This window comes from Cucurbita moschata, unplaced genomic scaffold (genome assembly GCF_002738365.1).
Source record: "Cucurbita moschata cultivar Rifu unplaced genomic scaffold, Cmos_1.0 Cmo_Scf00003, whole genome shotgun sequence".
Taxonomy (NCBI): Eukaryota; Viridiplantae; Streptophyta; class Magnoliopsida; order Cucurbitales; family Cucurbitaceae; genus Cucurbita; species Cucurbita moschata.
In genome coordinates this window covers 1326273-1391317 of record NW_019268519.1, presented here as the reverse complement: position 1 = coordinate 1391317, position 65045 = coordinate 1326273, and the positions used below count along the sequence as shown (strand labels likewise).

Below are 65045 nucleotides of genomic sequence, written 5' to 3'. Positions count from 1 at the left end.
TTACTTGGCTGAGTAATCCAGTTCTAATTTTGAAATTTTAGTTTCATCAAAGTCAACTATGGACTCAAATAAGTGGTGATATTTAAAACCTTGCATTGATTCAGTTGCTCTTTCTAGGAGATACACGTTTAGGTACTGGGGTTTCTTGAAGCTAGTCGTTGAATTATATCATAAAGATAATACGTTGAACTAATGCAACAATTCTAAAATGTTTAAAAGCTGTGATGTTTATATCATAAATTAAGGTGTTAAAAAAGTAGTCTAATGATGATGTGGAATCCAGGACATATTGTGCAATGACTGTGAGCGGAAAGGCGCATCAAGGTTTCATTGGTTGTATCATAAATGTGGGTATTGTGGATCATACAACACCCGGGTAATCAAGAACGATGCATACGCGGGCTGCCCCTCTTCCAACCAATGAGTGAGAGATTTCTTTCTTTTACGGTGACAAAAAGTAAATACACGCATCTATGGCTTTCATTTGTACATATTATATCAATTCCTCTCCACCAGGAAACTGGTTTTTTGTTACAACATCTAATACACGTTGTGCATATCAGTCTATGTACATGCCTGCCTCTTTGCTGATCCGTTTTATATGGCTTCAAGATTCATCATGCGAACTGTAAATCGAATTTACTTTCAGATGCAATGTTCATAGAACATCATCGATTTACCACTTCAATTATACTATAGATATTCTCTTTATCTTTTTATTGAGTGTTCTTCCCCCTCGTTGCATGCATTGGCATTTCCTTTTTGTTTGGAAATGATATGCTGTTTATTTTCTTCATTTTGGATTCCAAATTGTGTGTATTGATATGATTTGGAGTCCTTGCCTATTGTGTCAATTATCAGGTCCATGTAAGGTTTTGTTAGATTCTGGGTTGAAATGTATTTCCTTCCAGTTGGTCAAGTTTTAAAAGTAACTAGGCACTCAAATTTGTAAAGCGTATTTTTTCGATGCCCTATGTCACAAGTGTCGGAGATTTTGAGGATTTTTCTTGGGAAAGCATAATGTACGTATTTGGTAAAATTATTGAATGGAGCAATATTTTAAGGAAAGACTTGAGGCAAGATTATTGCTATCTTTTAAAAATTATGTTTTTATCATTATTACTTTTTAATATCATTTGTCATTCAATGAAGGTCATATTAGTAATTGGACTCCATTGTATTGGTTTCTTATTCCAATATCTTTTAGGGTAAAGTTATTATATTCCATAGTGTAACACTGTGTTGTGTATATAATTATCTAAGTCAACATGATTATTAGGGTAAAAATTAGAGGATATTATTTACAACTAATCAATTTTCTGATATAATCAAATATCATTAAATACACTTTTTTTTGGGGGGGNGGGGGGTTAAGTTTTCATGTAACCACCTAAATACTAAACTAAACTTTACTATACATTTTCTATAAAATTTTGAGCAAAAAGTGTTAAAATGACCCAAAAAAAAAAAGGGAAAGAAAACAAATTGAAATTTAAAATCTTTGTCTAAATATCTTCAAAATAGTTGGGGAGAAATGAAAAATTAGAAGATTTGTTAAAATTATCTTCTAATTTAACATCAAATTATTCATTCACATCAAAGAAAATTGTATGAATTTAAAAAATAAAAAAAATAATAAATAGTAAATAAATAACTCAATAATGTCAATGAAACAAAGATTCGGACAAAATTTAGTTTGATTTAAACATAAAAAAGTATTGAATTGTTGAAAATAAATAAATAAATAAATAATGGAGAAGGAAAGATTTGAAGTTTTAATTATTCCATAACCGTTACGAGGCAAATGTTGTTCTTCCTTATTCCCCCCGAAAAAACATAACCTTCCGACTCTGCCAACGTTTTACTCCAAGCCACGCCAAAGCCTTCACCCCTCACCTTTAAACCACCGACCCACCTCCTCTTTTCACTAAAATTTTCCCTTCTACTTCGCATAATCTGAAGCTCATGGCTATGGAGCCTGAAAGATCCAAGCCACTGCACAACTTCTCCATGCCCTATCTCACATGGGGTTCACAAAGATTCCTCAAGTGTATCAACCTTCCTTCCAACCCCACGAACTTCACCAACCTTCCTTCTCCGATGAATCATGTAACACACAAACCAAGTAACCGGAACAACCATCGAACCAGTTCCATCGAGGAATCGAAGAAACCCAAATTTTCAATCGTTGGTGAAGCGGGCGGAGACGAATCCCCTGCGGCAAGGCCGTGGAATTTGAGGACTCGCAGAGCAGCTTGTAAGGGTCCTGAAGATGAGAGGAATTTGGAATTGGGTTCATCTAAGAATGAAAAGGAGAAGAATCGGAGTGCGTTAATTGTATCCCTATCGAAAGAGGAGATCGAAGAGGACTTTGGGGTGCTGGTCGGTAGGCTACCGAGGAGGCCAAAGAAGAGGCCTAGAGCTGTACAGAAGCAATTGGATGTAAGAACATGGAATCCCAGTTGTTTCATGAGGTTTCAATGGTTTATGATTTTACTCATCATTTTGATTTTTTGCAGACGCTTTTTCCTGGGCTGTTTCTTACTCAGATTACTCCGGATTCCTATAAACTTGCTGATTAAAAGCTTCGAATTGTGTTCTGTTACAATAATGGAAGTGTAAATAATTAGCAAAATCAAATTTGAAGTAACTTTAAATTTTGTTTGCTTGGGTGTTCTGTTCACTGTATAATTCTTCAACTATCTGAAATGCAATGCAAGGCTTATTGGTTCTTGAGTTCATACTGTTCATGTTTTGTTGGGCAACTAAACATTATAAAGTGCATATTTGATTCATTTTTCTCATTTTTATCTTTTTGATCTTTTCTGGGGTGGGGGGAGGAATATTGGGACGTGGATGTCTAACCTTGGTCCTCTCATCATCTGATCCCCTAGGTAGAACGTAAGAACTGTTTGAAACAGGGCACGACCCTTCTTTTTGACCGGACAATTGGATGTGCGAATCTTGCTCTACCACTCCCTTTCTTTTTAAAGAAAGAACTCTGGTGAATGGCTAAGAGGAAGTGATTTTCTGGTCGGAAAAAAATGCATTTCCTTATAGAGAATGGCTAGGAAGAGGTTTCCACGTTCTTACAGAGAATGCTTTGTTCTCCTTCCCAACCAACGTGGGATCTCCTCATCCGGGATTCCACTTGTATTCCACTTGTAGGCCACAAAGCATTGTTGCCATCCAATAGATGCATGTCAATTCTACAAGCAGAGCATGTAATGAGCTGCTGCAGCTCCTACAGAATGATGGAGCAGCTTTCAGGTAATACGCAGTTCCTCCTCCTTTTGCAGCATATCAATCAAAGGTTCTTACAGCGAGTTTGTGGCTGTCAATGCAACGAGTTAGTGGATTTCATTACTTCTTGAGGAGATCCTTAGAAGTCTGCTTGCTATGCAAGAGCTTGAGAGTGTATATCATGTGTACGTTAATGACTACAACGCTCGCATCGTTTGAGGTATCGAAATATGCTTATGTTATCTCTATTTACAGTGTAAAGTAGTCGTCGTATTAGATGCTAAATCCAAAAAATTGGATAAAATATAGCTTCCTCCGAGCCTGATATCTTCAATGAGAGATACAACAACATAAATTCTATCCTAAGTTGCCCCAAATGAAAGATGAGCTAACTAACATTAATTGAGTATGGTTTTATAGGAATCAATCGTTCATGGCTCCACATTATCCCTGAAATATGGGTAAAGGCAAAATGTGAGAGCTTTTTTATCTTTTAATGTTATTTTTTAAAATTGTAGGTTTAGGTAGGAAGCTTTGTCATTTCTTGCATGACAGTGTAAGCATCCTTTAGCAATGGTCCCATCTTGAAAGCAACGAAAATAGCCTGCCCAGTTTCATCTACTTTCTCTTCAGTGCCTAAAACCCTTCTTTCTAATAAAAAATCTTCAAACCAAAACCAGAAGAAAAACCCTCGTTTCTAATAAGAAATCAGCGAGGTTTGTCCCATCTTAGGAGAAAAAGGCATCCAAACAAGATACCCTTCAAAAGTTATTATACCATTAGCTGTAAACATGGATCAAAAAGACACTAAAAACATCATATCTTTGCAGAGAGAGAGAGAGAGAATATGAACAAGAATGGCAGAGGCAACTTAGGAAGGTGCTGTTGTTTCTCTGTCTCCTATGGTTTTGACATGTTCATATGCATGAGATGAGAATGCCACAGCCTACAAACAAAATCTGCCTTATCTGTTTCAGTTTACAGATTAGCAACTTGCAGGGGGGTTTGAGATATGTGGCATAATTTGTGTGGTGAAATTCAGTGACCAAAAGCTTAACAAAAAGTAAAAAAATTACTTCCTGTTCTTCTTTTCTTTGCTGCCACGTAAAAGAGAACTCAAGCCAAAGATTTTTGAAGTTTCTTTGGTGATATAAGGAGGTGGTACGTTCAAAATGGGGTTTACATAAAGATTGTTGCCATATAACCCTCCTTGATTCTTCTTCTGAGGCTTTTGGAGCTTTGAATGTGAATTTGCAGCAGAGCTTGAAGAGGGTAACTTTGACTTGCCCTCTGAAACTGAATGGTGTCTCTGCAGCTGAGGACTCTGGCTTTTCACATCCTTCGATGGCATTCCTTTTGGGATTTGCACTGAACCAGTTGAATAGCTTCGTGACAGTAATGGTAGCGAGAAAAATGAACTCTTTCTATTGTCATAAGTAACACTGTTACTTCTTCGGAAACCCCAGAAAGATTTGGACCGATTTTTCTTCTCAGAATCAGAATTCATGACATGAATTGGTTCCTCTGTGTTCACTTTCTTGAAATTCTCAGTGGCTACAGCAGGAGGAAGAGGAGGGAGTGAGGAAGGAAAACATGGCGCACTCTCACGTTGATGGGTTCGTTTAATTTGCACAAATTTCTGCTGATTCTGAGTGGGAACGATGACGCCATTGAAGAAGAGCTCGTCAGCAGAAGAGGACTCATAATCAAAGCTACCACTGACACAAAATTCGAATTCCGAATTCGAATCTAACAGCGATATGTCTGTACTAGGAGATTCACGCGGCTGGATGGGCAACATCTCTGAAAGAACAAGCTCATTTGACAGTGAAATTCAAGGCGAACATTTTGTCGAACACGTGATGGGCACTAAACTTCTACAAAAACTTCCAGTCAAAAACGTCAGGGGAAAGCATAAATTTACATATAAAGCGAGAAGAAACACAAAGAAATGGTCGAAAACTGAGAGAATCAAAGCATTGGGTATTGAAAATCAGAGGACAGAGAGAAAAACAAAAACCAAAGCGACAGTTGTGGGGGATCGAAGAGGCCGAAAATGATGAGAAATTGCAGAGTTCAGAGATGGAATGTTCTTCCGAAAAGAAAATGAAGAGAGAAACAGAAAAGGAGAGATCGTTTTCAGACGCTGCCAGAGAAAAACGAAACGAAACAAAACAAAAAGGCGAAGCAATAATTGACGAAACTGCAATTTTCGAGGCAAAGAAGAGAGAGAGAGAAGGGTCCTGTTAATGAAGTGGGGAAGGTTCTTCAAAAGAGGCGTTATTATCACCGACGAAGACGAAGAAATAATGCAAAGTCACCTCGTCGGCCATGGCTACTGAGATTTGAGAACTTGATTCGATTCTCTTTCAAAAAAAACTTATCAAGTTTGAATCTTTTTATCATGGAGTTGTTTCAGCAGTTGCGGTTGCTGCGAAGTACAAATTAATCGATTATCCAGTAATTATATGGTTTCCAAATTTTTGTTTTGGAAGTTTTTCTTTCCCTTAAAACACACCCAATCAAAAATTCTAATCTTTTTAAATAATTTAGTTTTAAAAAGTAGCTTACCATCGGGTTGTAACCATATTTTCGAGTGGGTCGAGTTTACCCTTTCATAATTTTCAAAAATTCAATATAGACCTAATAAAAAAAAAAATTATAACCTTGGGCAAAAGGTCGAATTTACCCTTTCAATTTTTTCAAAAATTCAATACAAATCTAATAAAAAAAATTATAACCCCCGAAAAAAGCTATAAATAGTCGAATAATTTGATGTGAATGAACAGTGGCACGAGTAAAATAAAATAATGCGACATTTATTTAGTCTACTGCAAAATTTGTCCTTGTAAGTTTTGTTTCACTACATTATGAAAATAATTTAATAGGTGGACCACTACAAAATTTGAATCCCAATTTTTGGGTAACCCCCATTCAATAATTGTTCCATAAAACTCATATTTTATTTCACTTTTCTATTTATTTGTGGGAGTTTCACCCTCTCATCCCAAATAATAATAATAAATAAATAAATAACAAAAAGTAACCATTTAATTTGCCTCATTTTGTTTTTGTTTCATCCCTTCCTACCAAAATGGTAATAATAATAATAATAATAATAATAATAATAATAATAATAATAATAATAATAATAATAATAATAATAATAATAATAATAATAATAATAATAATAATAGAATGTTTGCGTATATAAATGTCTTTTTACCTTTTCGGTAAAATTGTTCACATCATACCATACTTGCTTTCCCCTAGGTTTCCGTTAATAGTTAATTTTAAAATATCTCAAATTTTATATTTTATATTTAATAATTATTAAATTTTATATTTAAGTTTAGGGTTTAAGGTTTAGTTGAACTATTAAAATTTTTATTAAAGGCTTATTGTTTATATTTTTCAAGAGTAAAAATTTAATTACTACTTTTTTTTTTAATTTTAGTTCATGTTGGGAATAATTTTTTTAAAAAATACACATTAAGAAATTCAATTATTTAACATTTATTAAAGTTTCGTGTGAATTGAAATATATTTGACCCTTGACTAGTTTTTCTTTATTTTTTATTTTTTAAATGGATTTGTTACTTTATTTTTATTTATTATTATTGTGTCATCTGTTTATTTATTTTTTATGCTTTTTTTCTTTTTCTCACCTTTTTCTTTCAACCGCTCCTTTTCACCCCTTTTTTAAGCAATAAAAGGGAAAAAGTAAGTCCAAAAATATATTAAAAAAGGAAATTTTTATATCTTATTTTATTTCATTTGACCATTTCAATATAAAATATAATTCATAAATTACTTCATTTTTTTATGTCAACAAATGTATGTCTTTTTCTTTGTCTGTATATTAATTGTGAATTTTTTTTTATACATTTTCCTTTCTTAAAAAAACAACCTTTTAATAAATGAGGCTTTCACCTATATTATTAAATGTAAATGTGTCATTTTTGGTCTTCAAAATATATAAATATCATTTTCTAATTATAGTATTAAGCTCTTTATTTATTCTACCAACTCTACTTTTTAATATTTATGATGTCATTAAAATTCTCAACTCTTCAATAAATGTCATTCTATATATATATATATATATATGGATTTTGTAATAAAATATTGTTCCCTTTGCTAAATTCAATTCTCAACATAGTATTGTAAAAAAAAATATTGAATAAATTATGAGCAAAATTAATTAAAATAAAAATAATTTAAAGGTCGAATTTCGTCGTTCAATTGTTAAAGAATATGTTTTAGAGTAATATAATTATTATTATTTATTTTTTTTCTTTTCTGTTTTCTAAATCTAAAAAAAGTTGAGACGGAGAAGAATTCTGAAGTCCCCGTTGGTCTCCGTCGGAAGTGCGAGTCCTCTTTCATGTTCTTCCTTCTAAAGGCTGATCACTGATCCAAATCAACACTCTCTCCCCCGCCGAGCAACGAACGAAGCGGCATTATCAATCTATTCCCTGTTTGTAGATCTCAGTCTTATCAGGCAAGTCGAGTTTTGGATTTCTCTTTATTAGTTGAATTTTTCTAATTCCTCGAAATGAAATCTAGTTGGAGCTTAAGCACTGCTGCAATCACGAGCAAATTGTGTTTCCGATCACTGTTTCTGTTTCTACAGTTGTTATACTAGCAGCATCTCTCTTTTTTGCTCCTTTAATCTATTGGATTGTTGGAGATATTTGAATTATCTGTAAATTTTGTCTGCACTAGTTGTAATAAGTTGGTGTACGTTCAATCTGGAGAGTAGAAAATACTTTATTAGCATTCTATTTCAATAACCAGGGGAAGTTTAGTAAATTAGCTTCAAATTTTCACTTCAAAAGCGGTGCTATAGTTTTTCGTTCATTTCTGAGGTTAGCTCTGAATCAGTCTCATTATTTCCAGGTTAGTTCTGAATCAGTCTGATTGTTGAGTAAAAACCAGTAATTAACCTCATCTATGATGTGATGCTGTACTATTTTGGATATTTAAGCCCTTGGACACTGCAAGGATTATCATCTTATTGACATGCTTCGTGGCTTCAAGACAATTAATGTTCATCAGTTTATTTCTCCGTCTTTCTTGGTCTTGCATAGAAATGTATACTTCCCTTTTTATCATCTGTCGGAGACTTTTGCGAAAATTTATTTAATATGCGATTCTCATGTCTAGATTAATCATCTCACCATTACTATGTCACTTTCTGAAGTGTAGAAATGGAACCATTAAGGGGGTGTCTATGTCGCATTTGTTCTTTCCAAATAGAGTTTTGATGTGCATGTTTCTAAATTTATGATCATGTATACTTGGAGAAACCAGATAAGTGGTTACACGCCTATTGAGCTGATTCAAGTAGCAATACAACCACCTGAGCAGTGAGAAATTTAATGTCTTAGGTACTTAAATATCAAAATATTGCTAATGCAGAACCTTAGTGAATCTAGGTTGGTTTAATTTCCGAGTTCCTGGTTGGTTGGTGTTCACCAAGATGAGAAAATTGTCGGTAGTCAGTGTAATCCTGATGTACTTAACTGCTCAAGTTTCCAGGTAGAAGGAATCCAGGTTCCTGCAGATGAAGGTGGTGCTACACAAACACACGGTGGCGTGTATTGGTGGATCTTGCCAGCTGAATGTCTCTCTCTTTTTCTTGCACACACACATTCTACTTTGATGGTAGAATAGCCGCAGGATGCTTCCTTGTTTCTCTTTTTATACTGTTCAATGCATTGGTTTCAGCAGCTGGTTGGGCAATTATGTTCTTATTAGAACTTGGTTTCAAGGCAAAGTTGCTATGAATAATCATCTCGAACTGCCCTTGAAGTTTAATTTTAGATCTCTCACTTGATCTGCCACTAGTTCACCCATCTTTCTAGGTTCACTCTGTTCAAATTCTGGTTTCCAGGCCAGCCTTTTAATACTTGTCATGTCTACATCTCCATTTTAGAGCATCTTTTCGAGGGTTTTTTGTTGACTAAAATCACTTATGTCATGTCTAAAACCACTAAAAAGAGCATGACCAGAAAGATTTTTGTCATTCCAAAATCACTTCTAGGTATACCCAAAGTATAATATATGTCCTTGATTGGGAGTGGGATCAAAGCCCACATGGTTTTGTTTGTGAATATCCAAAAAACTTCAAAACATCTTATCTATCTTCTCAAATTCTAACCAATTTGAGACTTTTGTAGTACACATTATTTAACCTAGGAAGAGAAATCAATAGATGTTTATCTTCTAGGTTGACAACTTCCTAGAATATCTGCTCCATTTAGGCCGTCAAGTTTTCCCCTCAATTTTGCCCGCCTATAGTTAGTTGGGAATATGCTGAACTTATTGATTTCTCTATACGGCCATTTGCAGTGGGCTATGGATCAGTGAGAGTTGTGCTTGATAAATGTTATTGTGGCTGATGCAGGCAATAATACAAATGTTATCCTCATCTTCTGCTTTTAAGATTCATCATATCTCTTGGTGTTCTCTGGGTCTTGTAAGAACAACGAAAGTGCGTGTCATTCGTTACGTAATCCTTATTTTTTTTTTTTTCCTTTTACATCGCTCGAGAATCTCTTTCGTGTTTATGCTGAAGTTCATTGTTTACCTCATTCGAAATGAGGGGATGGAGTGAAAGACTGGCCAATCTATTTACTAAAACTGCAGGTGTAGTGAACAGCCTTTTTCTCAGTTTACGGTATACCTTCAAAAGTGTCATGTCACTCCATCAATTTACACTGCTGTGTCAATTGTGTTGAATTGTGTTGAATTGTGTCAGTCAATTTCTCTTCAGGTATTTATGATGATCTAAAATCCCAAAGAGGTCACTCAATGATGCCGAAAATTTTGCTGTAGTGTGTCCTTGCTTGTGTAACAGTGTCGGATGAGTTTAAATGAGTCGCCAAAACACTAACTCCGTATCTTCAACTTGTATTCTTGAAACGAGATGATATAATTGCGTATGGATTGCCGGGGTTTTACATCAATCTTTCTTTGTGGAGCTATGTACTTTGGTCTCCTGATCTTGTCTCAAAGTTTTTCTTCCCTTAAACATCCATTGATTTCCCAGATGCTTAACGCAATGCTTGTTTTTGCGGCTTCTCTGTCAGGTTCGTATTTATAGTGTCGATGAACAACCCCAATAATTCTTTGGATGTCTGTAAAGGGAATGGACGTACTTGGGGAACTCTGTTTTCTTCTCTTACAACCCTAATAAAATAGAGTAAGTTGTCTGGTCCCAAATGAAACCGACCATCGTAGAAGAGACCTCTAAAGATCATGAAGTTAGTAGCCCCAAAAATCCAAGTTGAATGTCCATTTTTATAGGTTTGGTTTAGATGACCTCAAGCTACAATCACTTTATTAAATTTCATATTCACGACCCAAATACAAATTACAAATCAAAAACACAGAGGGCACTTCATGAAAATACATCATAAGTTGAAATCAAGAGATCAAATGTTCTCAAATATTGTGAATATGAATATATGAGTTGATGATAGGGAGGCACGGCAAATATAAGATTTTAGTTATATATAAAAAGTTGATGGAACGTTACTAAAACCAGAAACTTAATCCGATGTGATAAAGTATAGTTCAAGTTCACAGATTCAAAAAACGACGTCTCAAAAATCTATCACTTGAAATCAAAATTGAAAAGCTCCCACCTGATTGCAACCCTATGGTGAATAAACATTTGAGAAAGTGGGCAACACATGAGTGTCCATCTTAAGCTTCAGTAATTGGGTACTCAAAAACAACGTCTTTCCCAGATAGCTTCCTGTAAACTGCAGCGAAGCTTTCCAATTTGTATTCGGTGTTATTCCGTTCTTTAGGATCCAAGAGGACCTGTAAAATTTCGAGAAAATGAGGCAACTAAATACAAATTGATACTTCTCAAAATATTAGTTGCAGGGTGTTAACGTTAATCATCGCGTGGCTTTGGTGGCCAAAAAATATTTTAACATCATTTGATCTTCTCAATAATATGGCAACGCATCTAAGAAACGAGTGCAAAATTTAATAAGAGAATGTAATCACCTTCATTATCTTTGTTCCATCAACTCTGTATCTAACACGCTTTCCAACAATCTCGGCAGGCAACACAACATCCTCAAGCATTGCCTCATGCACGGATGTGAGGGTACGGCTACGGGGCCTCTGTGCGGCTGATCCTTTCTTTGGAGGCCTCAATATCCTTCTAGTAGCAATCAGAATCACATCCTATCATAGAACTATGGTTTATGAAAAAATAGAGAATGGAACTACAGAGTCAATAAATGTGCACAATACAATATTGACGATAGATTAGCTCTTGCGTTTGATAAAATGGCTGTAAGACTACAATAAGTTTACCTTAAAAAATATAGTTCACTAATTTATTTAATACCAAAAGACCGAGTGTTGGTAACCTAATCCATTAGATATACGAAACCAAACTGTTGGCTATAATAAATAAGAAGATAAGAATGGTCGTCATTACATTTTAATGATTTGAATCCATTCCTTCTAATTAATAGCAAGCAAGCATACATATGATCCACCCCCCCCCCCCCCCNCCCCCCCCCCCGGATCAAATATCAGTGCTATTGATTGTGTACTTTTATTGATCATTCCCCAAAGAGATATGAACACCAAACTTGTTTGACTCCCTGATTATGACTTTGGTTCAGATATTTAATTCTGCCGAGGATTCTACTAGATATAATCAATGTAATCAACCACCACTTCTGCTAACTGGATATATCGGTATTAGGTAGTCACCAGAAAACAACCAACCAGAGAAATCAAAAGATAATTATATCAAAAAAGTAGCATCTCCCCACCTTTCCACTGAATTTCTTTTCAAGCTCTCTAACAAGCCTCAGGTGAATTTTGCGGAAGGCCTTCCTCAATCTGTATGGGACATAGACCACAACTGCCTTGCGATTACCAGAAACATCGACTTGACTGCAAGAACAGTATGAAATTTATATTCATAAGAAAAAAACATAAACTCTAAAAAAAAAAAATATGCATTCTATCCACCATTCCTTCTTACATTGCAGAATTAATGTAAAGGTCCTTCAGGTCACTTTTAAGCTCGGAGTTGGTGTTTTCCAAATCAAACAATGCCTAAATAGACAAAGAACAAATATCAGTTCAGAAAACGAACAAACTAGCAAGGTTGGCAATCAGCAGACATCTTAGAAGTCACCTGAGCAACAGATTCCTCAAATTCTGAGGGATCAGCATCCTTATCCTTATGGATCTTCTTCCTCGCCGTAAACATCTTTACGAATCAAGCTACAAGTCATGAAACACAAACACCTTCAAACGAGATTTTCGTTTAACTTCGAAGTTCCGTAGGGAAAAAAATAAAACATAAATTTCCTACAAACAATGACCTTCGAGATTAATCTCATAAATTCATAAAACAATAAACTCTAAGTTAGCTATGAACAATTACACAATAGTGATTAGAGAATCCATTAAGCAGTTAAATCTTCCAAATGAAGAAACAATCTTCACCAAATCCAATTTTCGCGATTATTCGTACTCAAGTAATGTCAACCAACAAAATCGCATAACGAAAAAGATACACGGCGCAGAGAATTTGATTTGTATGGCGAATTAAATGTTAAGATTAAGAGTTATGAAGATTCAAACCTGTAGAAACGCAGGAAGGATAAGAGGAAGGGAACTTCCAACCGAGTGTGAGGAACTAAAAACCCTAGAAAACCCAAGGACTTGTTAGTGTGCGAGGATGGGTATATAAATGAACCGATCTGAACGGTTGAGATGACTACTGAAAAAAAAAAATCATCGGCCCAAAGCGGCGAAATTATAAAAATAATTAATTTATTAAATCTTAATTAGCTACGTGAATTTATGAACGTAAGGCCCATTTAAATTGGGCCTTCGGGCCCAAATATATTTTTGATACTGGACCTTCTGGTCTCCCAGTGGGCCAAGCTATTAGGGTGGATATGTCCGCAAGGTGGCAGAGAAGCATTCTCATTCCCATTTTATTCCCACTTTAATAAAAAAAAAATCATTTATTATTGAGTGTCCCCATTTTTTTAAATATATACATATATTCGTTTTAAATAAAAATTTTATTTTTTCAACATAATTTCTACTAAAATAATAAAATATTTTAATAAATCTAATGATATTTATAAATATCATATAATATTCAACGTCATTTAAAAAAAAAAACAAATTTCAATAATATATATTTATATATAGAAAAGTCCATCAATGAACCAATAATACAATCATCATCATCGTTCTCTGTCTTAATTTTCTTTTAAATAGGGATTCTCTCGTTTTATTTAAAGTGAGTCCCCATAAAATTTTGACCTCGCAAATTAAATAAATACTTTTAATTAAATACATATAAGTATTAAAATTAAACCGTGCCACTCGAAGTCTCCAACCTAAATTCATTAGAGTTTAGACATGGTAGCATTAAAATGGAATCTTAGCAAGAATATTCGGATCTTCCATTCAATGGTATTTGACCGTTGCAATGATATGAAATTCGTTTTAATATATACTTTTAAGACTTTGATGAGTCATGAACTAGTGAGGAGAAAAATAAAGATATTTAATTTAGTTGGTAGGAATATGATGGATGAGTTTGGTATTTCACAAATCTTGACCAGTCAAACCGAATAATTGTAACAAAATGCTGTTTTAATCATGATTGATGGCTTCAACTGCGATGTAATTAATTAATTAATTAATGCTTACATAGCCGCCATTTCTAGAATACTCTACTACACTACGCTTGTCTTAACCATAAATAATTTGTAAGCTTGCTCCTTTTATTGCCCAAATTCAATGTAACCTACTTTATCTTTAATATATATATATATATATATATAGCTATATGTTATTAAATCTACATTTAGCTTTAATGAGTATAAATCGTATAATTAAATTATACTATGTTATTGAAGCAACTGATGATAATTGAATTCTACAACCTCAATTGCTATTCTACCGTCTGTATTAATTGTGATTTTACTGTTAATAATTATCGCTATTACTGTTATGGATCATCTATTATTAAATTATAACATTATTAAATTGACGCAGAAAAATCAAACAAATTTATTTATAAAAATATTTTTTTGAAAAAAAATGTAATTTTTGATGTGAAAGAAAGAAGGGGAGAGACCCGATTCTACGTATGGATCCACTTAGGACAACACATTAATGAGTTTAGAAAATGATTGCCGCCGACGGCATCGGGAGATGGCGCTCGCTGTCGTCTCCAAATTTCCTTATTGACTTCCGCCCTTTATTTATTTATTTATTATAATATCTTTAATTTCATTACGTCATCTTTTCCTCGAGTTCATACTTCTCTTGCACACCAGCTCTATATTTTTTTATCACTCTGGATCATATTCTTATTCTTTCTTTAATAAAAAATTAAATATTCTCCTTTATAAATATGTCACGCATTATGTAATGTATATTGTGATTTTCTCGTCACATCACATCATACAATCTATAGAAAATTCTATGTTCAAAACTATATATTAAAAATTCAATGACGTATTTCTTTATTTTGAATTAAATTTCTTTGAAATTTCTTAAGAGTTTTGGTTTTCTCTTCAATATTATTCATTTAAAAATTTTAACTTTTTTTTTTTTTTTTTTGTCAATAATGGTCAAGAATTTGCTTAAAATTGAAGCTACCCAGATTTAGAAAGTAGTCAAATTGAAAACAAATTGCATTATTATTATTTATTTATTTTTGTGGAAAAGAGAATTCCATAAAAAGAACTTTATAGATGCTTTGAATAGTATGAAGGAAAAAAGTAATCAAACTAGAATCACCCATCCTTTTAGTGACAGTGATGCGTGGGGTGAAATATATTAAAATGTTATGATTTTGAAATGGGTGATGATATTCAAAACTATATTTATAAAAAATAGTATGATTGTGAACGTTCACATCAATTATCACTAAAAATAAATATTAATTTATTATAAATTATGGCGTGAATATATATGAATAATAATTTAAAACTGTTTATGATAAGTATAAAAGTCGACATCACAATCTAATGGTTGTAATAGTTGTATTAAATTCATCATCACATGGATAAGGTCCACGAAGTCGACATATCTACACGCCACTGTAAACGTGTAATGCTATATGCATGTTTATCTATAAAAACGCTCATATGCATTTAAAACTTGAAAATCAATTTTATTTATAAAAAGATTATTTCTCGCTTTAAAATTTTTAGTAATTAAATTTACATAAAATTAATAATTATTTGAAAGTGAGTTTGGTGGATAATATTTAAAATATTAAATAATTAATTGAAATTGAGAATTTATGGGTTAAAAAAAGCATGGAATCTATCTTCAAATCATAAAGTCTATAATCTAACAAAGAAAATAATACAAATAGCTAAGGAATCAATATTTCTAATTAATACACATTTGATAAAATTACTAAACTAATTTCTCGTTATTTTTTTTTCACAGAAATAAATGTAAAAAATTAGAAAAGGAAAAATCGCACACAATTTCATTTTGCGGCTTTGTGGGGTCCATCTTCCAAAAAAAACAAGAACCCAATAAGCTGTTTTAAATGTTCCAATTAGAATTGCCACAATCCGTCAAAGTTCCACAAACAGCCGCCGAAGGAATCGTCGTCGTCAACCCAACCCGTTAACGGTGACCGGGAATCGCCAATTGGGTATTGAAAATCCGCCGCCGTCATCTCGCTGCCGTGGTTCCAAGATGGGACGTCGGAGAATGGATCGGAGACCTGCGAGATATCCATAGACTCCGAACTGGTGCTGTTCTGCTCCGTGTCGAAATGGCGGCGTTTGCCATCGGCTGCCGGCAGCGTATCCGCATCAGAAAGTTGAGAAGCAGGGCGTGCGGGTGGCATGTTCGGCGGCGGCGGCGGAGAAGAAAAAGAAGAAGAAGGGGAGTTAGAAGATTCATTTATTTGTTGGACCAATCGAGGGATCCAAAAACGGTTGATAATTTCCTTGAATTCAGAGCTGTTTGTGTCAATATTTAGAAGCTTTGCTTGCTTTTGCACTCGAGTTCTCCAATAATTCTTTATCTCATTGTCCGTTCTTCCCGGTAAGTGTTGCGCAATCTTCGACCACCTTTTCAAAATCAAATATTAATAAAAATGCAAAAAATGGGAGTGCATGGATTTATAAGTAAGAAATACATGTATACTAAATTCTTAATCGGAAGAGGAAAATTCCAATTACAATGAAAAGTTATATACCTATTGCCCCATCTAGAATGAAGATCGAGAATCAAAAGCTGTTCTTGAGGAGAAAGGTTTCCTCTTTTCACATCGGGTTTCAAATAATTAAGCCATCTCAATCTACAACTCTTCCCGGTCCGTCGAAGCCCTTCAAAAAACAACAAAAAACACATGAAAATAATTCATCAAAAGAGACTGAAAAAAGTTTTGAAATACCTGAACGAATGGCAAGCAAATTCCAGCGGCCTTCGCCATGAACAGAAATGGAATGAACAAGAAGAGAATCTTCATCAACAGTCCATGGGCCTCTCCTTAGGCCATTTTGGGTATCTTCAACAACGCTAGAGGAACAGCTACTGCTCTGGCTCTGGCTCTGGCTCTGGCTCTTACAAGGGGAAGCCATTAAAGAACAACCTCTCATAGTCTGGCAAAGACTCACTACTTTGTAAGCACACCATTATGTATATATAAAGAAAAGAATGTAAGCCGCCTGGGTATATCAAGTCTGCTAACAAAGGGGGTAGTATTTTCCACGTGCTCAAATTCCACTCCCTTCTCCAATAATAATATTATAAAATTATTCATAACGCGATGACGATGGCGACGACTGTGAAGACTGCATGAGCATGGGTCTACTTGGGAATTTACTTTACAAGTCAAAAGAAGAGGCTTGAATTTTAATGCTTTTTTTCTTCTTCTTATTCGTTTTGTTTTTTTTCTTAATAAAGAAACTACTTTAATAATTATTATAGTAATTTAATGAATTATTTTTACATAATTTTAGTGTAATGTATCGAATATACCGCATATACATTAATATAAAAAACAAAAAATATCCACATTTTAAACAATTTAAATAAAAAACCTACATTTTAAACAAAAGACGTGTCTAACTTTGATTTTACTAATATTGTTTTAATAAAAATTTATATTCATAGCCATAAAAATGGAAAACAAAATAATCTAAGCCACCAACCGCTGATTAAAAAGCCCAAGCCCAAGCCCAACAGTGGCCCAAGCCCAACAGTGGCCCAAGCCCAACAGTGGCCCAAGTCCCGATCCTAAAGAAAATAACTTTTTTCTTCTTCTTAGATTTGATTTAATATTTAGGAAACATTATTGAAATGCGAATAATTTGCACGAATTTCAAATGCATAATCCATTCATTAATCATTAAGCAACATAAATAATATTCCTTAAACGTGGATTAAGGATGAGCAATGATATTAGTGAATAATTAATTGGCTCAAAGCAATCTCAATCAATTTCATTTTCATATTGGTAGAAACCAACCAAAAAGACTTTAATGCTCATATTCAAGGCTGTTCCATAATTAACCCTACCCAACTATTAACAGAATAGTCCTTTCAAAAACAACTATTTACAAATAGTGGTGCCACACTAAAGATGAATTGCAATTTGCACCTTCTCAATATGGATATATTCATATTTATCCTCCAATATTTGCTTTTTAGGGTTATAAATGGGCATTTTGCCAAAAGTTTTCAAATAATTTATTCCTTAATAGTATATTAAATATGTATAATGGGAATTAAAGGGAAATTTTCAATTAATAAATAAATAATCCTTCCATAACTTTGAAGACTCTAAGTTTTAATTTGCCAGCTAATGCACACAACCCATAACTTTAATTTCATCTCCATTCTACTCTGCTTGCAACCCATTTTCAAAAGAGGTAGAAATTTGAAATATCATCCAACCGTCGAACAAGACAGGATATCCCAAACTTAGAGGAGAAGCGGAGGTTGAATCGAAGAAAGTTGAGAAACGGGTTGGGAGATCCCACATCGGTTGAATAGGAGAACGAAACATGTCTTATAAGAGTGTGAAAACTTCTGTTTAGTAGACGCATTTTAAAACTGTGAGACGGACGATGTGAGACTAACGACGATATGTAACGGGTTGAAGTAGAAAATATCTGCTAGCGATGGGCTTGACTGTTACAAATGATATCAGAGCTAGACACTGGGCTTTGTGCTGGCAAGGATGTGGGGCCCACAAGGGAGTTGAATTGTGAAATCTCACGTAAGTTGGAGATGGGAATATTATAAAGGTGTGGAAACATTTCTTTAGTACACGTGTTTTAAAACTGTGAGACTAATGACGATAACGAAAGAGTTTTCTTGTGGGACACCCGAAAGAGGTGCGGTGAGTGAAGCAGACAATATTTACTGGAGTCAGGGGGAGGAGAAAGGATTAATGCATCTCCTGAGACGGGACCCATACGAGGGGACAACCATAGAAGCTGGTCTCACCACCAAACACAAATACAAATGCTTCTCATTTTCATTCTTTTAAATGGAACAGTAAGGGTTTTGTATTGAGCCATGATTTAAGATAAACTCAAATCTTACACCCCCGAGTCTTCGATAGTATAAATAAACACATCCCTCAATCCCTTCCTTCATTATCCTAAACCACAGTTGTTTAAATCTCATTTCAAGCCTCTTTCCATGGATCCTGAGTTGCAGTCCTTCAAGCCATCCTTCTCCTTCCCTGACTTCACGGATCCCAATTTTGAGCTAATGGCTCACTATTCCGCTTCCAACCCAGCTGTTTTAGACAACCCATCTCTGAATTTCACCAACCTCTTGCCTTTCTCAAACGACATGTTCATCCCTCACCACCATCCCCCACCAGAATTCCCACAGAATTTAGGAGACTGTAACAGCTTCCAAATTATGCAGCAAGCCCCTCCGGATCCCCCAGCTTGCGCTGAATTTCATGAGATGAAGAAGAGAAGACCCATGGATGTTTCAGAGAGCAGCTCTGGAATTTCAACTTCAAATGTATGCATACAATTCTTCAAACCCCTGATTAATCGAACCATGGCGTTAATAAACTTTCCTCTGTTTCTCTGTTTCTCTGTTTGTTTGTTTTACAGAGGTCAGGGAAAGGAAAGAGATTGAAAAGCATAGAGAAAGAAGAAGAGAAATCAAGAAGAGAAGTGGTGCATGTCAGAGCTAGAAGAGGGCAAGCCACTGATAGCCACAGCTTAGCTGAAAGGGTAATACTATTAAATGATCTTAATCAAGAACAACAAACCAAACAAACAAAATTACTGAAATAGATTCATTGTTGTGACACGAATTAGGTGAGACGAGGCAAAATCAATGAAAGACTAAGATGCTTGAAAGACATTGTCCCAGGATGCTACAAGGTAACAACAAGAACAAGAACACGAACCCAAACATAACCATATTCTTGTCATTTGTTTTTTAAAAATCTTATTGTTTGTTAGACCATGGGCATGGCAGTCATGTTGGATGAGATAATCAACTATGTCCAGTCTCTGCAGAATCAAGTAGAGGTATAAACATAAATGAAATCTTACATTTCAATTGGTATAATATTTAATAATAATACTTTGATTTCTTTTGGATATCAGTTCTTATCCATGAAATTAGCTGCAGCTAGCTCGTTCAACGACTTCAACTCGAAGGCCGACGCCCTATCGAAATTACAGGTAATTAAAGGTTAAATTACAAGTTTAGTTCGGTATTAAACGGTGGATTATGGGTTAAGTTTGAGATTAATTGTTGAAGGCAAGAGCACATGAAGCAAGAGAATTGGAGAGATTGATGAGAGAAGGATATGGAGGAGTAGCTTGCTTCCACTCAACTTTGCCTCTTTGACTTCTGTTTCTGGATGTTGACTTCCATTACCCAAAACAATACTACAACAACATCATCCATTTTCGATATTTTTTTTTAGTTTTATATTTTTGGTCATCAATTAATGATGGTGTACTTAATACAATGGAAATTTATACTCGAATGAAGATCGTTCCAATGGAAATTTGTATTTCAATTTCATTTCATTTTATTATCTTTTTAAACAATATAAATATATTATCATTTAAATAATAGAAATATTATTTGGGTGTTATAAATTGGTTGGATAATGTTAGTTATGCAACTTAATTTGTTTATTAATTTTTATTAGAACCCAATGATTAGGGGAAGTCAAAATGGATTTTAGAATTTGTTGAGGTGTGATTCTGCGGAAGAATGTTTATAAAGTGTTTTAGAGAAAGTATTAAACCTTAAATAGGAAACCCTTTTTTCTTTATTAACATATATTTATTTATTTTTGTGGGAATTGGGCCCGAGATTTTCTATTGGACTAATATTTATCTAATAAGGAAAAAATGTTCTCCACTCTCTCCTCCATTCTTCGTCTAAACAGAGAATCCCCTCCTGATTCAGAGAAAGGAAATTAAAAACGATAATAATTCATATTAAAGCTATTATGTAATTAAGTATGATCTACTTATTTTGAGGTCGGCCGAGTTGAATAAATCATAAATTTTGGAATTAAAATAAAAAAGAAAAATGATAAAGGAAGAAGTCACAATCTTAATCACATGACGAGTTCATATTATTTATCGAATTACTAAAGGCCACACAACTAGTATTGTAATGTTTTAAACAAAGCTAAATTACACTCCTCCATTATTGTACTATAGTGTTGCCTGTCATCCTCCCAACTTTCAAATCTTTCACTTTGTCTCCTACTTTATTCTTTATAAAATTATTTATTTTTTTTTGAAATGTGTATCCCATAAATCCAAATCATAACCAAACATCGACGTATTAAAAATCGCACAGTCGATCGAATTATTAGAGGAAATGAAAATTAAATTTATAAAATACGTGATGAAACGAAACCTTAATAATTGATTATTAATTAGAAGGGGAAATGAAAAAATTGTGTTTGGCACCCAAAAACAGTGAAGTGAGTGTGATGCTTTAACAAAAAAGAAAGCTCCTAATTTATTTATTTCTACTGTCACACTCATTCTCACACCCAAACAGTGGTTTTGAAAGAGATGGTTCCCTGTTTCATCAATTTGCAAGGAAGACACAAAACAAAAAGGTCACTTTTATTTATTATTATTTTTCCATACTTAATAATATCTTCAAAAATGTGTTGGATGTTGCCAATTCATTGTTTGAATGATTGGATTGGGGAAAGAAGTTATGGGATGAGAGAGACTTGGAATTTCCTTGCTCTCTTTCTTTAGGGCGATGGTAGAGTAGATGCAATGAATCCATTGTTTGATGGGCCAGTGGATACCCCAAACCGAACATGGGGGCACCGGTGGGCTCAAACCCAAACCCAATATGACAACACCTCTTCCCTCACTTCGCCGAGCGTCTGTGCTAATGGATGGATTTTGAGTTTGGTTTGACTCCCACCCAATGCTTGCTTGCATTGTGTGTGCGTGTAATTGGAACATGCATGAACAAGATTTGAGGTGGGGTAAAGTTTGTGTGTCATTTTGTGGCCTTTTTTTTTTCCTCTAAAGATTTGAGGGTCACTTAGTGTGTTTGATTCATATGGAAGTTTAGTTGTATTGTATGCATATTCAACAACCCTTCATTCTTTCCATCTTCTTCTTTAATTTGTTCATCCTCTTCAGACAACTCCCTTTTCTCTTTTCTCTTTTCTCTTTTCTATTTTTATCTTTATTTGCTTTCACAACATCCACCCTCATGCTATAATGTTGGATTTTGTTCTCTATATTGCTCTCTTACGTCACTATCCTCCCTTACTTAATTTTGGGTCAAATCACCCAAAAAGTTTAAAACTATATAGTCCCGACCATTCAATGTACGAAGAGAAATTGTAAAAATATATCGCTTTTATATCAAATAGTTATTAAGAATAGAAATTCTTTAAGATCTAAATCTAGCGGATTTAAAGAGAATCTCATTGTAGCGAGAGATGACCCTTTTTCTTTTTTTGTCACAATGAGACGAAGTTGAGAGGGAGGAAGAGGGAGGGAATTTTTCAACGTGCCAACACGGATGGGGATGAAAAATGAGGGTATTGGCATAAAAAAGAGGGCCTAATGCGCCCGGAACTATGGCAACGAAACGTGTCCGCAGGCCAGTCGTCCAATTTATTTTTATCGTAGTATTGTTTGATTTTCATAATGTCCTGTACACATCTCTAGTTATGACAAAAAAAAAAAAAAAAAAAAAAAAAAACCACAGGATAATCTTGGCGATATTGGATCAAATTTATTCTTGGAAGATGAAATGTGGGTTTGAAACCCCAAATGGGCTATTTAGAGCGACAATGTGCCGGCCCAATAAAAATGGGCTTGTACAAAAGCAGCTCAATTAGGCCCATGTAACTATTGAGGCCCAACATATGAGCTTCACCGACCTAACTTTAGAGCTGGGCCTTATAGAATTGCAATCTTTTTATCCAGGCCCAGAAATAGATCCTATACTAACTATTTTGTAAAGCAATTAATAATTTTGTTGCATTATTATAAATAATTTAGATATGATATAAATATACAAAAATAAATCACTAATAAATGAGAAATCAAATTAGCATTAAGAACAATAAAAAGTCTACGTGATTAGATAGGCCCCAAATGATTTGCCGCATCGTGTCATCAACCAGCATTGAACTGATAATGCCATATGAGGATGACTCATCGACCCATCTGATTGAAATTTAATTCTTTTATTTTCTTCATCTTAATATCTATTGCAAGAATCAAGGCCCAAACCCATCGCAGAATATTTGACGTTCCTTGCAACTGGGGAGACTGATCGAACCGACTCTTCGCTGCTCTGCTGTCACCACGCGTCTTTCTTCAAAATCCCGCGAATCGGCGCTTTGGGTCTGTAGAGAAATGGCGCGCGGGGTTCGTGATGCGAGGTTTTGCACCGTCGGATAGCATAGGGATTACGAGAGGGCTCCGAAGTTATGACGATCCTTGTAGCTGCAATTTGTTCGGTACGGTTGTCAACTTTAGATAGAATGTGGGTTTTGGGTTTTTGATGGAGTTTATCGCGGTGGGTTATCGTCGAGCTGCTTAATTTCATACTCTGCTCCTTGGATTTGCTCTTTCGGTGCTTAAATCAATTGAAGGGTAGCGCTACAGTGTTCAGGTAAGGTTGCACAAACAGTAAAATTACTCTGTTTGATTATTACCTTTTTGCTACGAACAGAGCAGTTGTTTGTATTCTTAAATTGGATGCAATTGATTGGAATACAGCATGAAGTTACTAGTTCTGTGCGAGGGCAGGAGTGTTTTGTTTGTTTAAGTGACATTATCAATTGAATTCATCAGGTCTTGGCCGTCTATTAGATATCTGCTGGGGACGTTTTGGTATGGGGATCTTTCAGCTCGCTATATTGCAAGAAATTTGAATAAGATGGCTGTGGTCAGCAAAACCAGAAGTACGCTCGAGGGGCTTGTTAGAGATAGTTCATTGAAATGGTTGTTAGGAAATCGAAGCTTCTTTGATGAAGAACTTGAAGAAATTGAACGATCTCCTTCTGCTCAGAGGAATTGGATAAGTGAGCTCTCTCCATTTGCCAATGTGGTTGTTCGGAGATGTTCTAAGTAAGATTTTTCATAGCATGTTCTATTCTTTCAGCAGTCCTTGTAGGTTTCGAGGGAAAAATCATTTGTTCTTTACTTTTTTTCTGTATTTTAGTGGTACTTGATATCTCTTTACAACTGTTACTTGGACGTCATTTATATTAAACTAGTGAATTAGTGTTCATGGATTTAAATAAATCGAATTTCAATCCATTGCAATTTCAAATATGCAGAATCCTTGGTGTTTCTGCTAGCGAACTAAAAGAAAGTTTTAATGTGGAGGCAATTGATTCAATCAAGGGTTCTTCGAATTATGCTAGAAACTTTCTAGAGTATTGCAGTTTCAGGGCACTTGCGGTATCTACACATAATACAGGCTATTTGGCTGATAAAAAATTTCGACGCTTGACATTTGACATGATGATAGCTTGGGAAGCCCCAGCAAGTTCTAGCCAGCCTGAACTCAATGTAAGATTTTGCTTTTATTGGGTTTGGAAAATGAATATACTAGATCATTAAGATTCTTCTTTTGATCCCATTTAGTAGTTCACTCGGACTGTTCTTACACGATGCATGTGAAGATTCCATGCTGAATTTTTATTTGATATTAGTATTTTCAATATTCATCTACAACTGACCCTTGTTACAGAATGCTGAAGATGCATCAGTTGGGGTGGAGGCTTTCTCAAGAATTGCTCCAGCAGTTCCCATAATTTCAAATGTGATCATTAGCGAAAATATTTTCGAGGTGCTTACTACATCAGCTGGTGCTAGACTTCAGTTCTCGGTCTACGACAAGTACCTGAGCTCATTAGAAAAGTAGGCCCCTTCCAATTTTTTGTGTTTATGCATCGAAGTTGCTATTTTGTTAGTTCTTTAAGTCTAATATCACCTGGTCATCTTGATAGGGTTATTAGAAAAATGAAAAGCCTATCAGAGTCTAACCTTCTCCTGTCTGAAAGATCATTAAGAGAAGAAAGGATTTTAGAAGTGGATGGAACAGTCACCACACAACCAGTTCTTGAACATGTAGGAATTTCTACGTGGCCGGGTGAGTCATGGAATGATTTGATTAACTTCGTTCTTCGATATCGTCGGTGCAAATGAATGGATATGTTAGGAGCAGGCAGTATATATCAGATAATATTTTGAAGACCTTGCTGTTAAATTTCTGTTTTCACCTCTTTATTTTGTCATCTGCGCAGGTAGGTTGGTTCTGACAGATCATGCACTTTACTTCGAAGCTCTTCGTGTTGTGTCGTTTGACAAGGCAAAAAAATATGACTTATCTGATGATCTGAAACAGGTTGTCAAACCTGAATTGACTGGACCATGGGGTACTCGGCTCTTTGATAAGGCAGTTCTGTATAAATCCATTTCCTTGTAAGTTCCTTTCTTCTTGGCAAGCCTGGGCTTGATTGGGCTAATGGTGCAAACAACTTATTATTATTGATTTTCACCTCTTTTTTTGTTGGTAAATGTGACTTTTGTAGATCAGAACCAGTTGTGTTTGAGTTTCCCGAACTCAAAGGCCATACTCGTCGAGATTTTTGGCTGGCAATCATCCGTGAGGTCTTATATGTTCATAGATTTATCAATAAGTTCCAGATCAAGGGAATTCAAAGGAGTGAAGCTCTCACAAAAGCTGTACTTGGAATTCTACGTTTACAAGCCATTCAAGATATATGTTCTACACCGTCTCTTGGGTGCGAATCGCTTCTCATGTTTAATCTTTGCGATCAACTTCCAGGTGGGGACTTAATATTGGAAGCCCTTGCTAATATGTCAGACATGAAGGAGACTGACCGAACAAACAAATCTAGTCATGAAAAGGGAATGTACTCGATCTCATCATTCGATTTCGTTTCTCACTTGGGATTCGGAATGGGAACAGCTTTAACTGATTCCAACGAAAATGAGCTTGTTGTGGGTGAGATTGCTGTTGGAAAAATGACTCCATTGGAAAGGGCAGTCAAGGAATCAAAAAACTGTTATGAAAAGGTGGTGATGGCTCGAGAGACGGTCGATGGAGCAAAAGTAGATGGCATCGATACTAATTTAGCAGTGATGAAGGTATTGATCTTGCCTATTAGAAGATTATTACTTTTAATGCAACTCGATTTCGAATCTTGAATGTTCAGATCTTTCATATAATCTGTATCAGGATGTACTGTTTTAAATTATTGCATTGCAGGAATTAATGTTGCCGGTGAGTGAAGTTGGGAAGTGCCTTCTTTCTTTGGCACTATGGGAAGATCCTATGAACTCTTTGGCGTTCTGTGTGGTCTCCAGTTACATTATCTACAGGTAAATGTTCTGCATTATGGGAAGCTCCCATGAAATCTGTTTGAACTCCAGTTCGGTTATTCTGATTTAGAATTTGATTTACGATACAGCGATTAAGACGAACTTCTTTGTCATGTCATTCTTTTCACAGGGACTGGCTGTCGTACGCAGCTGCTCTGCTACTCGTGTTCTTGGCAGTTTTCATGATGCTAAGTCGACTTTTCAACCAAGGTAACCCAGTCAATGAAGTTAAGGTCATAGCACCTCCAGCAATGAATGCAATGGAGCAGCTTTTGGCGGTTCAGAATGCGATTTCGCAAGCTGAAGAGTTCATCCAAGACGGGAATATCGTTCTCCTCAAGCTGCGTGGCTTGCTGCTCGCCATTTTCCCAAAGGTTGGTTCAAAACCAGTTAGTTCATTATCTGCTGCTGATGGATTACTACACAAACCAATTCTTTGAATTCCTTGATTGAATCCATCGTATTTTGTTGAAATGATCATCAGGCCACAATGAAGTTCGCAAGTTCTCTTCTAGTGATAGCCGTAACTCTGGCCTTCCTTCCCACAAAATACATAGTTTTAATGGTGTTCTTGGAGGCCTTTACCAGATACTCACCCCCAAGAAAAGCAAGCACAGAGAGATTGACAAGAAGAGTTGGGGAATGGTGGTTCAGCATTCCAGCAGCTCCTGTTGCTCTTGTCAGGGAAAAGAAGGAAGACAAGAAGAGGAAATGAAATGAACCTTTTTTTTTTTCCTTTGTAAATTATATGTATATGTATTTTATGGATTTTTTTTTTCTTTAAAAAAAAAAAAAGACTTTAAAATAGCATAAATAATGGGAATAAAACTTGGAAAGAGACTTTTTAAAAAAGAACACAAAAGAGTTCTTCATTGATGAAGAAACAATTACATCAGATCAAAAACTTGAAAAGAAACGAAAAAAAGATAAAAACTGGAGAAATTATTCCAATGTCGCCTCTCCAGCATTCATGTATGATCTTCCATCCTTATTGCAGAACTGCATCTACCAAAGCATAATCCACTTCTAAATCCTTCGATAAATCATATCGAAGATGAACAGAGAGAGAGAGATTGTTGATCAACTTACCATAGAAAATGGAAGAAGAGGACTATTCTAACCGACATAGAAATAAAGCCACACCCAATTTGGCTTTGAACCCATCAAGGTTCGGTTGGTTGGGTTGGATTTTGGAAATACCGCTCCAATGTTGTTCTATGGAATTGAGGAAATAAATCGAAATTAGTTCCCTAATCTAGAGGATTATATTCGGGAATTAAGAGGAACGATAATCTTTTTTATTTGCATCAAAATCAAATGGAATCAAATAATCCCTCCCCAAACTCAACTATCAACACAAACAAAAAGCCCTAATATTCGCCATATTCGCAGAAATCGTTAATTCCGTTCAGTGTAGAATTAGTGGACGCAAGAGATTGGATGTTAGGAGCGCCAAAGAGCAAGGAATCGTCGTAGTTAAAAAACGGCTGATTAGAGCACAAAAACTCCGTCGAATTCGGCCTGTAAACCGGAATGTTCGTTAGGTAAGAATTAGCAAGTTGTGGAGGAGGTGGCGGTGGCTCGAAGATCGGCGGAGCAAAACACGAATTAACCTGACCTTCCACCACGCCGCCGCTGCAGCAATTCTCCTCTGTCACAACGGACGACGATTCATTATCATCACTCACAACGGCTTTAGATCCCTTATTATTCTCGTCGCCAGATTTCGTCGCCTTAGGAGAAGCTTCTTCATCGGATCGAGACATTCCAGTGAGCTTTTGCACCAACGCCATAAAATCTCGAGGATGCGTGTGGATAATTTTGGGAGAATGCGTGTATATAATCACCGGATGACGCTGCGGCGGCGGCTTGACAGAACCTGCGACAGCAACAGCGGCGGCGACGCCATTGACAAGCTGCGAAGAAGTGGAAGACGAAGACGAAGAAGGCGAAGTAGAATTAGACGACGAAGATTTCCTAATGAAATGAGAATCCTTGTTGATCTTCAATGGAGGCGGACACAAAACCTTGGCATTGTTGTTGGTATTGGCTGTGCTCTGATCCCTCTTCCCATTAAGAGGTTGCTGAGGGCTCATAATTTTAGACTTGGGGATTTCTCAAATCCTCACCTCAATTCGATTCTTTTCATTTCACTTCCCATTAACAGAAAATGCACCTGAACAACTCGTCAGATTTTGCTTATATACGCAACGGAAACTTATCCGCTGCATTCAGGACCATCATAAACAACAATCTCATTTTGCCACGTCAGACAGCGGTTACGTTTATCGAGATGATGTGGCTGTGTTCTGAACTGTAATCCCCCAATTTGTCAGGAGGAAGTGCCACGTGTTCCTCAAAACGAGGTAGTAGGTGGATTTTAGCGAGGTTAGTTGAATTTGCTGAAAATTAACATTTTTTTTTTAATAGTAAAATTTAATTATTTTTTAATCAAATTTAGCTCAAATTTTAATTGGGTGTTAAGTATGGGGCGTAAAGGTGGATTTTTAAGTTTGCCGTCAAATCACAAGGCTCAGCCAATAAAATGAGATGAAATAAAATAAAAAAGTACTATATTTTTTTTATTTAGAAATATATATTTTTAGCAATCTTTAATATATTCAAATATTAGGATCGGAGATATCTCTTCTTTTGAACCCTTACTCTATCTCTCTTGATTATCTTTATCTACCCTTTAATTATATCATATATATATATATATATATATATATATATAATTATCTAGATATATCGATGGATATCGATAAAATCGATAAATAGAGCAATTCCATTTAAATAATAAATAAATAGACTTACTCATCTTTCGACATGAAATATATCTATCATAATAGACTTTTGTATTATTTTATTTATTATCTTGTCTTATAATTTTTTTGAATAAAATTTCATAAAGATTTTCGTACAAATTACCCAAAAGTTCGTTATAATCCGATCCAACAACAGGTTCGTAGTAAAACTAGAGATCCTCTAGAGATGTAAAAAGATGCAAGACTCTATGCCGCTATTTGCTATAGTTGGATTATATATCCACATGTAATGTAAGAAGGGAACATGAAATTCATTTTATTCCCGCCAAATTTTGCGGAAGAAATAATTTGTTCTTTTATTTTGTTTAATAGGAGTTTCTTAATTACTAATGAGGAATATCGGTAAAAAAAAAAATTCTCCCATGATTCTTTCTACAATTTAATCTTATGTTAACAAAGAAAAATTCATTCTTCGAATTTTTACTTTGATCCTATAAAGTAAATAACTACTTGTTTGTCACAAAAAAAAAATTCATTTTTGAAGTTTTAAGTAAGGCTTTACTTGATTGAATTTTGATTCGAGGGAACGAAAGCGTGGAGCTGAAATAACTCACTCAAAAGGATTACGTGGTACGATTAGATCAAATAAGCCCTTATCGAATAAATATTCAGCCACCTGTGAACCCTCAGGGACTGTCGTATTCAATGTTTGTTCAATTACTCTTTTACCCGCAAATGCGATGTAGGCATCGGGTTCGGCAATAATGATATCCCCCAACATACCAAAACTAGCGGTCACATGGAATGATAAAAATTTGGACTTTTGCTTTACAAAAAGTTAAGAAATGATAGGGAGAGTGTAACAATCCTTTTCTTTAATCAATCGCATGCCATGCACGTCGTTCATACTATTCACTATTGTAGTTTAATGATTTAAAGAGAAAAATGATACCCATTTCATGTTTGGCTCAATGAATTTGATAGCAAATTCAATCAAAAAATAATTGAAACAGCTTCCCTACAGTGCCGGCGATGGCCGTCAGTTTATTGTATGAAGAAATGTATTCCCAAATCACTCTGTTCTATCTCTTTCATCTGTCAAATCGGAGATGTTCATTTCCATTATGTGTGGACTGTGTAATGTGACCCACTTCCCCTTTTCTCCTTTTAATGTTCTATCTTCTTTCTTTTACCTGAATATCTCACTATCTTACATTTATGCCCCTTTGCGTTCCTATTTCCTCTGTCTTTCCGAAATTATGGGTCGCAAATTTATGTTGTTCTGTGAAGAGAGTGATTTCGTTGGGTGTTGAGGCAGTGAAGTGAAGGGGAGGAAGATGAACCCTTTTAGGCTCAACGTTGAAGAGAGTGTTGAGCTTTTGCGGCATGCTGCTTTCGACAAGGCTGTTCTTTTCTGTTTGGTTCCTCTGTTTTTTGCAGGTTGGGTTTTTTCTTTCTCTAATTGGATTCCGCTAGCTATTGCGGTGTGGGCGACTTTACAGGTAATTCTTCCACTTCTTTACACATAATTATTGCGACCCAAGAACGTTTTTCTTTTGATCATCATGATTTAATGCGATTTCTTGTGAGTAACGAACTGAATGGTCGCCTCTCTTCAGGTTTTGCATAGTGGAATTGTTATGACTTGCGAATTCCAATTGTGTAATTTGTATAACTTAGTTTAGCAAAACGAAAAGGACTAGAATCCAGCTATTTCTTCTTTACCTTCATAGCTTGAATTCTGTACTTGTATTTGTTCTCTCTAAGCTAAACGCGTCTACTAGAGAAGTGACCACACTTTAAGAAATGTTTCGTTCCCTCTTTAACCAACCAAGGTGGGATCTTACAATCTACCAAGGTTTTAAAACGCCTCTACTATGGAGAGGTTTCCACACCGTTATAAGACATGTTTCGTTTCCTCTTCCTCTTCAATCGATGTGAGATTTCATAATCCACCCACCTTGAAAGTCAGCGTCCTCACTAGCACATTTCTCAATGTCTGATACCATTTGTAATCAATGTCTGATACCATTTGTAATGGTCCATGCCCACCACCGCTACAAAGAATGTTTTGTTCCTCTAGGATCTCACATGTACATTGTTTCTTCCTATTTTATCAGCGGGAGATAACAAAAGAGGATAAGAGGTGTTCTTGTTTCATATTCAATATTTTTTCATTCCAACTTCAGTTGTTATTGGATTGCTTTCCCGAACTATTAATTTGCAGCAAAGCAATTGGTTTATAATTTTAAGTTTCTTCTCCCTTCTTTCATCTGCTGTATGTTCATTGGGTGTAGCCAATTGGGATTCTACAACGCGACAACATATGAAATCTTGACCTTTTTTTTTGCAGTATGGGAGTTTCCAACGTCAGCTACTAGTAGAAGAATTGAACAAAAAATGGAAGCAAATTGTATTGGACACCTCGGTAATGTTCTTCGATTCAATAGGAGCACCTTCATAACATCCAAAAAATAGAAAAGATTTTGAAACCCCTGATGGATTTCACTGTTTGAACTGTAATCTCTTACAGCCCACTACACCACTGGAGCACTGTGAATGGTTGAATAAGCTGTTGACCCAAATTTGGCCTAACCACATCAACCAAAAACTTTCATTAAAGTTCTCTACTATTGTTGAGGTGAAGCTTTCATCGTTGCTTTCACATGGAAGTGTCTGCATAATCTCTCTACTGATATCAACTTTTGAAATTTTATTGCTGCAGAAACGATTAAAGCACCGGAGGTCAAGACTTATTGTAAGTTCTTATTATATTCTATAATGCTTTTTATTGAGTTGATTAGCTCATCAACGTCCATATTGAGGAATCATCCTTGCAGGAAAGAGTAGAACTCTTGGAGTTTTCTCTAGGTTCATGTCCCCCTGGCTTGGGTCTTCGTGGGACACAATGGTCAACATCTGGTAATCAGGTTTGCCTTCTTGTTTAACCTTCCATCTACAATACGATGAGATCCCACAGTGGAAACCTTGAGGGAAAGCCAGGACAATATCTGTTAGCGGTGGCCTTGGGCTGTTACAAATATATTATCGTTTTTGTTTGGACATTTGATGTTTGGCCACTTTCTTGTTCACACGTATAAATGGAAGCACATGTTGTCTTAACATTAGAGTTAGTTTTGTTGTCCTGCAAGTTTTCTGCTATCAGTTGACGACCAATTCCCGGATACCAAGATATTTATTGTTCTCTCTATGTATGCCATTGCAGAGAATCATGCGTTTGGGTTTTGATTGGGACACAAATGAAATGAGTATCATGTTACTTGCCAAATTGGGCATGCCATTTACTGGAACTTGCCGGATTGTTATCAACAGCATTCACTTAAAGGGTGATGTATGTGAAGTACTTTCCTCTAACCCTTCTTTCCTTAGCATAGAGACTATTTATGAGATTTTATCGAACCATAACGATAAAATTCAAACTTCAAATAGTCATCGTTCTTGACACAGCTTCTCTTGAGACCAATCTTGGATGGGAGAGCGATTCTGTATTCATTTGTTCATACTCCAGAAGTAAGAATAGGCGTTGCTTTTGGAAGTGGTGGAAGCCAGTCGTTGCCTGCAACAGAGCTACCTGGTGTATCTTCCTGGCTGGTAAAATATCTCATTCCCTTCAAGAAAGGAAAGAACTTTTCAAATGAACACAAATGCATTTATTTGGTCATACCACATTCTTTTGCAGGTTAAACTTCTAACGGACTTTTTAGTAAGAACAATGGTCGAACCTCGACACCGCTGTTTCCCCTTGCCAGCAGTCGACCTCGGCAAAAAGGCTGTGAGTGGTACAATATATGTGACAGTCATCTCAGCCACTAAGCTTTCCAGGAACAGCTTGAGAGGAAACTCTTCCAGAAAGTCACTGAGTACTTACATGGACAGTACACCAGAAGAAACCTTAACTGATAAGGAAGACTTGCAGACATTTGTGGAGGTAGAAATTGATGAGCTAAGTAGGAGAACTTCAGTAAGATCAGGCTCCAGCCCTGTATGGAATTCAACATTCAATATGATCTTACATGAAGATACAGGAACTCTTCGGTTCAATCTTTATGAGTCCAACCCAAACCATGTGAAGTATGACTATCTAGCCAGTTGTGAAGTAAAGGTGCTCTCTTGACTATCTATATTGAACTAACTTAGCTTCAGCTGATTCATTTTCTTTTACATTTTGAACAGATGAAGTACGCTGCTGATGATTCCACAACATTTTGGGCTATAGGATCTGACTCTGAAGTAATAGCAAAGCACTCTGAGTTTTGTGGAAAAGAGGTTGAAATGGTTGTCCCATTTGAAGGCATCGATTGTGGGGAGGTATGATATTCGATACTATCTTCCTATTTGCGTAATATCATAATCTCCGAGCTTAGCTCAATTGGTTAAAACATACACCCGTGACCTGTTTTGCAGTTAACTCTGAGGCTTATAGTTAAGGAGTGGCAATTTTGTGATGGTTCACATAGCTCGCATAATTTCCTTACATCTCAGCAATCGGTTAATGGGTCCTCGAACTTTCCTACAAGGACAGGAAGGAAGATTGGCGTTACCATTGTGGAAGGAAAAGATCTTAGTTGGAAGGATAAATCTGGGAAATGTGAGACATATGTAAAACTGGAATATGGGAAGGTGAATCTTTAATCTCTTCTTCTATTAAAGTTTAAGAACAGGAACAAAAACAAAGAACATGAGAAGTATACTCAGCAGACTTCCTTTCAGGCTCTCCGGAAAACAAGAACTGCTATGTCTTTGAATCCTAATTGGAATCAGAAGTTTGAGTTTGATGAGATTGGAGGTGGTGAATACCTGAAGATAAAATGCTTTGGTGTGGATATATTCGGAGATGAAAATATGGGTACTGCACGAGTAAATCTGGAAGGAGTTCATGAAGGAATAGCCAGGGATGTATGGATCCCCCTAGAAAAAGTAAATTCTGGAGAACTAAGGCTTCTGATAGAGGCAGTCAAGTTGGATGACTATGAAGGATCGAGGGTATGGTTCATAATGTTTTTCTGGCCTCATGTGGAAAATATGAACTGGGTTTGCATAACAATTGTTTTCCACTTTCAGGGTTCAAACACCATCTCCAATAATGGTTGGATTGAACTTGGTATCATAGAAGCTAAAGACTTGGTTGCTGCTGATATTGGAGGAACAAGCGATCCTTATGTGAGAGTGCAATATGGAATCTTGAAGAAACGAACTAAGGTTTGAGAAACTAAGTAACATTATTTACGTCTTTTATGTATTAGGAATCACGAACCTCCACAATTGTATGATATTGTCCACTTTGAGCATAAGCTCTTGCGGCTTTTTCGGAAGGTCTCGTATCAATGGAGATGTATTCCTTTCTTATAAGCTCATGATCAACCCCTTAATTAGTCAATGTGAGACTCCTCTCCCAACAATCTTCAACAACCCTCCCCTCGAACAAAGTACACCATAGAGCTTATCCTGAATTTTATGGAGCCCTCGAACAGCCTCCCCTTAATCAAGGCTCGACTCCTTTTCTCTGGACTTTTGACTACATCATTTGTTCTATTGACATGGCTAAGTTAAGGGCATGACTCTAATACCATGTTAGGAATCACGAACTTCCATAATGGTATGATATTGTCCACTTTGAGCATAAGCTCTCGTGCTTTCTTTTGGTTTTTTCAAAAGGCCTCATATCAATGGAGATATATTTCTTCCTTAATGTAGCCGGATCTCTTCTGTTGCTATCAGTTTTTGTTGATGGGATGTGTTGCAGGTTATTTTCAAAACTTTAAATCCTCATTGGAATCAGACCTTAGAGTTCCCTGATGATGGAAGTCCTTTGCTGTTGCATGTGAAAGACCACAACGCTTTACTACCCACATCGAGCATTGGCGACTGTGTTGTTGAGTATCAAAGATTGCCTCCAAACCAAATGGCTGACAAATGGATACCTCTTCAAGGGGTGAAAAGGGGGGAGATCCATATCCAAATCACAAGAAAAGTCCCTGATCTAGAGAAAGACAAAAGATGCAGTTTAGATTCTGAATCATCTTTTACCAAGGCACATCAAGTTTCAAGTCAGGTGATGAATCATCGTCCCTTCTTCCATCATCGCATAAAGACCGAACCCGGTTTAGATTTTAGTTATGAATGTGACTTTCATTTCCTATGTTCTTCAGATGAAACAAACAATCAGCAAGTTTCAGACTTTGATCGAGGATGTTAATCTCGACGAGCTTTCGGCGTGCATGAGCGAACTAGAAAGCCTGGAGGAAGTGCAAGAGGAATACATACAACAGCTCGAAACAGAACAAAGGCTTCTGATAAATAAGATGAAGGAGCTTGGCCAGGAAATTCTTAATTCTTATTCACTTAGTAGGAGATGTTCTTGAGTGTTCTTCAGATACGTACATACATAGCTCTGTAAGATTCATGAGATTTGAAGTTAATGCCTTTCCATCACACTAAGCTTATAATATAATGTACAGCAAAGAGCACAGGATTGATCACATATGTATCTTAATTAAAAAAATTAGTTCTTTTAAATAATTTGGCTTAAATAAAAACTCTAATATATATATAATTTTATATTATTTCCAAAAAAAAATGGGTGAAGAAAGAAAAAAAAAAGTTACCAAATATAATATTTGTTTATTAAAAATTTAAATGATATTTAAAAAAATCCATAAAAAGAAAAAAAAAAGAAAACCCGGCAAAACCTTTTACGGAGTAATCTTATCCATCTTCTTCTCTCGGTTGAAGCTCCTCTCCACTCTGCTACTGCAGCCCTTAAGTTTCTTCCTTTTTCTGCTTCCAATGCCGGGCGAAGGTAGAGTAACCGTGAATTTCAATCCAAATTGTTGATTAAAGCTTGCGGAAATGGCTTTCGCAACTGCCAAACTATCGGAATTGCCATTGAAGAACTCACTTCCACTGTCCTCTCACTCGCGTACGCTTCTCTCAAACCCGAATTTTTCTTTTCAGATTCCAAGAACATTTTCTTCTCTCAGAACTCCCACTGAGCATAGCGGCAAGAGAAACCCTAAAACCTCGCAGAAGTCTGGACCCTCTTCTTCTTCTTCTTCTTCTTGGGGTTCCAGGTGGCCTTCTGGGAGCTCTCGGAATGATCGGAAAGTTGAGAAGAAGGTAGCCGAAACGACACGAGATGATCGAACCGATCGAGCGAAGAATCAGACGGAGTACTTGGATAAGAACAAAGGGCAGAGTTCAATTGAGCGAATTGTTCTTCGCTTACGAAATTTAGGGATAGGATCAGATGATGAGGAGGAGAAGGAGGAGGATGAAGAGGATAATGAATTGGATTTTCTCCAGGCAATGCCGGTGACTGGGAAGGAAAAACTGGGGGATTTACTGCAACGTGAATGGATTCGACCGGATGGCACATTGGATTCGAATAAGGATGGGGAGGATGATATGGTTTTACCATGGGAGAGAGAGGACAGGGAGGAAGAGGTGGAGGGTGGAAGCGGGTTGAAAAGGAGAAAGATGAAGGCTCCGACGTTAGCTGAATTGACAATTGAAGATGAGGAGCTGAGGCGGCTGAGGAGAATGGGGATGTTTATTAAAGAGCGGATTAATATACCGAAAGCAGGGATTACACAGGCAGTGCTGGAGAAGATTCATTTGAAATGGAGGAAGGAGGAGTTGGTGAGGCTCAAGTTCCATGAGGAGCTTGCACATGATATGAAGACAGCCCACGAGATTGTAGAGGTTTGTTACTGAATTTGATCCTTTCTTTGCGGAATTCTCATGATATGTATTCTAGTCTACTTTGTGTAAATAAACACTCGAATGTAGGCTCACTAAACATACAAATTCACATAAACTTCAATTGTGAGAATCTTGGGCCACAGGGTTGGACATTTGGGATTGGATTGATGTGTGGAAACATGTTTTCTTGAACTGATATCTCGAGGTAGAATGAGAGATGGGTATTTTAATGTTTCTCTGGTTTTGCCTAATAAACAGAACTTCATATTGTAGCACCTTCTATCTTGTTCTTGGTTTTTGTTAATGAATGCATGGAGCATGTAACTAATTACATGGTGTGGTGACCAGCGACGAACTGGAGGATTGGTTCTTTGGAGGTCTGGAAGTGTTATGGTAGTTTACCGTGGTAGTAACTATGAAGGGCCATCTAAAACTAAGCCCCCTGCAAGGGAGGGGGATGTGGTATTTATCCCGGATGTTTCTTCTGCTGCCACTTCGACAACGAGTGGCAATGTTGCCGTTTCAGCTCCGGAGAAGGCTATGTTGCCTATTGGGGCTCCAAAGTCTAATGAGGCCATGTCAGAGGAAGAGGCTGAATACAACCAACTAATTGATGGTTTAGGTCCTCGTTTTGTTGAATGGTGGGGCACGGGAGTTCTTCCCATCGATGCCGATCAGCTTCCTCCTACTGTTCCTGGTTACAAAACACCTTTCAGGCTTCTCCCAACAGGAATGCGGTCTCGACTGACCAATGCAGAGATGACTCAAATGAGGAAACTTGCAAAATCCTTACCTTGTCATTTTGCCCTTGGTACTTTTTCACGTCCTCTAATTTTGTTGCACGACTCTGATACGAAAATAGTATTTGGTGAAGATTTTCGTCTAAATCCTTACATGCAGGGAGAAACAGGAACCATCAGGGCTTGGCAGTTGCTATACTTAAACTTTGGGAAAAGAGCCTAGTAGCTAAAATTGCTGTTAAAAGAGGTATACAGAATACCAACAATAAACTCATGGCTGAGGAGATAAAGGTGCCTTTCATGTTTCTTCTTTTTTCTCCTCCTTTTTATTTTTTCGTATGATGAATTCGATTCCTTTTTTAGCAGAAGTTGAAAACAAAAATCCCATGTTACTGAGAAACCCTTTGACCTTTGATGTACCTGGAGTCCTAGAATGGATCATATGTCGTCTCGATAAAATTATATGGCCAGCTTGTTGGTTTTCTCTATAATCATTTATATTTTACTTACTCGCATTACATATTTTAGATCCAGACGAGTTATTTGTGTATTAGTATCATTTCACTATAAGGTTTATCTACAATGCAGAACTTAACAGGAGGTGTGTTACTGTTGAGAAATAAATATTTTATCGTCATATACCGTGGGAAGGATTTTCTCCCAACAAGTGTAGCCACAGCTTTGGCAGAAAGGCAGGAATTAACGAAACACATTCAAGATGTGGAAGAGAAAACTCGAAGTAAAGTGGTTGAAGCAACTTCATCGAGCAATGATGGACAGGCACCTGCAGGTACTTTGGCTGAATTCTATGAGGCTCAGTCCCGATGGGGAAGGGAAATATCTGCAGAAGATCGTGAAAAAATGATTGAAGAAAGCTCGAGAGCAAAAACTGAAAGACTTATCAGACGAATTGAACATAAGCTTGGTGTTGTAAGTACTATCGATTTTATTTTGTCCCAGAACATAAGCTTGTTCTTCTCATAAAATAATCAACTTTGATCTTTTGACAACTTGATGGTTAGGCCCAAGCAAAGAAACTTAGAGCAGAAAAGTTGTTATCTAAAATTGAAGCGTCCATGATCCTCTCTAGCCCTGATGATGACCAAGAAACAATAACAGAAGAGGAACGGGTCATGTTTCGGAAGGTTGGGTTACGAATGACCGCTTATTTACCTATAGGTGAGCAAAATTAATTTGAAAATAGATACATATCAATGAAGAAATTCTAAATTCTTATAAAACAATCATGATTTTCCAGGCATTCGTGGTGTCTTTGATGGTGTTGTTGAAAACATGCATTTACATTGGAAGCATAGGGAACTCGTGAAGTTGATTAGCAAGCAAAAGACACTTGCTTTTGTGGAAGAAACGGCAAGGTTGTTAGCGTATGAGAGTGGCGGAATACTAGTTTCGATAGATAGAGTTCCAAAAGGATATGCCCTTATTTACTATCGAGGAAAGAATTATCGTCGACCCATTGCCTTGAGGCCAAGAAACTTGCTTACAAAGGCAAAAGCATTAAAGCGTTCAGTGGCCATGCAGCGCCATGAGGTTTCATTTTGTCTATTACTTTATCTTTTTGGTGTTAATCATCCATGAATCCCTGATATACACCTTGTATCATCCTTCTGAAATTGTGTAGGCTCTCAGTCAGCATATATCTGAACTCGAGAAGAACATAGACCAAATGAAGAAAGACATTGTAAGTTGGAAATCTTCTAACTCTGCAGAACATTGTCTTCCCTGCAAAGTTACATAGGACTATTATTTATACATGAGTGTGTAGCTCGCATGGCATGGGGTGGGCTGGCTTTAGCTCCTCAAACTGATCCCACCCAAATAAAATAGTACTGTCACGCGTCGCCTGATCTTTTGTTTGATATCATTGTTCATTGCCAATCGTAGGGTGTCACCGAAGATTCAGAGGACGAGAGGAACTGGTCGTCTCAGGATGGACCTGTCTCAGAGTCTTTCCAAGTGAGTTTCCGACTGCTATTTCCCTATATAAAAATTGAATAGAAGGAAGTGTGTGGTAAAAATACGCATTATGATCTGAAGGATGAGGAAGCATCTTTGTCCGCATTTTCGGATGATGAGAATGACGAAGATGAAAATGACGAAGATAGCGAGTACGAAGAGGATGAAGATTTTGATTTTTCCGACTCAGAAGACACTGATGATCCAGTGAACTAAGTAGGGAGAGCATTTCCAATTTGTGAACTGATGGAGTGTTCTTATTGCATTTGCATATTTCAGGTACTTCATTCTTCCCCTTAAAGCATGTTGTTTAATTGCCTACGATCATCACATTAGGTGCTGGATATCTGATTCTTGTAATGTGAGATTACTTTAAAACATTTCTCTGGCGATTGTTACCTTTTGTGGTACAGTTCAGTCTAGGATTTCCCTCCATGTTAAAGAGTTGAATTTAGTCACGTCCATAGTTCTTCGTTTCTCTAATACTTTTGAACCTCCTCGTTTCATTTCCTCAACCAGGTCGAATGATGTGGAACGTGTCAACCCTGGACTCGGTGTCACCTAAGCCAACCCAAAAATTTTCGTTGCCATTTTCCATTGAAAGCTGGTTGTAAAAGTGTTCCTGCTGGCTAACTTATAAGAAGCCCTCCATCATTTGCTTCAAGTTCTAGCCCATATGGGTCTGATCTTTCCTTTTATTTTCATGTAGATTCGATGCGTATAACTTCCCTCTTCTGCAGCTCTAATAGTATACTTTTTACTCAACAAAATGCAAGATCCATATATGAATTCAGCCAATGGCCCAATTTTTTCATCCTAATTCTTGACCAATATCTGGTTCATGCCACTTCCAAATGGTTTCTTGTGTATGTGCTACTCTAGTTTTGTTCAACAGGTTCATAAAGTAGGATCAAAGAGCCAATTTGGGTTCTTTGTTTGACTAGTTCTTAATAATTGAGAGCTAGAGAATTTTTTCTTCTTCTTTTTTTTTTTTTTAACGTTGAAAAGGTACATATTTCGAGACTTTCTCGGTAGAAGAACAATCATCTTTGTAATAGTATAATCATAGAGTGAAAGTTTGAAATGTTAGAAGAATAATCATCTTTAAGATGTCGGTATTTGAATGAGCTCGTAATAAGAGGAAATAGTTAAGTTTAGAATTCCGCCTAAAAAAGCTTTCAACAATGAAATACAATTGCACATGGTACCTATATGGCTATTTTTATTTTTTTAAAACGTTGATGGAAATATTCTATGAATGTATGGGCCACCATGCACGTGTGAATTGAGTTAAAGCAATGTGAAAGTCAAAAGTCAAACAATTAGGTTTTACTTTTGGAACTTCTTATTCATAGGGTTTAGAAAGTCAACTCTTTATGATCGATACATGATATGTAAAACTCTCGGTCAATTACTTTGAAAAATACACATCTCCCCCCCCCCCCCCCCCCCNCCCCCCCCCCAAAAAAAAAACCTTTGAAAAAAAACTCAAAGTATTGATATGGATAATCTTAATGTTTTAATTATGTAACGACCCAAGTTCAGGATTTAGAATTCGGATTCGACACTTGATAACCCCAGTATTTCCCTACAATGTGTCATATTACTTACTTTTTGAGAATTCGAAATTTGGATTTGACACCCGATAGCTCCAGCATTCTCTTGCGACCTACTCATATTACTTCTTCTTCGCTTTTAAGAGTGAAAACTATTCCCCACAAACCAACATGTGTCCTTCAGCATATTTTGTTCTCACTCACATGCATCTTAGGAAAACCAACACAAGTCCCATAGAATTGCTCCAAGTACGCTTAACTATAATGTTTCAACGGTTGAGCCCCTAAAAAGGAAGATGCACTTTATTGGTATAGGTAGTAAGTTTCCGTTCTTTTAAGCATTTCTAAGTCATTTTATCTTTAGAATAGCTCGCATTTGGATGCAGTCTTGGTTCATTCACATACCCCTCCTGACTCGAGTATCACAAACTATTCAACAAAATCATATATTTAAAATTTAATATATGCAAGAAATTTCATAACGTTTGAATGTTTGGTCACTCATTTTCAAATCATATACAAAACCAAGTTCATTGACACCCTATTAGATTTAGAATATGGGTCAAACTCTAAATTTAATAGTCCATAAAACTTTTATTTATTCATTCATTTTGTTATGATCTCTCTAGTTTTTGAATCAAATCTAATTAATATTTGTTTTTAATATCCACTAGATTAAGTTTTGGCAGATTAATAACCTAAAAGGATGGGTATACATCATGTCAAGATTGGATTAACAAACAAAAGGACTTGGGGTTTCTCCCCAAACCCTTAACACTGAAATGGATTTTGGTTCAACATCAACATGAACATACAACATTTTCAACTAAACCCTAAAACTTCACATTCAAATTACATATACCTAAAACTTCCCTTATTGATCTCACATATTACAAGAGCGTTAATTAGCGTGGCATTTTCACCAGAGGGAGTCCAAGTTCAATGGTTGCTCCTGTTGTTGTTGTTGCTGCTGCTGTTGTTGTTGCGGAGACTCGAAAACTTTGGAAGAAGAAGAAGAAGCTTGGAAGCTCAAAGGGTTAGCTCCAAATTGAGAATGGTTCATGGTTCTAAGTTGCAATGCCTTGAGAAGAAGGGAATTCATTGAAAGATTTGAAGTTAGAAGATTGGGATTAGATGGCCATGATGAAAGTGAAGGAAGAGTGGTAATTGAAGCTGTTTGATCATTCATTGGTGCACCCCAATTCATGTTCATGTTCATGTTCATGTTGTTGGTTTCATATGCTTGAGCTGAAACATTATTGGTGAAATTACAAGACGACCCATTGAAATTTGATAATTCAATATCTCCAAATTCATTCACAATTGAGTTTGTATCACATGGAGATGAAAGACAAGGCTGAGAGGACGATGATTGCTGTGGCTTTTTTGGTGGATTTTGCTTCTTAAACACCCTGCAAACTACCCATTCTTCCTGGGAAAAAGTACGAAGGTTCTCTATTTATAATCAAGATCAAATATGATATATATGATAAACTATAATGCAGTATTACGAACCTTTGAAGGTTTGAAAAAATGGTTATTTTCGAGGCGGTATTCGTGCATAACCCAGTTACTTTTCTCGCCTCTAGGGGCTCTTCCCTTGTAAAAGACAAGGGTTTTTTTCATTCCAACCAACGCACCACCTCCAAAGATTTCCTTGTCCTTTCCTGTTGTCTTCCAATAGCCAGCTTCCGTGGCTCGATTTGTTCGAAGCCCTGTTGGATACTTTCGATCTCTCAAGCTGAAAAAGTACCATTCTTTCTCTCCCATTGAAGCTTTGGCTGAATCATACAAAAACACGATAAAACACTCTCCGAATCGACACAATTCGGGTTCAGAAAAAATAACCCAGCTCAACCCAACTCTTGTAATTTGAGTTGGGTTGGTTTGGATTGTCGGGTTAAATGTAAACCCCTATCTAAAACACTAGAAATGTAATATAATATACCTGGGAGATCCCAAGGCTCGTTCTTGTTGAGATCAACGACCGCGATTACTTTAGAGGTAAAAGAAGAATCAGAAATCTTTTGAGTGAGGTAATAAGAAATGAGTTCTTCATCAGTAGGGTGGAATCTGAATCCAGGAGGGAGATTATCGTCCATTGAAGAACGCTATCGATTCTTTTCGTGTCGTCGGGGTTTTTAAGAAGAAGAAGAAGCTTTGAAACTCGAAGCGAGATGGGGTTATAAATGGATGAGATGATAATCTGAAGAGCCTTGAAGAAGAAGCTGGGAAGCTGCAGCCATTACCAAGACTGTACTTTTATCTTGTTTATTACAGCTAACACTTTGACAAAGATATGCATGGAAATATGAGGGTTTTTTTTTTTTTTTTTTTTTTTTTTTTGTACAGATAGCAAAATGACCAAAATGCCATTGATTTGCATGAACAAAATATAATGAGTAGCTGGTATTTGAGGTATAAAGAGTATAAAATCCAAATTCCAACCACCTTTACCCATTCTTACCCACCCAACACCCTAAAAGCTAAACCTCAAATACGCTAAATCGGAACCGACGTATCTAGATACTCTTTATGTAAAACGGTATTGTTAAACAAGAAGTAAGTATTTATTTAAAATGCAATCAGAGAGGTGTGAGAAGATTTGTTTATCTCGTACTCGTATTGATATTGAACTCATTATGATATCGTACTCGTATTGATATTGAACTCATTCTGATATCGTACTCGTATTGATACGGTAAAAATGAAAGATTTTGTTGTTTAATTAGCGGATATAAAAATAAGGTTATATTAAGGGAAGTAGTTAAAAGGGTGACCAAACCAGATGCAAATCTCTGGGTTTCTCTCTAATTTCATTCCTAACTACAAACTTTCAATGTATTACGTAATCAAAATCTCTTAGGCTTTCTAGAAACTCACCCACGTGTGTATTTATTCAAATTATCTCTCTTTTTCACTTAATTAAGTATTTAATTAAATCTTTAAACCATTTAGTCATAAAGTTGTATTAATAAACATTTTGTGTAAGGCTTTAGTCGCACACTCTTTTGGTACATTAATATATTATGTTACGTGAAATTGGGTTTTAAGGAGGAATTAAGATGCTAAGCATATGAATTAAGGGATTATAATTCATTAATCCTCAACTTAAACCCTTTTTATGTCAACTCAATATTCATGCACTAATGATTATGAATCACTTTAGTTGGCTCAAGTGAGTAGACACGTTTTAAAATTGTGAGGCTAACGGCGATATGTAACGGGTTAAAGTAGACAATATTTGTTAGCGGTGGGCTTGAATGATTATAAATGATATCAGAGCCAGACAATAGGCGGTGTGCGAGCGTCCCACATTGAGTGGTTTTAGAGCTAGACACTGGGTAGCGTGTCAGCGTCCCACATTGGGTGGTTTTAGAGCTAGACACCAGGTAGTGTGCCAGCATCCCACATTGGGTGGTTTTTGAGACAGACACCGGGCAGCGTGCTAGTGTCCCATGTGGGGTGGTTTCAGAGCCAGACACGGGCAGTGTGCCAGTGTCCCACATTGGGTGGTTTCAGAGCCAAATATCGGGCAGTGTGCTAGCATCCCACATAAGGTGATTTTAGAGCCAGATACCGGGCAGTGTATCAGCGTCCCACATGGGGTGGTTTTAGAGCCAAACACCGAGCAATGTGCCAGCGAGGATGCTAGCCCTAAAAGGAGGTGGATTGTGAGATCCCACCTTGGATAGTTTCAGAGCCAGACACAGGGCATTGTATCAACGAGGACGCTGGTCCCCTGTTGTGAGATCCCACATTGGATGGTTTCAAAGCCAAACACCGAGCGTTGTGTCAGCAAGGATGTTGGCCCCGTATTGTGAGATCCCACATTGGATGGTATAGAGTTAAACACCGGGCGTTGTGCCAGTGAAGACGCCGACTCCCAAAGGGGGTGGATTGTGAGATCTCACGTTAAAAAATGGTATCAGAGCCAAACACTGGACATTGGCCCCTAAAGGAGATGAATTTTGAGATCCCACATTGGTGGAAGAAGGGAACAAGGCATTCTTCGAGTATGAAAACCTCTCTCTAGTAAATGCGTTTTAAAATCGTAAAGTTGACAACGATATGTAACAGACTAGAGTAGACAATATTTACTAGTGGTAGGCTTAAACGGTTACAAAATCACCCTCTCCCTCCCCCTTTGATCAATCCTTCGTCCATGTTCCTTCAAAAAGTGACATTCTTTCATTGCTCTTCATTGAATTAGAGTTGTCTGTTAGTGTTGAAGGGATGCATCCTTTTTTGGAGCCCCATGGAGATTATAGCCTCATTTATAGGGTTAAAGATGAGATTTTGAAGCTGGGAAATGGACAAAAACATAAAGATGATAGGCATGAGATATAAAAAGCAACCAAAGTATATATGAATCCATTTGTGTTTTGCTTTTTGAATAAAATTTGTGAGAGATGGTTCTTTCCTTTTTCCTTTTGATTTTGAAGAAGGGAGTACTTAGGAGGAGATCATGATCTCAGACCAATAATCAACACCAACAAAAATGCAATATTTGCCTAAACAACAAGAACAACAAGAACAACAAGAAGCTGTTCTAAGGCTATTCTACACTCTCTCCACCTCCTTCTTCCTTCTTTTCTTCTTCATCTCCTTCTCCTCCATTCTACTTTTCAAATTCCTCCACTTCCTGGGCACCCCTTTATTCCCAAGGTCATCACTTTCATCATCAAATATCCATTTTTCTACTTTTATGATACCATCATCATCATCATCACTCCCATCTCTATCTATCATATTATATATTTCTTGATATCAATGTTTTGTTTGCAGATATGAGTATGAATATGAATACAACTTCTCATCCGAGGAGGAGGAGGAGGAGGAAGAAGAAGAAGAAGGATATGGCAGCGGAATCCACGGCGAGACTGGAACAGTGTCGTACCTCGACGAAGAAGCCGAAACTCGAATGAGTCGGTGGCAAAGCCAGCTTCCAGATGAAGAAGAAGAAGTATTACTCACTGACTTGGAGGAGCCCTGGATTATGGACTCCTCCACAGACCCTGATAGCTCAGTTTATGAGTCCCCACAACCCTTACAACAACAACAAGAGGAAGACCACCATATGCTAGAACAACTTAAGGTCAGTCTTATAAATCTTAGAAATACGTGTGAGATTGAAATCTCTCCCTAATAGACGTGTTTTAAAAATTTTAAAGGAAAATCCAGAGGTAACGATATCTGCTAGCCGTGGGCTTGGACGGTTACAACAGGAGGAGGAGGAAGTTAAGAAGGTTAATGAGAACGAGAAATATTTGGTATTTGCAGCAACTAAAATGGATGAAAAAGAAGAGATATTTGGGGATTCATGCACCGTTGGATCAACTTCAAAGAGTTCATCAGAGTGGAGAAGCTCAATAAACTGTAGAGATTCTGGCACTGATGATCCATTTTCTTCTTCTTCAAGGAGGAGCTGCCCCAAATGGGAATCCTACACTGTTTTCCAGAAGTATGATGAAGAAATGATGTTTCTTCACAGAATCACAGCCCAAAAGCTTCATGAAACAGGTCATTATTCAATCTTACTTTATTTTCTTTACAAAAATCCAAGCTTTATCATAACCCATTTCCCATCAAATTCCACACAGAATCACTCAGATTAATTCAAATGTGTCCAAGATCAGTATCAGACAGGATTGTTCATAAGTTATCAACCATTAACAAGAAGCATTCACATCATGTGAACCAAAATCCTTATCAAGAGCTGGAGGCTGCTTATGTGGCACAAATTTGCTGGACATGGGAGGCTCTTAACTGGAACTATAACAACTTTGTCAACAAGAAACTGAGTTCTAATTGTAACACAGGTTTGGACACTGGATGTCCAGCCAAACTTGCTCAACAGTTTCAACAGTTTCAAGTTCTTCTTCAGCGTTATATCGAGAATGAGCCTTACGACCACGGCCGTCGCCCTGAGATCTATGCTCGTATGAGACGTTTGGCTCCTAATTTGCTTCAAGTCCCCGAATTCATAGGTACATTCTTTTACCTTTTTGTTTCTTCAAATTGTTAAAAATGGTTGGGAAGGAGTCCCACCACATTGACTAATTTACGAAATGATTCTGAGTTTATAAGTAAGTAATACGTCTCCATTAGTAAGAATCTTTTGGGGGAAACCAAAAACAAAGCCACGAGAGCACTTATGCTCAAAGTGGACAATATCATACTATTGTGGAGATTCGTGATTCCTAACAAAGATTTGAACAATGGAAACTAAAGCGTAGCTAGTAAGATAGCGAAGTAAACTGAAAAGGTACATTAATTATTAACAATTCTTTCAAAAAAGTTGATTTTTTCTTTTTGGTATATAATATTTAATGAATGAGTAGATAACACACACTATGCATCTTTTAATTTAATATAAACAAAGCATATGAAAAAGTGAGTATGAATTGATGCGTTGATAGCATGAAAGCCAACTTCTTTTTGTGGTTTGCTTTATTAAAGTAATTGAGATTAAAGTAATGAAGAACGGATTTGAATGTTTTGAAGATTCAGATGAAGAACAAAAGGAAGATGGTTCAAGAATATCCTCACACTCATTTCAAACCATAATGGAAGAAGGAATAAGAACATACATGAATTTCCTGAAAGCAGATAAAGAGAAACCCTCTCAAATTATAGCTTCATTTTTCAAGAGGAAAAAAAAGGGTTCACTTGATCCAAATCTCCTCCAACTCATGAACAAAGTGAACCAAAAAGTAAGCTCATTTTTACAATTTTTACATTATAAAAACTCTCCCTTTATTCTTTTACTCAAAACAATAACCCTTTTTTGAAAAAAATTTGCAGAAGACGAAAAAGCTTAAACAACTCCGTCGTGCTGGGAAGTGCTTGAGGAGGAAACGGAAGATGGGAGTCGAGGAAGAAATGGAGATTTTGATGGGTCTTATAGACCTAAAAGTGGTGTCTAGGGTTTTGAGAAGCGCGGATATAATAAACGAACAACAACTCCATTGGTGCGAGGCGAAAATGAGGAAAGTTGGGATTTTGGACGGGAAAGTTCATAGAGATTCCTCACCTATTTTCTTCCCACCTCATTGATGAATTAAAGGTAAGCTCAAGAGAGAGCCCACCAAAAAAGGAGACACAAAAAACATGACATTTTGTTGGTTTGGTGAGTCATCCATGGAGGAAAGTGAATATGTTGGGAGAAACCCTTTTGAAAAAAGTTGCATATGTGAAGAGATGAAGAAATTAAAGTGAAGCCTATGAGGAATTTTATGGCTTGGAGATATGATTTTGTATCACTTGGAAAGTGAAGCAACAAGGATGGGGACAAATTCAAAAGCTTTCATTTTTTGCTTTATAACTTTAGCTTTTCAATTAGGGTTTAGCTTTTAATTTCAAAACAAGAGAACAGGCTGATGGCTTCTTCCTCTATTATATTCAATGGATTGTATTGGAATAAATCTTCATTTTCATGTATACATTATACTTCTTTCTACTTTAGGGTTTTAGAAAATCACACCAAATAAATATAAATTACTTCATAATTTTTTTCTTTAATTATTTGCCCAATGGGTTTTAGAAAAATAAAAAATAAAGTCACGAGAATTTATGTTTAAATTCGACAATATTATACTACACCGGACCTATTTTTATTCTTTTTATAACAAAAATTTTTTTAAAAAAAAAGTTTTGTAATTTTTTATTTTAAATAAAGTTGCCCTCTTTTAATAATTTTATTATATTTTATAAAAAGTTTCTTAATTAAAAAAATCAATAATTCTATTGAGAAATTATTTTTAAAATAATAACAAGAAAATGAACTCCATGAAATGGGCCTCACTCACGGCCCATGGTACATTATTGGACTTAGAAACGTAAAAGGCCCATAAACTCCATGCAAAACACAAAAGCCCATTTATTCACACGTAATGCCAATAAGATAACGACAAAATGAAAAAAGGGCGGATTATTAGGAAATAAATTTAATAAATTTAAAGAAAAAAAAAAAGCAAGAAACATGAGACAAGAATGGACACCTTTGTTTCCATGTCGAGGGGTTAGGCTTAATAATTAGTTAAATACAAAATTAATATAATAACTTTGACTTAAAAACATGAGATTAAAGAATATTAAAGTTAATTAATGAAACCCAATCATATTAATATTTGTAGCGTCTTGATTTTCTCGCCTACTTTTAAAATATATATATAAACAATTCAAATCAATTTTACACTTCCACGTTCGTCCAACTTAAGTAATATATATACTTTTTATTATATGGTTTTAAAATCTTAATTTGACTTATAAATAATAAATTAAAAAAGAAAAAAGAAAAAAAAATTATGGGACATCAGTTTGTGTGATTCCAATATCTATAGAGTGTTAAAATAAAGGGAAAAAAGGGAGAGGGAGACGCAAGACACAATCATAGTGCTTCTAAGCATTGAATCTATTATAATATTTTTCAAATCATAAATATCTTCTTACCTTCTTTTTATTATATATTATTTTTTCTTATAAGGGTGTGAAAATCTCTCCTATCAGACACATTTATAAATTTAACAGAATAAAATGAATAATATCGGATAGTGGTAGCACGGGGATTAGAAAAAAAAATGACTTCGTAAGTTTATTCGAGTTAGCGTTGGAATTTATCTTGTAATAGTATTTGCAAAAAAGAAAAATAAAAATAAAAGGAAAAAGATGAGCATGGTGTTTGTTTGTTTTTTTTTTTTTTTTTTTTTTTTTTTTTTTTTTTCCTTTTATTGAGGTTGCAGATCTACAAATTAAAATTAATAAACGCGTGGCATCCGGAATCATGTGGCCGAAAAATCTCCCAGGGCGGGGCCCACTGAACTGAATGGACGGCGGGAGATGAAATCATTAAGCGAATCACCATCCAATGGTGGTTAAAGCAGCTTAGAATGGCGCGTCTCCAATTTCCAACCTACCCATCTTCTTCATCCCCGTCCTATGAATACTGAGCTCCAACTCTCCTGCAACTCCTCTTTCTTCGTTTCTCTTCAAATCCCTCCATCTGCTTCTCTCACTTGTTCCCTTCTCTCTCTCTCTCTCTCTCTACTTCTGTTCCTCCTTCGGATCCTCCTTTCTGCGGAGGAGCTCGTCGCTTCAGGTCTCTCCTCCTCCTCTCTGTGTTTGTGTTGGTTAATGACTTAGAATACTGCTTGTTTTACAACATTGGAGATGTTTTTGGGTTTGGATTGCTGCTTTTGTGCTCCAATCTGCTGGAATTTCTTGCTTCTTTTTGAGCTTACAATTACGGGTTTGGTTGTTAATGGAGGGTGTAGGGTTATGAGATTTTAGAGCCCTGGAACATGGTTAGAGTGTTAATTCACCAATTAACTTTTCTGAATGTGTTAATTAATTGAGAATATGACTTAATTTTCTATCCATTTCAGTTTTCCCCCAAATTTGAGTTCTCGAACATTTATCTGGTTGTTGTTTTCTTGGAGAGCCGTCTTTGAGCTTTGTGCTGTGCATGTTCACGTCTTTCTCAAATTTTGCTATGGGAGTAAATGAAGTCTTGATTTATACGTATAGAGAGTTTAAAATGGACTTTTCTTCTTCTGATCCTTCTTCCCACGGCTGAAAAATCAAGTTGACTGAAAGTTTTTTTTTTCTGTAGATCTTTGAACTGCTAGGAGGACTATCTGAGAGAATGAACAAGTGGGTTTATGAGCAGAACGCCATGGCTGCCTGCCAAGAGATGAGGATGGAATCTGTGGTTTGTCCAAAGCCACGTCGTTTGGTTCTGCAAACTCCAAATGATAATGACCCCATCAGAGCTCATAGATGGCCCATCAGGTTCGTTAATCCCAATTTAAACTCGTTTTTGCCAGAATTAGAAAATTTCTGCTTTTGATTATATTGGTTTGAACATGAATCTGTTGGGGAACAAGCTGCTGATATATGAATCTGCTTCCTTACAGCCACACCAAGACAGGAAATTCAAAAGCAGGAGCCGAGCTTCTGGACATGATCCTCACTAAGGTTCTTAACTACACTCTTTCTCTATCAATCTCAACCTGCAAAAACTTGCGTGTTTTATCTTCGATTGATCAAAGAGCTACGAGCAATGTTTTGAATAGGGTTATACTTTATATTATAGGAAAGTTACGGTGAAACATATAGCCAGCAATTAGGAACATCTCCACCATTCTTTTGGGGGTCTCCACCAAGCAGGGCATCCAACCCTTTAGTCCAAGATGAGCAATTTGGCAATAGAAACAATATGTACCAAGCCAGTGAAGGGCCACCATCTCCCTCAACTCGTAAAGGAGGTTGTGCCCGAATGAAATTCGGTCATCGACCTGCAGCAGTTCGAATCGAAGGATTCGACTGTCTGAACCGAGATGCTCGAAATTGCAGCATTTCTGCTGTGGCTTAAAGACACAGAGCACCATATATATATAACTCAACCACCCCCCAAGGGAAGAAGGCAGGCTAAGTTTTTGAAGTGGAGGAAGGAGATTGAAACTGATGTTTTTCATTTTTCTTTTTCTTTTTCTTTTTGTTGTTCATTAGTGTGTAAAAGTTGTACATAGTAGAGTCAATCAACTGCAGGATGGTTGTTCTTGCTGAGTCCCGTTGTCGTCATCATCATCGTCGTTCATCAAAATCTCAAAGAGATGAGATATGTGTGTAATTAAAGTGACTAATGAATGTTTTGGAGGAACTAATCCAGGAAATAAAGAAGAGAAATGCAGAGTAGTTATTAATCCCTTTCCATTGTTCTTTGTTTCACTTAGTGACCATTATTAATAATGTTCTGAGAGGTCAGTTTCAGAGTGCTTATTAAAAAGGTGGAGATGGGAAGTGGCCAATAGTGAGAGAGATCCTTCAATATATATATATATATATGTATGTATGTATATATATATGTATGTATGCCATCCATTGAATGCCATTTTTTTATATCTGTTTATAGTTTTGGGCTGCATAAAAAAAAGTCCATAAGCTTTGGGTTGAAAGCAGCCCATTAATATACACTGTTTTTATTTAATAATATCAATTTTGACTTTATATTTCTTTTGAATAAAATAAAAATGGGGGGCGCCCACTGGATTTGCCTTCCAATGGACCCCACTCTCTTCACCTTCCCATTTTTTATTTTTATTTAAATACTTTTTTTAAATAAAAAACATTATAACTCATTCAACCCACGAAATTTTATGATTCCTTCCTTTAAATTCATACAGTTTTGGCAAGAAAACTTTGACTTTTCTTCTTAATGGAAACCCAATTTTAAAATTTTAAAATATAATAGACTAATTTCAAACTTTTTAAGCAATATGGACTAAATTTAATCAAATAATCTAAAATTAGGAATTAAAACATATTTTTAACCTTTTTTAAATAATAAATATTACGTCATTAGGTGGTCAGGTTAATTTGTATTTTACTTCTCAATTTTCCATTTCCATTCCACTCCGTATCCTCTCAACCATTTAAAGTTATAATATAATTAAGCTCTAAACTAAAATATTAAAATCTAGTTTCATAACTATTTTGTTTTAAATTTTATTAATTAAATACCATTTTAGTATTTTATTTATATATTTTTTTTTAATTTAAACTATGTTTTGAAAACTTTAAAAAAAAAAATGGCTCCAATTTTTTTTTAAATTCAATAAGAATTATTATTATTATTTGTACAAAAAATGAGAAGGATGATCATAGTTTTGAAAAGCAAAAGAAATAAAAAAATTAAGGTCTCATTTCATAACTATTTTATTTTTTTAATTGAAATCTATTTAGAATTTAAATATTTTTACTTAAAAAAATAAAATTAGTAGAGATAAAATTTAAAATCAAGTAATTATTAAACTTTATCTGAATAGTTATAATTAATGATTAGAGGAAGAAAATAAAAAGAAAAAGGAGGGTGGAAATATTAAATTTTTTTATTTATGGAAAAGAAAATTTAATAATCCCACTAAGAATTGAGTAATAAAAAGGAGGAGGGAATAAACAAATAATTAATTAACTAATTAATTAATGGTATCGGATGGAAGTGGTCAAAGAAAGTTTCCCAATGGTTAGCAAAAAACCAGAGAATCGTCGAAACTGGAAAACTACCATTTTCTTGGAAAACCACTTGCGGAAATCATTACAAAAACAAAACCCCCCCTTGTTTCTTTCTCCATCTACATTTCTTCCATTTTACGCACAGATTCTTCTTCGTTATTCATCCATCCATCGAGCCATGCGTATTAGCTGTAATGGATGCCGAGTTCTTCGCAAAGGCTGCAGTGAAAGCTGCTCCATCAGGCCTTGTCTTCAATGGATCAAAACCCCCCAATCCCAAGCCAACGCCACCTTCTTCCTTGCCAAATTCTACGGCCGAGCTGGCCTCGTTAATCTCATCAATGCCGGCCCCGATCATCTCCGCCCTGGTATTTCATCATATTCTACTCTGTTTCAATTACTCTGTTTTCATTGCTCTGTTTCAGTTACCTAAGGCTGTTTTTTGTTTTTTGGGTGTTTCAGCGATTTTTAAATCTTTGCTATTCGAGGCGTGTGGGCGGATTGTGAACCCGATTTATGGGTCGGCCGGACTGTTGTGGTCCGGGAGCTGGCAGCTGTGTCAGGACGCCGTCGAAGCCGTTCTCAAAGGTGCACCGATTCTGTCTGTTTCTTCTGAGACTGCGGTGTCGCACATGGGCCCACCGTTGAAGGGCTGCGACATCCGCCACGTTTCGAAACAGCAAGGCGCCGCCCCCGATTCCGCGCTCCGGAAGATCAAAACACGACGGCGGTTCAAGCGATCGGCGCCCAACAAGCCGATGCCGAAGGAGGAGCCGGTGGTGGTAAATGAGTTCGTATTCGACGATCCGACTCGAGTTGTATCGGAGCCCCGGTGTTTGAAGTTCGAGCTGGATAGTTGGGTGGGCCATAAATCGCAGGAGAAGGACTGCAGCAGCAGCAGCGACGAGGCCGAGTGTTTGTCGGTGGAGGGTTCTGCAGTTGGGCAGGGTGGTGACGTGGAGTTAGAACTTAGCTTGGGGTTATAGTGAAGAGTCGGATGCTGACGTGGCTGTAAGAAGGCAACGTGTAAAGGACGGATGATTTGGATGTCAGGAATTTGGGTTTTGATATTGTAAAAAAGATTAGTTTTTTTTTTTTAAGTCATTGGCACGACTAAATTTAGAGCATGACTTTGATAGTATATTAAATGATAGCTCTCATGACTTTGATCTGACTTCTTCAAAATGCCTCTTCACAATGGTATGATATTGTACCTTTTTTAGCTCTCATGACTTTGATCTGGCTTCTTCAAAATGCCTCATTCCAATGGACAGAGTGTTTTTTTTTATTATAAACTCAAATTAATTTATTAAATACAAAATTAATCGTGGCAGAGTTATATGCGATGGTATGATATTGTCCATTTTAAACATAAGCTATATTGTCCACTTTGACACATAAGCTCATGACTTTGTTTTAGGCTTTCAAAAACGCCTCGTACCAACACAAAATGCCTCGTACCAATTGAGATAGTATTCCTCACTTGTAAATTCATGATCTTCCATTAAATTAACCAACGTAGGACTTACTTCTAATAATCATCAACGTTACTTTTAGCGGCATCTGATAAAGAGGAGGAGGAGGAGGAGACAGCAGGGAAGTGAGGATCGATGAGGTGGGGCCGGCGGTGGTGAAATGGCGTGGGAAGGGGAAGGAAGTGACCGGCGATGAAGAATTGCCGGTCAGATCGAAATGAAGGGCGGCGACAAATCCCGACCGGGAAGAACAAGCACGGGGTCATTAAATAATTTGTCTTAATTTACAATTCTTTTTATTATTCTATTAATTGACAAGATAAATGTGTACACTGGTTTGGTATCTAAAGCTTAATTTAACTTTAATACAGAATTAGTGAAGCAAGAGTTTAGAAATTAAAAAGAGACTCATACTTGATTGAATTAATCTTCTCCTAATGGAAGACTGTTTAAATCTCATTCAATTAGGGTTTAGTTGATTTTGTTTAGAGTTAGGATAAAAGATGACAAAAATTGGTCTAGACTCGGGTCCCCAAGGTCGAGATCAACCAAAGAGCTTGGGTTCAGTGCTAATTTGATTATTGACCAACAGCTTAAAAGGCCAAACCTCGTACTCACATGTGTTGTTGAACTAAACAAATCAATAACGTCAATTTTAACGAATCTTATCATCTACCAAAAGGAAAAAAAACACGTGGACAAACAAACATGGGATGATCGTCATTTTTTGTGGTTGATATAAATTCATTACTTTCACATTTTTGTCATTATTTAAAAACAAATATAGGTATCTCGATTTATATAAAATTTTAATTTCATCGATTTATATTTTAGAATATGAAAATAATTAAAAACGTGCAAGAATCGGAAACGTAATTGACTATCTTTTATATTTCCTTTTCTTACATTTATCAAAGCAATATATATATATATATATTGGTTGTTGAAACCAAAGTGAAATGAAAGGAATTTAAATGAAATGTGGAGATGAAAAAGCAGATAATACTTGGTTAGTTGGGAACGACCAGCACATCCCAATTATAAACCCTATTTCGTAAATCCCTAAATCCAGATTATCGATTATTAATTAACTAATTAGAGCATATATTAAAAATTAATAATCAGAATAATGGTAGGGAGTTTTGTAGCGTGCTGGTGGTTTACAATGGAAACGGCCCCACACGATTAGAAAAGATTGAAACGACACATACTGGGCCCCCCACCCATGTGATCTTAGGATTATATTTCTGGTGTTTCGTACGCTAATGTTTCTGTGGGCCACCATTTTGTTTAGTCTCTTTTTTGCTACAATAAAGAGGTTATCTTATAATATATATGTACCAACATAATTTCTAATTTTAATATCATAATATAATGTTTAATTTGAATATTACAAATATAGTCTCAAAAATTATTATTTTTATTAAGGCTTAATCTATGATTAGTACGTCAAACATATCTATTTAAAATGTGAGGTTGGGACTTGGTATAACGGCTCAAATCCACCGTTAACCGATATTGTCTTCTTTGGACTTTTCCTTTCGGGCTTCCCCTCAGGATTTTAAAACGCAGGAAGGTTTCCACTCCCTTGTAAAGGGTGTTTTGTTTTCCTCCTCCGACCAATATCGGACATCACAATTCACCCATTTCGGGACCCAGTGTCCTCGCTGACACTCGTTCCTTTCTCCAATTGATGTGGGACCGCCCCCAAATCCACCTCCCTTCGCCACCCTCCTTCGAGGAACAGCGAGGGGGTGGAGAACATTTTTTTCTGTTACATAAATAGGGTCGGGTTTCTCATCCTTATCCCGATCCTCCTTGTGTATAAATATATTTTCAACGTATATTAGGTATTAAATTAAAGGTTTGAAACATTTAATCAATGAATAGTGTGATTTAAACATTTAAGACATTAAGGAGCTGATGGGGGAAGCTTACCGATTTGATGATTCAGCGGCATCCGATCACGTGGTACATGATTCACGTGGCATTTGCAGGCGCTTCCACGAGGATTTAAGACCGACAAAGGTAGGCGTCTTTTCATATGCCACGTGTCAATTTATCAGTGGCTGAATAACAGCAAATATCAAAAAATGCGATGAGTATCTAGAACGTTCTTATGAACGGACTTCAAAAGCTGGATTTAAATTTACTTAATTTTCAGACATTTTTGGTTTATATTAAGCTACGAATATCAATTTTCTTGTTTAACAATTAAAAGCAGCATTTATTTTTAAATTTGAAGTAAATTAAAATAAAATAAAAACTGTACGCGCCAAATGTGTGCAATTCCCGACTATTTAATGGCCAGATTTTGGCTCCTCCTCTACCCCGTCACCAACTCTCTTTCTCTCTGTAATTTACTTGGCTCTGTCATTTTCATGCGATTTCTGGTTCTCTTTTTATCAGTTCCTCTGTAATGGAACCTTGCATTGATAGTAGGAAGCGAGTACGAGATGAATCGAATGAATCTCTGTTCAATTTTGTCGGCTCCAAGATCCTCCGATTTGATTCCGCTGAATTCAATTTCATCTCGCCGGATTTGGACGATGCACCAGTTGATTCCGTTTCATCAGATGCAGAATCGATCGTTTCAAAACAGAGTGGAGCTATTCACAGCAATGATTCAGGCCTGGACTCCTTTCAGCCACTTCCAATTCAGGAAGACCTACTGAAGATTCTCGACGAAGCCGACGTTTCCATAGATCGGGAATTGGCGATTCCAGATCTCGACTCTGTGATCAGTAGCTTCGAGAAGGAAATAAACGTCCCGGTGCCTGCTGTTCAACCGGAACTTGGATACCTTCTAGAAGCGTCAGACGACGAATTAGGGCTTCCGCCAGCCGCCTTGAAAGGGGAAATGGAGCCTGTTAATTTTGGGGGCAAATATTCAGGTAGCGCCGGTATGAAAGGATTCTTAGGACTTGAGGATGAAGTTCCTAATTACTGTTGGCTCGAAAATTTGAGCAGTGAGATTGAATGGAATCGGAGGGAAGAAGAGGTGGCGGCGTTGGGTGGATTGTCGGATCATAATACGGACGGAGCGGTGGAGTTGCCGCCGTATCGATCGGAGACCATGTTCTGTTTATAGTATGATGTATGGTATGTATGGTATTGGAATGGGCAGAGATTTGCTCGGTTAAATTAAATTTAAAATTTGAATTGAGATAAAAGTAGAATAGAGTATGGAAGAAGCAGAGTTGAGATGGTGACATAAAGGTGCGATGGCATCATCTTATCATGCGCATGCCATGTTAGTGCTGCATGCCTCCCATTTTGTTGGACATCAACTTCAATGCACCAGTTATTTAATTATCTTTAAATAAATAAATAAATTTTACATTTTTATTATTTATATTTAACTTACTAAAGAAGTAAATGCATAAATAAAATCTAGTAAACCAAAATCACCCCTAAATTATAAAAATAAATATTACTATTTTTTTCGCCCAATTATTTATTTTTTAATATCTATTATAATAAGAGTAGAATTTACCTACTTAGAGATTATCATTTTACACGCATGGTTAAAGCTTAGGGACCCACCCTAAATCGAGAATAGAGAGAGTAGAGAACATTTTTTTTTTGTTAGATAAATAACTCGGAATGATATCAGTGTGTCGTACCTTAAGCTGGGGTGGGGCTTGAGGAGATTGGATCTTGTGATATGACGACGGGTAGAAAGAGAAGGCTTAGGTGTGAGATAACATGTTCATAAACAGGGAGGTATGGTTTCATCCGATATGATTATTTTATAGATGATGTGACAGAATTTATTATGATTTTGTTGAACCTTATGATATAAAATTTAATGCGAGTCTTTCATTATGGCAAGCAAAATCTTTGAAAGCGTACTACTCCCATTATATTATAAGTTTTAAAGGCATGCCATAACCATCGTTGTCATAATCATAATCAAAATACAACACAGTTAAGCTATAATGAAGTATTTAAATAATAATTTAGCTTAAATGTATAAAAAAATTAGGAATATTTTGATGGGAAACAAAGGTGTTGTTTATCTTATCCACATACCGATCACTTTCAATTATAACTTTTGGCATCATTGCTTCCATCTTTGCCCTTCATCATGTGAACAGTTCCATGTATAGAAGAAGCTTCTTTTCATTTCCATTCTCATGTGAAAGGGTAAGAATGTAAATTCACCCAGAATTTTAAACATCTGTTAATAATTAATTTAGCAGAATTAAAGAATAAGAATAATGAGATATACCAAAATCCCTTTGGAAAGTGGAATGAAGGGAAAGGGACAGGGTTGGTCCTCAATATCAAGTGGGTCTCATTAGCACTTGATATTACCAAAACACCCCTCCCTCGCGCGCATTTCAAGTTTCCACTTCCCTCTGTCCTCTGTGCCTTTTCCTGAGAATCACATGTCGCTGCTTTCAATCTTCTCTGTACGCCATTTAAATTCTGTTTACCTCCTTTTTCCATGGAATTCTCATCTCTTTAGTTTCCACCTTTTCTTTCCGCTCAATCATGGTCGCCAAATACGGTTCGTTCAAGCATAGTTTTGCCGAGCGGAGGGAGAGGCTGCTTTCCGCTAAGGAATTCCCCGACCTACCTTTTGGCGCCTTCCAAACCATTCAGGAAAACCCTTCTTCTTGTTCTCCTTTTCTCGGAATCTCCCGTCTCTGGAAATCAGCGAAGGATGTTGTTTACGAAGCTTGGCAGATGGGTGTATCCGACCCTAGGAAGATCGTTTTCTCTGCCAAGATGGGTCTCGCTTTGATGCTTATTTCTTTGTTGATCTTCTTCAAGCAGCCCGTTGAAGAGTTGAGCCGCTACTCTGTTTGGGCGATCCTCACTGTCGTCGTCGTCTTTGAGTTCAGCATAGGTACTGTGCGATTCTCACTGTTGACTCGATTTAGTGATTGCCATGGGCTTCTTCTTATATCTCCTGCTCTGATGTTGTTTTGATTCTCTTACAAACACGGCTATATTAGAACAGGGTGATTATTTTGTTTGCAGGAGCAACTCTGAGCAAAGGATTCAACCGTGGATTGGGCACTCTGTCAGCTGGTGGTCTTGCATTGGGAATGGCAGAATTATCAGTTCTTGCCGGAGACTGGGAGGAGGTTGTGGTGGTAATCAGTATTTTTATAACAGGATTCTTTGCTACTTATGCTAAGCTGTATCCCACAATGAAGCCTTATGAATATGGATTTCGGGTGTTCTTGTTAACGTATTGCTTCATAATGGTGTCGGGGTATAGAACTAGGGAGTTTATCCATACAGCTGTGACTCGATTCTTGCTCATTGCTCTTGGTGCCGGTGTTTGTTTGGTGGTTAACATATGCATTTACCCCATTTGGGCTGGTGAGGATCTGCACAATCTTGTTGCGAAAAATTTTGCAGGCGTTGCAGCATCCTTGGAAGGTTGGTTAGCAGCTTGTTGCTTGCATCGGTAAAGTTTAATGATCAAACCAAATCTCATTTCTTGCTCAATTTTGTTGATAACTTCATTTAGGATGTGTTGATAACTACCTTAATTGTGTTGAGTACGAGAGAATACCTTCCAAAATCCTTACATACCAAGCGTCTGATGATCCATTGTACAAAGGCTACCGGTCAGCTGTTGAATCTATGAGTCAAGAAGAATCTCTGGTGAGTTTTGTTGACACTGTGCTGGTTTTCTTCATGAAAATAAGAAATATAAATTGTTTATTCTTTGTTTCATCTCTTCTCTGAAGATGGGATTTGCAATCTGGGAACCGCCACATGGTCGTTACAAGATGCTTAAATATCCATGGAAGAACTATGTTCAAGTAGCTGGTGCGCTGAGACATTGTGCATTTGCTGTCATGGCATTACATGGGTGTATACTTTCAGAAATACAGGTATTTTGGCTTTGATGCTCCAACTTCCCATTGAGTCATGGACTGTGCTAATAGCTAACATAAATATTCTTGTGGACACATCGTGTGAGATCCTACGTCGATTGGAGAAGGAACGAAATATTCTTTATAAGGGTGTGAAAACCTCTCCCTTCCTAGTAGACGCGTTTTAAAACTGTGAGGCTGATAGCAATTCGTAACGGACTAAAGCGGACAATATCCGCTAACGGTGACTTGAGTCGTTACAAATGGTGTCAGAGCTAGTCACTGGACGGTGTGCTAGGATGCTGGGCCAACAAAAGGGTGGATTGTGAGATCCCATATCAGGTGGAGAGGGGAACGAAACATTCCTTACACGGGTGTGAAAAGCTTTCCCTAACAGACGCGTTTTAAAATCGTGAGTCTGATGGCGATACGTAATAGACTAAAGTGGGCAGTGGGAAGGATGCTCGGGATTCATCTCATTCTCTTTTTCATCAGTTTTATTTGTTCATATATACAATTGTGGTGTGCTATTAATTTCATGTTCCCTCCATTGGTTTGGTCTTACCTTTCAATGGATATGCAGGCCCCAGCTGAAAGACGACAGGTATTTGGCAATGAGCTCCGTAGGGTAGGCTACGAAGGAGCTAAGGTCTTGCGTGAGCTTGGAAACAAGTTAAAGAGGATGGAAACATTAGATTCAGCAACCATACTTTCTGAGGTACATGATGCTGCAGAAGAGTTGCAAAAGAAGATCGATGCAAAATCCTATCTTCTTGTAAACTCAGAGAGCTGGGAAATCGGGAATCGTTCGGAGGACGTCGGACAGCCTCAAGAATTACTCAACTTGGACGATGAGGAAACCAGGTTTCGTGAGTACAGGTCCCTCAGTGAAGCTGTGCTGGATCTCAGGGCCTTCCCAGTCCCGAAAAGCAACGATTACACCGTGTCATCGGACATGAACTCTATACATTCTGCTGCAGTACCCCCCACCAAAATGTTCAAGAAACTGGGATCATGGCCTGCACAGATTTCAGTCAAACCAAATGGAGTAATCCAAGAGGAGTCGAAAACATACGAAAACGCAAGTGCATTGTCACTAGCTACGTTCACATCTCTCTTGATTGAATTTGTAGCGAGGCTTCAAAACCTCGTCGACTCTTTCGACGAGTTAAGTGCGAAAGCTACGTTTAACGACCCCGTGGAATGGGAAAATTTGAAATCTCCCGGGTTTTGGAGGCGGTTCTGCAACTGTTTTAAGGTATAGATGTGTTAGATAACAGTGGTCGGACAAAGATGTTGGGAGGATGAATCCTAATGAGTTAGCTACATAGCGAGGGTAGAAAATTTGATATGCAAAATAGATGTATTTGTAAAACATCAATACAAATAGAAGTCTTCTCATTTCTCTTAAGCTTTGCTTTCATTTGGGCTCACACATTATCTTCTCTAGTGTCTGTGTCTCGGGCTCCAGAGTAGATCATCTCGTTAATACATATATTTTCAATCAATAATAATCCGTTTTAAATGACATTCTCAATATTCTGCAAAATTTAGTATATTTCAATTTAGAAAAAGAATATTTTTTAAATTATATACTAGTAATAATAATGACATTGAGGTGTTGATAATCGTAAAGAAATTTATAAAATATTAAATAAAATTGAGATATTGATGATAACAACTATGTCAAAGTGATTAAAAATGTATATTTTAAGCTCTATATAAATAAACCTGGAAACGACAATCGAAAAGTCGTTGTAGTATAGTGGTAAGTATTCCCGCCTGTCACGCGGGTGACCCGGGTTCGATCCCCGGCAACGGCGTAATTTTAGCTTTCCGTTTCTTTATTTTTAGAATTTTCAAATGTTAAGAATAATAAATGACGCTATCACAGGAAGACTTGGAAAATACAAAAGTTTTTCTTTTTCAAAAGAATAAATAAATATTTTTCTTCTCATATGAGACAATGTTGTCGTAATCCAACTTTTACCAAACTGTCAGTAACGAAAAATATTTGAAAAAAATGAAATAAAAATTATGTTTTAAAAAAAATGACAGAGCAAGTGGACAGTATAAAAAAATATATATATGGACAAATGAAATGAATTTAATACCAAACGGTGGAGAAAAAAAACTTAGTTATGGTACCTACGAAAGAGGCATATATGACCTTTAGTTGACGCTTTTAACTTCGATAGTATTACTTACACTTTATATCATTGTCAATTTATTCGTCAATTTATTCATTGAATCTTCAAAATATGTATATATATGAATTAGGTACAAATAAAATAGAAACTCGACGTGAATGTTATTAAAAACTCAGAAGAAAAAATGTAAAATAAATTGAAACTGAACTGAAAAAGAATAAATAAGTAATACAGCTGTTGTATTAAAATAATTTAGAAGACAGCTGGAAAAGTTTATGGATTGAGACTTTTATTTATTATTTTATTTTATTTTTTGGTCCACGTGCATTTGTTAATGGATAGAGAAGTTTTGTAGCGTTACTAGTTAGAATTGAGTCCACATAAATTATGTCACATAATATCACCATTTCATTAATTAATTTCATAATCTTAAAATTACTCCTCACACAAATTTAATTATTTTTAAAACTATAATTCAAATGTCCATAACTAACTCCCTCCACCGCCTCTAATTTCTTACACATTTATCTAATAAATACCCCAATTTTAATCCCATCTGGGGGCGGCTGGATGGTGGCTGGTGGCTGGTGGCTGAGCTTCAGCGTCTTTAGCATTTATTAGACGAGAATCCGACCAGGGAGTTGACCAGGTCATAGCTGACACGCATTCCCTGCTGTTGGAAGCTCCCTATTATGGAAAGCGACGACGTCGTTTTAAGAAACGCCAAGCAATAACTTCCCGCCGTGTCCATTCGTATTAAGTAGTTATTCGCCGGCAGCTGCAGCAACTTCCCTTTTGACAATTCAAACGCCACCGTCGGCACCTGCACGTTCGACTGACCTGCCAGATTGTAACACGTGTCGAACGGTGATATAGCACCCGCCGCTGTCAGGCTCTGCGCCCCTTGCACAAACGCTTCTCTCAATGATTCGTACACGTCGGTCGGCAACCGAGTTATAAACGTCCCCGAGTCCACGATTATTCCCCCCATTCCCGAACCGTCGATTTCAAATCTCGTCGAGGAAATCGACAGCGCTTTCCCCCCTACGCTCATTCCGGTCACCTGCACGTACCGGTACGAATCGATTCGGTTGTTTTTCAGAAGTGGGGTAGTGATCGAGTCACTGGGTGGCGCCGAGTCGAACTCCAGAGTGGAGGACGAGTCCGAGTCGCGGTCGACGAGGCAGTAGGAAAACGACGACGCTTTAAGTTGGGAGGAGAGGGAAAGAGCCCCACCGCCGAGGCCGATCAAACCGGCGGCTCCGACGAAGAGGCCTTCATTGTCGTGGCCACAGCCAATTGGTAGATTGGGGATGGATTTCGAATTTCCGAAGGTCAGCGTCTCGGTAACGAAATCACCGACGGTGAACGAACCGTCGCCGTACCTGACTTGGTACACACACGTGCCGGATTGACATCCGGGTCTGTTGAGGGATTGACATTGCTGCGAATCGCAAGACAGGGGTCTGTAAGAGGACGAGGATGTCGGGTTGAATATCGGGTCGGTTTGTTGGTAACAGGTATTTCCATAACTACAGGGCAAGCACTGTAGCCAAGTGATATCACTGCCGGTGTCGGGCACCAAATAGAACGATTGAGGCGGCTGCCCAACGGCAATCCGTGCAAAATACTCCCCACTCCCCTGACTCTGCCCAGAAACAACAGGGGCGGTTAAGGAGTTGGGTCGGACCGCATCACCAGCCAAAGCTAGATTAAGATTCCGATTAAGGGATTGAACACGGGCTGCATCACGAGCGAGTCGAGCTCGGACCAAGCTCTCGTAGTCCTTGTAACTATGCTTATGAATGGCGAGTCGGGAGTGCAGCGGCAGAGACAGAGAGGAATTTGAAAGGCGATGAGAGTGAAATTGAGGAGGGGTCATGGAGAGGGCGCTTTGAGCTCGGTTGGAGGAAGCGGAGACATCGAAGACGGTGGTGGTTTCCTTGAAAACACGGGCGAGAGAAGAAGAGAAAAGAAGGGAATTGAGGATTGCGATGAAGAGGAGAGTGGAGAAAAGGGGTTTATTGTTGTTCATGTCGAGACTGAGAGACATTGAGGAGTTTATGGAAGGAAGTGGAAGCGGATTGGAGGGGTTTTATAGTGAATGGAGAAGGTGGGTGTGATTGACTTCTCACGTTCATGGCGGATGCCCTTGTTCTTAGCCCTTAATTATTCTCTAATTTATTCCCACTTACACTTCAAACTACTCTCCTTAACTACCTTGTCAATTCTTTTATTTTCAAATTATTTTTAATATCATATCACCCTATTTCTTTTATAAATAATTAGATACACGCTATAATTCCAATTAACTATACAAATGTGAACCCAATTTAATTACTCAAATATTATTCTTTTAATTTACTTTATTAAATGTTAGATGTTCAAACGCGCACCGTTATTAGAATAAAAAACATATAAACTAAGATTACTGTGAGTATCTCAGTGTATATATATATATATATATTTTTATTTACATACACACACATACATGTATACATATGCATATATGTATGTGTGTGAGAAAGATCTCATATTCGTTGAAGATGGGAGTTAATCATTTCCCATATATATATTGTGTACATAAATTATTGGAAAAGACTATAATTTTGCATGAAAGAGGGATAAATTGTAAAAAAAAAA

At 36.8% G+C, this 65045-nt stretch overlaps 16 protein-coding genes, 1 long non-coding RNA gene and 1 other non-coding gene across 27 annotated transcripts in view; 12 read left to right on the top strand and 6 right to left on the bottom strand.

Annotated features, from left to right (window-relative positions):
• The window catches only part of LOC111436986 (zinc finger protein BRUTUS-like), a 9632-nt gene extending 8836 nt beyond the window's left edge, over window positions 1-796 (top strand). For both annotated transcript variants that reach the window (XM_023074811.1, XM_023074819.1), the window contains exon 14: window positions 284-796. In XM_023074811.1, coding sequence (XP_022930579.1) covers window positions 284-424 — 141 coding nt within the window. In that variant the 3' untranslated portion in view covers window positions 425-796. The remainder of the gene's footprint in view (window positions 1-283) is intronic.
• Window positions 797-1772: 976 nt separating this feature from the next.
• LOC111437008 lies at window positions 1773-2664 on the top strand. Its single transcript, XM_023074838.1, has 2 exons — window positions 1773-2442; window positions 2520-2664. The coding sequence occupies exons 1-2, from the start codon at window positions 1966-1968 to the stop codon at window positions 2580-2582; spliced, it is 540 nt and encodes a 179-aa protein (XP_022930606.1). The 5' UTR covers window positions 1773-1965; the 3' UTR covers window positions 2583-2664.
• A 1427-nt stretch (window positions 2665-4091) lies between these two features.
• On the bottom strand, window positions 4092-5682 carry LOC111436997. Its single transcript, XM_023074831.1, has one exon. It carries the CDS (start codon window positions 5042-5044, stop codon window positions 4316-4318), a length of 729 nt encoding a protein of 242 aa, XP_022930599.1. The 5' UTR covers window positions 5045-5682; the 3' UTR covers window positions 4092-4315.
• Window positions 5683-9819: 4137 nt separating this feature from the next.
• LOC111439947 lies at window positions 9820-10211 on the top strand. Of its 2 annotated transcripts, none has more exons than XR_002709890.1 (2): window positions 9820-9897; window positions 10025-10211. It is a non-coding gene; the product is annotated as an uncharacterized LOC111439947 (long non-coding RNA). The 2 variants fall into 2 exon arrangements; XR_002709887.1 differs by having other exon boundaries at window positions 9824-9928.
• Window positions 10212-10723: 512 nt separating this feature from the next.
• On the bottom strand, window positions 10724-12993 carry LOC111439933 (40S ribosomal protein S7). 3 transcript variants are annotated; one of them, XR_002709885.1, is made up of 7 exons: window positions 12880-12993; window positions 12428-12516; window positions 12272-12345; window positions 12057-12180; window positions 11272-11454; window positions 10894-11079; window positions 10737-10839 (listed from the first exon to the last, which is right to left on the bottom strand). XR_002709885.1 is itself a non-coding variant. In XM_023077370.1 (6 exons), the coding sequence occupies exons 2-6, from the start codon at window positions 12500-12502 to the stop codon at window positions 10960-10962; spliced, it is 576 nt and encodes a 191-aa protein (XP_022933138.1). In that variant the 5' UTR covers window positions 12503-12516; window positions 12880-12993; the 3' UTR covers window positions 10724-10959. The 3 variants fall into 3 exon arrangements, 2 of the variants coding, with proteins under 2 accessions (XP_022933138.1, XP_022933141.1); XM_023077370.1 differs by having other exon boundaries at window positions 10724-11079; XM_023077373.1 differs by having other exon boundaries at window positions 10724-11079; window positions 12428-12540; window positions 12880-12974.
• Window positions 12994-15650: 2657 nt separating this feature from the next.
• LOC111433607 (transcription factor JAMYB-like) lies at window positions 15651-16914 on the bottom strand. The gene is made up of 3 exons (XM_023070701.1): window positions 16691-16914; window positions 16493-16622; window positions 15651-16364 (listed from the first exon to the last, which is right to left on the bottom strand). Exons 1-3 carry the CDS (start codon window positions 16893-16895, stop codon window positions 15842-15844), a joined length of 858 nt encoding a protein of 285 aa, XP_022926469.1. The 5' UTR covers window positions 16896-16914; the 3' UTR covers window positions 15651-15841.
• Window positions 16915-18890: 1976 nt separating this feature from the next.
• LOC111433616 (transcription factor BEE 1-like) lies at window positions 18891-20293 on the top strand. Its single transcript, XM_023070715.1, has 6 exons — window positions 18891-19284; window positions 19380-19502; window positions 19590-19655; window positions 19737-19805; window positions 19884-19961; window positions 20041-20293. The coding sequence occupies exons 1-6, from the start codon at window positions 18949-18951 to the stop codon at window positions 20128-20130; spliced, it is 762 nt and encodes a 253-aa protein (XP_022926483.1). The 5' UTR covers window positions 18891-18948; the 3' UTR covers window positions 20131-20293.
• A 2710-nt stretch (window positions 20294-23003) lies between these two features.
• On the top strand, window positions 23004-26924 carry LOC111440880. The gene is made up of 10 exons (XM_023077707.1): window positions 23004-23412; window positions 23595-23870; window positions 24083-24317; window positions 24499-24668; window positions 24758-24900; window positions 25055-25232; window positions 25343-25922; window positions 26044-26156; window positions 26287-26530; window positions 26641-26924. The coding sequence occupies exons 2-10, from the start codon at window positions 23680-23682 to the stop codon at window positions 26869-26871; spliced, it is 2085 nt and encodes a 694-aa protein (XP_022933475.1). The 5' UTR covers window positions 23004-23412; window positions 23595-23679; the 3' UTR covers window positions 26872-26924.
• Window positions 26897-28373, bottom strand: LOC111440881 (VQ motif-containing protein 20-like). The gene is made up of 2 exons (XM_023077708.1): window positions 27246-28373; window positions 26897-27161 (listed from the first exon to the last, which is right to left on the bottom strand). Exon 1 carries the CDS (start codon window positions 28250-28252, stop codon window positions 27527-27529), a length of 726 nt encoding a protein of 241 aa, XP_022933476.1. The 5' UTR covers window positions 28253-28373; the 3' UTR covers window positions 26897-27161; window positions 27246-27526.
• A 1673-nt stretch (window positions 28374-30046) lies between these two features.
• LOC111436351 (synaptotagmin-5-like) lies at window positions 30047-35377 on the top strand. 4 transcript variants are annotated; one of them, XM_023074109.1, is made up of 14 exons: window positions 30047-30426; window positions 31278-31352; window positions 31458-31565; window positions 31650-31682; window positions 31765-31854; window positions 32151-32285; window positions 32393-32536; window positions 32625-33047; window positions 33119-33253; window positions 33350-33565; window positions 33644-33928; window positions 34007-34144; window positions 34689-34997; window positions 35095-35377. In XM_023074109.1, the coding sequence occupies exons 1-14, from the start codon at window positions 30262-30264 to the stop codon at window positions 35305-35307; spliced, it is 2469 nt and encodes an 822-aa protein (XP_022929877.1). In that variant the 5' UTR covers window positions 30047-30261; the 3' UTR covers window positions 35308-35377. The 4 variants fall into 4 exon arrangements, with proteins under 4 accessions (XP_022929877.1, XP_022929883.1, XP_022929891.1 ...); XM_023074115.1 differs by having other exon boundaries at window positions 30049-30426; window positions 32151-32276; XM_023074123.1 differs by having other exon boundaries at window positions 30049-30426; window positions 33656-33928.
• A 256-nt stretch (window positions 35378-35633) lies between these two features.
• Window positions 35634-40210, top strand: LOC111436342 (CRM-domain containing factor CFM3, chloroplastic/mitochondrial-like). Its single transcript, XM_023074097.1, has 10 exons — window positions 35634-36646; window positions 36995-37457; window positions 37547-37677; window positions 37975-38316; window positions 38409-38565; window positions 38645-38937; window positions 39029-39088; window positions 39292-39363; window positions 39445-39642; window positions 39883-40210. Exons 1-9 carry the CDS (start codon window positions 35795-35797, stop codon window positions 39577-39579), a joined length of 2505 nt encoding a protein of 834 aa, XP_022929865.1. The 5' UTR covers window positions 35634-35794; the 3' UTR covers window positions 39580-39642; window positions 39883-40210.
• A 1467-nt stretch (window positions 40211-41677) lies between these two features.
• On the bottom strand, window positions 41678-43196 carry LOC111436384 (NAC domain-containing protein 92). Its single transcript, XM_023074161.1, has 3 exons — window positions 42868-43196; window positions 42435-42700; window positions 41678-42351 (listed from the first exon to the last, which is right to left on the bottom strand). Exons 1-3 carry the CDS (start codon window positions 43019-43021, stop codon window positions 41839-41841), a joined length of 933 nt encoding a protein of 310 aa, XP_022929929.1. The 5' UTR covers window positions 43022-43196; the 3' UTR covers window positions 41678-41838.
• Window positions 43197-45296: 2100 nt separating this feature from the next.
• Window positions 45297-48362, top strand: LOC111436369. 3 transcript variants are annotated; one of them, XM_023074151.1, is made up of 7 exons: window positions 45298-45587; window positions 45708-46017; window positions 46094-46442; window positions 46523-46909; window positions 47427-47635; window positions 47727-47991; window positions 48038-48362. In XM_023074151.1, the coding sequence occupies exons 1-6, from the start codon at window positions 45421-45423 to the stop codon at window positions 47976-47978; spliced, it is 1674 nt and encodes a 557-aa protein (XP_022929919.1). In that variant the 5' UTR covers window positions 45298-45420; the 3' UTR covers window positions 47979-47991; window positions 48038-48362. The 3 variants fall into 3 exon arrangements, with proteins under 3 accessions (XP_022929921.1, XP_022929919.1, XP_022929910.1); XM_023074153.1 differs by having other exon boundaries at window positions 45297-45587; window positions 47433-47635; window positions 47727-48106; XM_023074142.1 differs by having other exon boundaries at window positions 47727-48106.
• A 1510-nt stretch (window positions 48363-49872) lies between these two features.
• On the top strand, window positions 49873-51629 carry LOC111440968. The gene is made up of 4 exons (XM_023077816.1): window positions 49873-50019; window positions 50533-50711; window positions 50837-50897; window positions 51016-51629. Exons 2-4 carry the CDS (start codon window positions 50566-50568, stop codon window positions 51292-51294), a joined length of 486 nt encoding a protein of 161 aa, XP_022933584.1. The 5' UTR covers window positions 49873-50019; window positions 50533-50565; the 3' UTR covers window positions 51295-51629.
• Window positions 51630-52816: 1187 nt separating this feature from the next.
• LOC111440342 (LOB domain-containing protein 40-like) lies at window positions 52817-54059 on the top strand. The gene is made up of 2 exons (XM_023077505.1): window positions 52817-53302; window positions 53397-54059. The coding sequence occupies exons 1-2, from the start codon at window positions 52915-52917 to the stop codon at window positions 53918-53920; spliced, it is 912 nt and encodes a 303-aa protein (XP_022933273.1). The 5' UTR covers window positions 52817-52914; the 3' UTR covers window positions 53921-54059.
• A 4718-nt stretch (window positions 54060-58777) lies between these two features.
• On the top strand, window positions 58778-61663 carry LOC111440868 (aluminum-activated malate transporter 9-like). Its single transcript, XM_023077697.1, has 5 exons — window positions 58778-59267; window positions 59402-59809; window positions 59901-60037; window positions 60124-60270; window positions 60836-61663. Exons 1-5 carry the CDS (start codon window positions 58910-58912, stop codon window positions 61514-61516), a joined length of 1731 nt encoding a protein of 576 aa, XP_022933465.1. The 5' UTR covers window positions 58778-58909; the 3' UTR covers window positions 61517-61663.
• Window positions 61664-62003: 340 nt separating this feature from the next.
• On the top strand, window positions 62004-62075 carry TRNAD-GUC. Its single transcript has one exon. It is a non-coding gene; the product is annotated as a tRNA-Asp (tRNA).
• A 751-nt stretch (window positions 62076-62826) lies between these two features.
• LOC111440870 (protein ASPARTIC PROTEASE IN GUARD CELL 1-like) lies at window positions 62827-64550 on the bottom strand. Its single transcript, XM_023077699.1, has one exon. It carries the CDS (start codon window positions 64453-64455, stop codon window positions 63010-63012), a length of 1446 nt encoding a protein of 481 aa, XP_022933467.1. The 5' UTR covers window positions 64456-64550; the 3' UTR covers window positions 62827-63009.
• Between the last annotated feature and the right edge of the window lie 495 nt (window positions 64551-65045).

Coding starts and splice junctions, on each gene's coding strand:
- LOC111436997 (XM_023074831.1), bottom strand. CDS start 5,044: ATGTTGCCCATCCAGCCGCGTGAATCTCCTAGTACAGACATATCGCTG.
- LOC111439933 (XM_023077370.1), bottom strand. CDS start 12,502: ATGTTTACGGCGAGGAAGAAGATCCATAAGGATAAGGATGCTGATCCC. Junction 12,346..12,427: donor TTGAGGAATCTGTTGCTCAG/GTGACTTCTAAG, acceptor TTGTCTATTTAG/GCATTGTTTGATTTGGAAAA. Junction 12,181..12,271: donor CTTTACATTAATTCTGCAAT/GTAAGAAGGAAT, acceptor CTGTTCTTGCAG/TCAAGTCGATGTTTCTGGTA.
- LOC111433616 (XM_023070715.1), top strand. CDS start 18,949: ATGGATCCTGAGTTGCAGTCCTTCAAGCCATCCTTCTCCTTCCCTGAC. Junction 19,806..19,883: donor CTCTGCAGAATCAAGTAGAG/GTATAAACATAA, acceptor TTTGGATATCAG/TTCTTATCCATGAAATTAGC. Junction 19,962..20,040: donor ACGCCCTATCGAAATTACAG/GTAATTAAAGGT, acceptor TAATTGTTGAAG/GCAAGAGCACATGAAGCAAG.
- LOC111440881 (XM_023077708.1), bottom strand. CDS start 28,252: ATGAGCCCTCAGCAACCTCTTAATGGGAAGAGGGATCAGAGCACAGCC.
- LOC111436342 (XM_023074097.1), top strand. CDS start 35,795: ATGGCTTTCGCAACTGCCAAACTATCGGAATTGCCATTGAAGAACTCA. Junction 36,647..36,994: donor CAGCCCACGAGATTGTAGAG/GTTTGTTACTGA, acceptor TGTGGTGACCAG/CGACGAACTGGAGGATTGGT. Junction 38,938..39,028: donor TGGCCATGCAGCGCCATGAG/GTTTCATTTTGT, acceptor GAAATTGTGTAG/GCTCTCAGTCAGCATATATC.
- LOC111440868 (XM_023077697.1), top strand. CDS start 58,910: ATGGTCGCCAAATACGGTTCGTTCAAGCATAGTTTTGCCGAGCGGAGG. Junction 59,268..59,401: donor CGTCTTTGAGTTCAGCATAG/GTACTGTGCGAT, acceptor TTTTGTTTGCAG/GAGCAACTCTGAGCAAAGGA. Junction 60,271..60,835: donor GTATACTTTCAGAAATACAG/GTATTTTGGCTT, acceptor ATGGATATGCAG/GCCCCAGCTGAAAGACGACA.
- LOC111440880 (XM_023077707.1), top strand. CDS start 23,680: ATGGCTGTGGTCAGCAAAACCAGAAGTACGCTCGAGGGGCTTGTTAGA. Junction 23,871..24,082: donor GTTGTTCGGAGATGTTCTAA/GTAAGATTTTTC, acceptor TCAAATATGCAG/AATCCTTGGTGTTTCTGCTA. Junction 26,157..26,286: donor TCCAGTTACATTATCTACAG/GTAAATGTTCTG, acceptor TTCTTTTCACAG/GGACTGGCTGTCGTACGCAG.
- LOC111433607 (XM_023070701.1), bottom strand. CDS start 16,895: ATGAGAGGTTGTTCTTTAATGGCTTCCCCTTGTAAGAGCCAGAGCCAG. Junction 16,623..16,690: donor TTTGCTTGCCATTCGTTCAG/GTATTTCAAAAC, acceptor TGTTTTTTGAAG/GGCTTCGACGGACCGGGAAG. Junction 16,365..16,492: donor CATTCTAGATGGGGCAATAG/GTATATAACTTT, acceptor GATTTTGAAAAG/GTGGTCGAAGATTGCGCAAC.
- LOC111440968 (XM_023077816.1), top strand. CDS start 50,566: ATGAACAAGTGGGTTTATGAGCAGAACGCCATGGCTGCCTGCCAAGAG. Junction 50,712..50,836: donor GCTCATAGATGGCCCATCAG/GTTCGTTAATCC, acceptor GCTTCCTTACAG/CCACACCAAGACAGGAAATT. Junction 50,898..51,015: donor TGGACATGATCCTCACTAAG/GTTCTTAACTAC, acceptor TTTATATTATAG/GAAAGTTACGGTGAAACATA.
- LOC111440870 (XM_023077699.1), bottom strand. CDS start 64,455: ATGTCTCTCAGTCTCGACATGAACAACAATAAACCCCTTTTCTCCACT.
- LOC111437008 (XM_023074838.1), top strand. CDS start 1,966: ATGGCTATGGAGCCTGAAAGATCCAAGCCACTGCACAACTTCTCCATG. Junction 2,443..2,519: donor CTGTACAGAAGCAATTGGAT/GTAAGAACATGG, acceptor GATTTTTTGCAG/ACGCTTTTTCCTGGGCTGTT.
- LOC111440342 (XM_023077505.1), top strand. CDS start 52,915: ATGGAAGTGGTCAAAGAAAGTTTCCCAATGGTTAGCAAAAAACCAGAG. Junction 53,303..53,396: donor CCCCGATCATCTCCGCCCTG/GTATTTCATCAT, acceptor TGGGTGTTTCAG/CGATTTTTAAATCTTTGCTA.
- LOC111436351 (XM_023074109.1), top strand. CDS start 30,262: ATGAACCCTTTTAGGCTCAACGTTGAAGAGAGTGTTGAGCTTTTGCGG. Junction 34,145..34,688: donor TCTTGAAGAAACGAACTAAG/GTTTGAGAAACT, acceptor GATGTGTTGCAG/GTTATTTTCAAAACTTTAAA. Junction 34,998..35,094: donor CACATCAAGTTTCAAGTCAG/GTGATGAATCAT, acceptor TATGTTCTTCAG/ATGAAACAAACAATCAGCAA.
- LOC111436384 (XM_023074161.1), bottom strand. CDS start 43,021: ATGGACGATAATCTCCCTCCTGGATTCAGATTCCACCCTACTGATGAA. Junction 42,701..42,867: donor CGAGCCTTGGGATCTCCCAG/GTATATTATATT, acceptor TGTATGATTCAG/CCAAAGCTTCAATGGGAGAG. Junction 42,352..42,434: donor ATTTTTTCAAACCTTCAAAG/GTTCGTAATACT, acceptor ACTTTTTCCCAG/GAAGAATGGGTAGTTTGCAG.
- LOC111436369 (XM_023074151.1), top strand. CDS start 45,421: ATGCAATATTTGCCTAAACAACAAGAACAACAAGAACAACAAGAAGCT. Junction 46,018..46,093: donor ATATGCTAGAACAACTTAAG/GTCAGTCTTATA, acceptor AAAATTTTAAAG/GAAAATCCAGAGGTAACGAT. Junction 46,910..47,426: donor TCAAGTCCCCGAATTCATAG/GTACATTCTTTT, acceptor AATGTTTTGAAG/ATTCAGATGAAGAACAAAAG.